Source organism: Dipodomys merriami, unplaced genomic scaffold (genome assembly GCF_024711535.1).
Source record: "Dipodomys merriami isolate MVZ:Mamm:240054 unplaced genomic scaffold, mDipMer1.0.p SCAF_45, whole genome shotgun sequence".
Taxonomy (NCBI): domain Eukaryota; kingdom Metazoa; phylum Chordata; class Mammalia; order Rodentia; family Heteromyidae; genus Dipodomys; species Dipodomys merriami.
Window position 1 is genome coordinate 763,355 of NW_027206013.1, and position 72,089 is coordinate 835,443.

The 72,089-nt window shown below is 38.7% G+C and overlaps 2 protein-coding genes across 2 annotated transcripts; both read right to left on the reverse strand.

The window, feature by feature from the left end:
• Window positions 1–1,443: 1,443 nt before the first annotated feature.
• LOC138808481 (uncharacterized) lies at window positions 1,444–13,580 on the reverse strand. The gene is made up of 9 exons (XM_069994752.1): window positions 13,501–13,580; window positions 10,880–10,958; window positions 9,031–9,119; window positions 6,001–6,025; window positions 4,859–4,929; window positions 4,320–4,389; window positions 3,893–3,943; window positions 2,626–2,732; window positions 1,444–1,860 (listed from the first exon to the last, which is right to left on the reverse strand). Exons 2-9 carry the CDS (start codon window positions 10,908–10,910, stop codon window positions 1,816–1,818), a joined length of 489 nt encoding a protein of 162 aa, XP_069850853.1. The 5' UTR covers window positions 10,911–10,958; window positions 13,501–13,580; the 3' UTR covers window positions 1,444–1,815.
• A 1,265-nt stretch (window positions 13,581–14,845) lies between these two features.
• On the reverse strand, window positions 14,846–29,702 carry LOC138808480 (uncharacterized). The gene is made up of 10 exons (XM_069994751.1): window positions 29,622–29,702; window positions 26,246–26,377; window positions 22,333–22,403; window positions 21,571–21,595; window positions 20,059–20,129; window positions 19,559–19,625; window positions 19,094–19,147; window positions 17,915–18,003; window positions 15,142–15,166; window positions 14,846–15,058 (listed from the first exon to the last, which is right to left on the reverse strand). Exons 1-10 carry the CDS (start codon window positions 29,647–29,649, stop codon window positions 14,853–14,855), a joined length of 768 nt encoding a protein of 255 aa, XP_069850852.1. The 5' UTR covers window positions 29,650–29,702; the 3' UTR covers window positions 14,846–14,852.
• Between the last annotated feature and the right edge of the window lie 42,387 nt (window positions 29,703–72,089).

A 72,089-nucleotide genomic window follows, 5' to 3' on the forward strand; every position in this document is an offset into this window, starting at 1 on the left:
TTGATTTTGTTAATTATTTTTTAAATTTTGTGACAGTAATACATTTTTCTGCAAAGGCAAGAAAATGCAAACAGGTCTTGAGCAAATTCTGGACTCTCTCTTCCCACTACTGAAAGAAAATCTTTAAAATTTATTTATTATACTATATCTCAATGAGTATACTGATTTTGATAAAATCAAAAACACCATACCTCCATTAGTACAGTTGTCCTTCTGTGGTTTGTTGTTGATGTTTTTGGAACATTTTATTTATCTTTAATTATGTATAAAGGAGTTTTAAATTTGACTGGGAACTGTTTCTTCAAGATGCAATTCCCATGACTGAGAATGAAGAATAGCAAGTTATATCCTAGCAAGTCATATGCTAGCAAGTCATATTCTCATATAATTGTGGACTTTACAGTGACTTCTTGGCACACAAAAAGAGAAGAGAAGAGAAAATGACAAGACAATAAGTGACTTCTCACATTCAGAGAGAAACTGTATTCTGAAGGGACATAGAGAGCATATTGAAGATCCCAGGAAGGAAATGGTGTGATCAGGATTTGATAGCTAATCTGGCTTCAGGTATTTAGGCCCTGAAATCCAAGGCATCAAGAACATTGGTAGGAGACTTTAGGTGGAAAACACGTTTCAGTCAAGAAAAAACCTAGGGAAACAGTGACCTAAGGAGAGATGCTAATACCAAAGAAGTGGTTACTACGTTCAAAGAAGACAGAAAATGTTGGAGAAACTGCATGACATTGGCGCTACTACAGTGAATGCATTATGATCAACAAATTTCTATATGTGGAGAGTTTGTCCTATGATCCATTGTATATTGCAAAACAGATTTGATACTTCATACTTAATTGAATACTATTTAATATGTATGAACAAATAAAATTTGTGAACCTATAACATTAAAAAGAGAACTATTATTGATGATATTATATTAATTTCATATTATTTTAATATGATGATTTTGAAAATCTTAGTGTAAACACTTTAATATTTAATTCCAATGTCCTAAATTTAAGATTATTATGTATTATATTTCATTATAAATATGAATGTATTAAGTTTAATTGTATTATAAATTATGTTCAATATAATTTACCAATTAATGTTAATGTTTAATTTACATTAGTGTTTAATATATTTTAATATATTTAATTATATATTATTAAACTATTTAATAGCATATTTTATTATATATAATAGAAGTAATATTAATTTAACCATTTACTAAATTCAATCGTATACTATGGAATTACATTAAATTATATGTATATTAATAAATACTTTAATATATAGAATTATATGTTGAATGAATACCTATCCTGCGTATTATATCTAATACAATTTCCAATATAGCTAATTATATTAATATGTGTAATTCCATTTAATAGGAACATTTTACATATTTTTGTGTAAATATATACATTTTTTGGTCATAGGACATGAAGTTGGCAGCTGTTCATAGTCCCAGAGTTCTCTGGCTCAAGGCCAGTACTCTACTACTTTGAGGCACAGCCCTACTTCTGTTTTTCTGGTGGTTAATTAGATTTAAGAGTCTCACAGAATTTCCTGTCCATGGGGGCCTTGATCCACGATCCTCAGATCTCACCTCCTAAGTCGCTAGGATTACAGGCGTGAGCTACCATCGCCCGACCTAATATAAATATTTTAATTTAATATTAATATTTGATTATATATGTTTATTATACCGAATTATATTTGTATTATTGATTATATAACAACAGCTATCTAAAAGCTACTAAAACTCAAACTATTTAGAAGGGGGTTAAGCCAAGCAGGAATATAGTTGCAAGTTCAGGAATTCAGGTCTCTTGTCTCCTCAGATTCCACTTCAGGGTACTGCAACATGGAAACAGAAACAGGTGAGTGGAGAGACAGAGCTAAGCCAAGTAGGGTGGCTGAGGAGTGTGTGGAGCATCACAGGTTCCTAGCCTTGAAGGTGACTTTGGTCACATGTAACTCCAGGGTTTAGGATTAGAGGCACTAAGCCCTTTCTGCTGCTCACAGTATACAATTATTTCTTCAGGGACAGGATGTCACTAAATATCCTCCCAGAACAAACTGCCTTGGATCACAATGGAGTAGCCATTAGCAGCTGCTGTTCTGATGGTGAACTTCAAGTGTTAGGAAGTGTACCCTGGGTCTGTAAGGTGGAGATATTTAGCTTTACACAGCTGGATATGCTGAGAAGTGTGGTACATGCTGACAGACTCTCGTTACAACCCTGCACCCCCACCCTATACAAGATCCTTCCTGATGTCTTCTAGTTAAGCATGAACATATTCTGGGCACACTTTTGTTTGAGGATAATTATCTCTTTAACTCCATCTTCCTATCTTGCCCTGCATGAAAATGGGGGAAAAAATCAGTAGGAAACAATGAGTCCTCGAACTGTAGGCCCATATATGTACCTGAGCCTGGGATCAATCTCCACCAGCAAAGAAAGACAAAAGGAACTTAAGTCATTTCTGAGAAGAGGGATTAAATTGCTGAAGAAAAAACAAATTAACTATGAGAGATCCAGTAAATTCTCTAATGAAGACAGAAACTTACAGGAAAACCCCTAAAGGAGGATTAAAAAGAGACAGAAAGGAAATGAATTACGTTCTCATTGGAGGTGTCTCCCTCTCCATCCTGGCTAGAGGAATCACTGGATGAATCGCTGGAGGAAGCTTCATCATGCTCCAGGGCACTGAGATACAGAGAGTCATCTGGGGAAATGAGGGATAGAGTGAATGTCTGCATGAGGAAGAATATTTACTCTTGCTTATTCTGGTGTCATGAAGAACCAAGTCAGAACTCTATTATTACTCACCTCTGTTCTCCTATCTCCAGGCTTCAGTTTTGTTATACTACACTAGGGATAATGTCTCTCATCTTACAGACTTTCTCCAGACCAGACTAGGACACTATAGCAGAAACAATGTGAGATATTTTCCTTTGCTCAAAGAAGCAGCCACTTGATAATTTGCCTTCATGTTCTTGCCTTCCATCACTCACCATGCACGCCTGTTTTCATCTCCTTCTTTCTGACAAATTTCCTTCACCTCTAATCCTGAACCTTGCTACATTTCACCTACATTGAATACTGAATGAATACAGAAGGCTAGGTTGTCACCTGTTCTAATAACTCAGTTTCTTAATGCCCCAAGATAACTGCCATTGACTAGGGTTTCTGTTATGCTCTGTTAGAGATAATTTCAGTCCCACAAACATACCATGAGTTTCCTAGGTATGAGATGAGGTTAGTGACTGGGAAGACATTAGATAATCATACTACAATAGATGTTCTCAGGGTTTAACTTAGTCCCAGAAGATGGGATTTGGATGAACGGTGGAAGTAAAAAGCAAATAACGTACTTCTCACCACTCCTCTCCAGAAGGATCCAAAAAGGAGTAGGTGGCCATAGGAATATTTTCATACACCTGCTCAGTGTCCTTTCTACACGACTATGTAGAAAAGAGAGTGAGGCTCTGACACCTGAAAATGCAGAGGCTGAGAAGGGACTTCCGACCTGACCTCTTGACAAAGGTTAGGAAAACTCCCTCTCTATGTGATCCTCCATGTCATAGCTAAATCTGTTAAACTAGATCCATTCCATCATGGGAAAACATCCCAAGACATGCCAATCAGTGTCCACATGCTGTCATGTTTGCCAGAAGCAGAAACAGGAAGAAGAACATTGTTTTCAAACAAAAAAGAAATGAGACTGTATGCTGGATACCAATAATTATCTGACAATTATTCCTGTGTCACTAATTATAAAGGAAGAATTCCATTCTCTCCATTTTTTGTCTCCATAGAAGATGCATAAAACTATACTTTCCATGGACATTTATCACTGTGTCTCAAGTCTAGGAATTTTCCTACCTGAAGAGTCTTCCTCGTCACTAGTCCAGTCATATTCCTGCATATTCCAGTCTTTGGAAACACAAACATTGCATAGAAATTTATTAGAAAGACTCATTGCTTGTAAATTATGCTGCATTACAATATGTTTTCTATATTTGGATGTGTTTTGTGTCCATAGGGTCTCATTTTGGAGGCTGTTTCCTGAGTGTTTCAATGAAGAGAGCTGGAGAAACATCAAAAAGTTAATAGTGCCACATGGAAAGAATGAATGGCCTATGACCATTCCTCAGAGTATGATGTACCCTAGATTGCACAGCAAGGCTCGAAATCCATAGTGCTCCTAATGCATGTCATCTCTTTACCTGATATACACTTAGGTATATTTAAGATATCTGGGGTCAGAATGCTGACCACACTAAGAGACAGACATTTCTACCCTTCTCACCATCCAGATCATCCTCTTGCACATAATTTGGTGCATCCACCTGATTGTTTCCTCTTCCTTCAGCATCTTCCTGCAATGATAGACAAGTCATTACTGTTAAGATAAGGCTACTCTGTGTCTTTCATACAGGTTTGTTCTTTTGGTGGCATTAGAAAGCAGATGAAAAACTGACCAAATCAAGACAACCCAAAGGTCCACCTTAAAACTACTGCTGCAAAGAAGCGCAGCTCATCCCTGACATATGCATTGCTCCAGTATTTTATTTTGCATGGTGTGAATGTGGGGGTGTGGGGTAGAAGAATAACAATGTTTCTACAAGGAAGAAAAAGTGCTTCCCTGATTAAACTTCATTGTGACATCTTGTAATTTCCTGAGGGCAATGTTTATTCCTGTCTACAATCAGATCTCAGTTGGAAAATATTTCTCTACTGCTATTCCCCTAACTAAGGAAAATGAATGTCATGCATAATATACATGCTCAACTGGCCATACTGTAAGATGCAGTGCTTGTTATTTCACATAAAGTCAGGCTCACTTACCTCAGATTTTTCCTGTTCCTCCTCATTTGTCCTGACCTGAGGAACAGAATCTTGCGTGGTCTCAGAAGCAACTAGGAAGGTACACATTGATGGTCAGTCAAATGACAGTGTTGCTTGGGATTATTCAAGATTATTAGTGTTTTCATGGGTATATAATCTTTGGCAAACTGGAGGAGCAAGCAAGAAATTGAAAGCATGGGAAGCTATATCATTTCTGCTAAAGGACTCTCATCACGTTAAAGCTGGTTAAAAAGTGTGAACACATTAGCTGGGTACTAGTGGCTTATGTCTGCTCTCCTAGCTACTGAGGAGGCTGAGATCTGAGGACTATGGTTCAAAGACAGCCAGGGCAGAAGAGTACCTGAGATTCCTGTCTACAGTTAATTTCCAGAAAACAATACTCTTTCTCTTCTATATATGTCCCAATCTGTTCATAAAGGATAATTGGTAAATAAAGAAAATATGAGAACACTAAACTGATATTATTAGCAAAAACTTACTAACGTGTCATTTGGTTACTTGTTTTTATAGAAATTGTGTGTGTGTGTGTGTGTGTGTGTGTGTGTCTGTGTGTGTCCTTTAAGCAAGTGGCTTCCAAACTGACAAGCATCTCCACAAATGAGTATTACTTGAATGAGGTAGGTATATGTGCAATCCTATCCACAAGTCCTGGAGATTGGAACATTTGGAGATATATGTAGGGATTAAAACCAGCCTGAACATTGTGTTACTTACTATGGAAACTAGGGTCAGTGTACTATTGAATTTGTGTGTTTTCAATACTTCTAAAGCCCACACTAAATCCACACAATTAAATAACTGCATGAGAAAAGTTCACTATGAGGAACTACTGACAAATGCTAATACCTATAGTATTTAACCCGTTACATCATGGCTCTCATGCCTAGAAAGTGGTCAAAGTCATAAACACTATGTCACCAAAATTGCAAAACTGCTTAGAGGATACAACTAGATGATCAGAGTTGTTTCTTTTATCACCAGTTCTGCTCAGCACAAAGTCATTTCTCTTTTCCATCAGCAAAAGTTGGATTGAGATTGAATTCTGTATCGAATCTGCCAAGAAAGCCCTAACTTTATCAGCAACTTTAGTGTGTTCTAGTGAGTTATGTGGGAATACGTACAGTTTCCATGTGCTGTGGAGTCCACCTGCAGTCAAAGAACAGAAGACACAGTGAGAAACAGTTCAGGTCCAATCCTCCTTAAACAGGGCTATGGTTAACTATGATGATATTGGAAAACAAATGGGGAGGACTTGTATCCCTGGAATGAAAGTTTATAAAAGAATCCTCCTTGAGAACACAAGAGACTGAGTAGAAATTATGAAAAAGTACAAAAGTGTTTACAAAAGTTTTGGTAAACCCTAATGCTCCTAAAGTCAATTTTTTATTACAAGGGGATTGTAACATATTGATATTACTTTCATAAAAACATATAAAAGGAAAACATGAATCAGTCCAGATAAATGGCACTAAAATGTGAAAGTTCTGAGAGTTGATGGAATGTTATTTCTCGAACATAAGAAATATTCATATAAATAATGAGGCAAAGAAGGATGGACATCATCAGAATGACAAAAAAGCAGAGGCAAATGAACAAAATCCAGGAGATATTATGCAAACACTGAAAACAATACAGTAGTGAAACAAAGATAAAGGAAGTGAAAGCATGTGTCTTAGAAGATAAAAGGAAGGAAGGTGAATGGAGGTGTTTTCAAAGAAGCTAAACAGGAGATAGTAAAAGATCAGAAATATTTCAAAAGTTGAAGACAAGCATAGAGGATTGCATGGATATACAATTGAGATTCCAGAAAATTAATAAACCATTAACAAAGAGCAGAATACCAAGTGAATCATAAACCTGTCATTTCATTGGTCCTTCTGAAAATAAAACAGTGATTTGCAGCTGATTCCTAAAGAAACAGTTCCCAAAACTGAATATGAGGAATAAATGCAAACCATATTCCCCTGAATCATATCCTAGTAAAATTCTTTGCAATTTTGGGATAGACTAGGAAATGACATACAAAAAATGAAAAGGAATTTCAAATAATATCAAAGAAACCTGTGTGCTGAAGGGGGACATACAGCATTGAAGATCCACAAGAGTAGACATAGGAGTCATTAGTTAGGTACAGTAAAATTGTCATGGTTTCTAAGCCCTCAGAGACCTAGATCATTTTAATCCTATGATCCCTTCCAGGGGAATAAACAGAATTCTGATGACAAAATACCTAGAGAAGCACAGATTAAAAAAAGAAAACACACAAATGGCAAATACTAAGTGGGCATGTGGGCAGTAACTGCATTCAATAGATACAAAATGAGAGATGTGGAGGGAAATGGGTAATGAGGGAGTCATTAGGGTGATTGATGGATAATCAATAAAGTACTACCTCTTTTTAGAGGTTTGTCCTACAACAGTTGTATATTATAAAAGATAATGTACTTAAAACTGTAAGGGAATAGAGTTTATTATAAATTAATAAATTAACATACTTTTACCATAAGGAGGAGGAAAGGCATTTTTGTTGTCTGTGGTGGGTCTTGAACTCTGGGCATGGGCGCTGTCCCTCGGTTCTTTAGCTCAAGGCTCGTGCCCTACCACTTGAGGCACTGTGCAACTTCTAATTTTCTGGTGGATAATTTAAGATGAGAATTGCACAGACTTTCTTGCCTGGGATGGCTTTGAACCACAATCCTCAGATCTCAGTCTCCTGAGTAGCTAGGATTACAGGGGTCAGCCACCAGTACCTGGCTAGAAACATTTAACACAAACTACATTTAAACAATTTAAAAACAGAATGATTTATAATGTGTGTAGGAGTAGCAGAATGGCAGTTCCAAGTTCAAGAATTCATGTCTCTGTCTCCTCAGAGTTCACCTCAGGAATCAGCAATATACACCTAGTGGAGTTCCAATTTGGAAGACAGACAGAGAAGTGACCATAGGGTAGTTCAAATGTGTGAATACTCAGAAGTTCATAAGCCTTGGAAAATGAACTTGAGCCGCGATAATTCCTGATTTTGGTTTGGAAGCCCCATGGTTTGTCTGCTGAATCCCAATTGCAGTCTTTGGACAGTGTTCCTAAGTCTTTGCTAGGAGGAAACACTCCTCCCTAGTCCATACTTGAGGCTTTAGCAGTTGTTGTTCTAATGGTGAACTGGAGTTGGAGGAAAGTGTACTACTGACCTAGCAGCTACAGAGTGTGAGCTCTACTCGGCTGGGTCTGCTAAGGAGAATGAGTACTGCGGACACAGAATTTGGAAACAGCACTGCCTTTAACTATTCTAAAAATATTCCTCCTGATACCTGCTAATCAAAACATGAGTGATCACTTGACTCACATTTTTCCTAAACATTTTTTTAATTTACAATAACTAGTATATGTCTGAGTCAAGCAGAAAAGGTCATATAAGTTGATGTTAGGGAAATGAACCCTAAGATATGTATTCAAATGTTTTTTTTTCTTTCAGGTGATTGTTTCTAACACATTTATAAGATTATTTCTTTGTTGCTTTGTATGTCCTTCCCTCATGGTATAACCCCTGCTTTCATTGGTATAATTTGTGGAGGGGAATGGAAAAAACAAATCATTTAAATAGGGATACAGGTGGATCCATTGCAACAATGAGATGTACAAGTCGTTATGTGGAAAAACGAACTTTACAACTTTGGTGGGGGGAGGAGGATTGGGTGAGGGTGGGAGGTGGAGAATGGGAAGGGGAAACAAAGGAGGAAGCTACAATGCTTGATAAGAAATGTACTCATCTTGCCCATGTAATTGTAACCCCTCTGTACAGTATTTTCACAATAAAAAAAACACCACATATTCTGGCCATAACAGAAACTCAAGTCAAACAGGGGGACTGAGTGTGTAACTCAATGTAGACACTTGAGTGTACATAGGTTTGAGTTGCATCTCTAGAATGAAAGAAAGACAAAGGAAACCAAAGGCATGTCTCAGAAGGATGGTGAAATTGGCTGGAGATATAATGAATACACATACCTATGATTATTAAACAGTGAAAAACTGAGAAAATTCAATCATTAATGCAAGTGAAAAAAGGAAAAGTCCAAAAAAAAGGGAGCAATCTGATGAGACAACTCTAAAAGAGTAGGACATACAAAGGTCAGAGAAAGGACATGAATTACATTCTCATTGGTGGTGTCTGTCTCGGTATCCTCTGAATCATTGGAAGAGGGTTCCTCACACACCTCAGCAGTGACAGGGATGGCTTCATCTGAGCAAGGAAGAATAGAGTGAAAGTCCAAAGGATTAATTTGACTCCTATTTTTTCTGGAATCCTGGAGAGTTTTGTCTTATCTCTGAACTGCTGCCTTCAGGCAGGTTAGATTGCAATGAAAATCTTCAGGGCCTTTTCCACCCAGACTCTGCCCCTATAGCAGGAAGTGGTTTCTTACCCCATTCCTCACAGAGAGAGCTACTTTATGAATTTGTCCTCATAATATTAACTTCTCTCACCCACCCACCCAAAAGTTTCACTTTCCTATATTGTCTCCTATTTTCTTTTTCTTTTTTCCTTCTTTGTCTTTTTTTCTTTTTCTTGTGCGTCCTGGGGCTTGAATTTATATTATCCGGATGCTGTCCCTGAGCTTCTTTCCCCCCTCAATCCTAGGAGTCAACCACTTTGGCCACAGAATCAATCCTGTCTTTTGTGGTAGGTAATAGGACATAAAGGTCTCATGAACTTTCCTGGCCAGTTGTATTCAAGATATGATCATCAATATCTCAGCTTCCTTGAATAGATAGGATTATAGTTGTGAGCCATCAGCAACGGGCTAGTTAGCTTTGTTTCCTTTTCTTTCTCCTTATGACCCTGGCACCATTATAACATTCTTATATATGGAAAACTGAATGAAAGTTGAGGAATATAATGTCTCCATTGCTAATGACTTGGTTTCTTAGAACCCTGATGTAACTGGTATTATTCTTGGGTTTCTGTTATGCCCTGTTGTATAGAATTTTAGCCAACCCACATGTAGACTGATTGTTCTGAGTATGAAGTAAAGTTAGTGATTGCATAGCCTTTTGATTTTCTCATCTCCATAACTTCCCTCAGAGTTACACCTAGTCCCATATTTTGACATTTGCATAAAAAGTGAAAATAAGAATTGGAAAGCACACTTGTGGATACTCCTCTTCTTAACACCATGGAATTGTTCAGGAAGCCCATAGGAATATTATCTCATTCCTGGGCAATGGCTTTTAATCCAGACTGGACAGAGAGGCAGAATGGAAAGGAATGCTCTAAGGCCTGAAAAGTCAGTAGACCAGAATCAACTTCTAATCTACCGCCTGATGAAATAAGGACAAGTATCTCTCCACATTCACAGAATACCTGAGAGCCAGGCCTGTGCCAATAGATTCCTTATATTATGAATCAACACAGCAATCTATGAACTCCAATGCTGTGTTCTTTTCCAGACAAAGTATCAGGAAAAGGAATCCACATGGAGAATGGCGTTTTCAGTAGAAAAAATGACACTGTAAAGTTCCATGCCTTATTCCTATGTCACTAATGTAAAAGTTCATACATATTTCTTGTTCTTGGTATTCTCTACTCCCTTCTTTGTTTCTCCAGAGCTGAAGCATGACTTACACCTCCTAGGAATCTTTGCCATTTGGTCTCAACTCCAGAGGATGTCCTACCAGCAGCATTGTCTTCTTCACTATCTGAATTGTATCAACTTGGGTTCCAGGCAGAAAACATTGCAATGAACATTATTGGAGATGTTACTGCACCCTTTCACTCTTTATTAGGCTAGATTATACTATGTACTTTATATTATTTGGATGTGATTTGCCCCAAAATTCAAATTATGGAGGCATAGTGCTGAGTGTTGAAATGTTAGGAAATGAGGTAGGTTTTCACAAAGAAAAATAAATCCATTGGGATACCACCCTAAGAAATGATCCATGTAATTTTCTTAGGCCCTGATTCATACTCTGAAGGCCATAAAAGAGACAAAACATTTCTACCTTTCTCAACATGCACAATAGCCATGTCCATGTGACTTAGTCCATTGTCATGGTCATTTGCACTAACTCCTTCATCCACCTGTAATGACAAAAAAGAGTTACTGTGAAAATGAGGCTATTCTGGTCCTGCTCATGGGTCAGGTGCTGTGCTTGGCCCAAGTCCTTTCTGTCCTTGTTTTGACAAGGGGTTAAGAAATGCTGCCATGCTTTTCTATATGCCAACAATGAGAAAAGTGTGGCTGAAATTAGGAACGCAACTCCATTTGTAATAGCCCCACAAAAAATAAAATACCTAGGAATTAACTTAACTAAAGAAGTGAAGGACCTCTATGATGAAAACTTTAAAATCTTGAAAAAGGAAATCAACACAGAACTTTAAAAATGGCAAAACCTCCCACGCTCCTGGATTGGCAAGATTAACATCGTGAAAATGGCAATACTTCCCAAGGCTATCTACAAATTCAACACGATACCTATCAAAATTCCACCCTCATTCTTCAAGGAAATAGAAGAGGCAATCCAAAAATTCATATGGAACAATAAAAGACCCCGAATAGCAAAAACGCGCCTCAATGGAAAGAACACTGCTGGAGGAATATCAATACCAAATTTCAAACTCTACTATAAAGCCATAGTAATCAAAACAGCTTGGTATTGGCATAAGAACAGACCTCAGGACCAATGGAATAGAATTGAAAACCCAGAAATGAACCTACAGACCTATAGCCATCTAATCTTCGATAAGGAAGCTAAAACAATAGAATGGAAGAAAGACAGCCTCTTCAGTAAATGGTGCTGGCAAAATTGGTTAACTACATGTAGAAAACTAAAGCTAGATCCTTATATATCACCCTGCACCAGAATCAACTCCAAATGGATCAAAGACCTTGAACTCAAAGCAGACACTCTGAAAACATTACAGGATGGAATAGGAGAAACCTTAGGTCTCCTTGGCTCAGGCCGAAATTTTCTTAATAGAGACCCGGAAACACAACAAATCAAAGAAAGGTTGGACAAATGGGATTGCATACGGTTGCAGAGCTTCTGCAGGGCAAATGACATAGCTAGCAAGATCAATAGAAAGCCCACCGATTGGGAGAAGATCTTTACTAGCCATACAACGGACAAGGGTCTCATATCTAAAATATACTTGGAACTCAAAAAATTAAACCACCCAACAACAAATCCTCAAAGAAACAACTGCCCAATAAATAAGTGGGTGAAAGACTTAAAGAGAAGCTTCTCTGAAGAAGAAAGAAGGATGGCCATTAGACACATGAAGAAATGTTCAACATCCCTAGCCATAAAAGAAATGCAAATCAAAACAACATTGAGATATCACCTCACTCCAGTTAGAACAGCAAAAATCAAGAACTCTAACAACAACAGATGCTGGAGGGGATGTGGACAGAAAGGAACCTTACTTCATTGTTGGTGGGAATGTAAACTTGTTCAACCACTTTGGAAAGCAGTATGGAGGTTCCTCAAAAGGCTTCACATAGATCTCCCCTATGATCCAGCAATCGCACTTTTGGGCATTTACCCAAATGTATACAAACAAGACCACACTAAAGCTACCAGCACAACTATGTTTATTGCAGCATTATTTACCATAGCTAAGATATGGAACCAACCCAGAAGCCCCTCAGTAGATGAATGGATCAAGAAAATGTGGTATATATACACAATGGAATTCTATGCCTCCATCAGAAAGAATGACATTTCCCCATTTGTTAGGAAATGGAAAGGCTTGGAAAAAATTATATTAAGTGAAGTAAGCCAGGCCCAAAAAAGCATAGGTCCCATGGTTTCCCTTATTTGCAATATCTAGTATAGGTATGAGTCAAGCGGAAAAGATCAGATAATGTGATGTTAGGAAAACGAACCCTTAAATATGTATTTTAATGTTTTCGTTTCTTTCATGCATGTGTTTCTAACGCATTTATAAGATTATTTCTTTGTTGCTTTGTATGTCCCTCCCCCACAGTGTAACCCCTGCTTTCACTTTATTTGATGTCAGTATAACATGTGGAGGAGAGGGGGACAAACAAGTCGTTTAAGGATTCAGGTGGACCTGTTGTAACAAGGAGAATTACAAAATGTCATGTCAAAGCAAGCTTTACAATGTCGGAGGGGGCGGGAGGGGGGTATGATTGGGTGCGGGGGAGGGGGGAGGCTGGGAAGGGAGGTGAAGGGTAAACAAAGGAGGAGGCTGCAATGCTTGGTAAGAAATGTATGCATTATCCTGCCAATGTAATTGTAACCCCTCTGTACAGTATGTTCTCAAATAAAATAAAATTAAAATAAAAAAAAAAAAGAAATGCTGCCATGGATACAGTTTACTTTGATAAATCTTGTAATAACTGAAGGCAGATTCTCCCCCATTACAGGTTTTTTTTTCAGTCCAGGACAGCTATTTACCATCTGAGTCAAAAGTCTACTTTGGAAAACCATTTTTAATGTTGTCCACAATTAGATCTCAGTGGGAAAATATCTATCCCTACATATTCCCTTAAGGAAAATAGAGGTCATTTATCAGACACATGTTTACATGATCATATTGTAATATAGTTGATAAAGAAAGTAATACTTGAATTTCACACAAAGACAGGTACACTTACTTCAGCTTTCGGGTGTTCCTCATTTGTCCTGGCTTGTGGAATAGAATTCTTCACAGTCTCAGAGACAACTAGGAAGATGCAGATTGATGTTCAGTAAAATGGCAATGTTGGTTGGGATTACTTAGGATCATTAGTGTTATGGACACGAGACAAGAATATAAGGAAAGGAGAAAATTAGAAAAGGATTGAGAAGCTTCAGAAGCATTATCTTTCCAAATAAATGAAATCTATTTGATGTGGTAATGTTTAAAAGGGGTGGGAACACTAAGGTATATGCGGTGTGTTATTGAGGACATCTGAGCCATCTTAATTATTTTCAGAAATGGAACTGGTTCTCCATTGTGTTTTTGATCCCTTCCAAGATGGTTTTTTTTTCTCCCAAGAAGAATATGACTTCAAATGTTTACTCTCATACACATTCTCTCATTACAGGATTACAAATAACCATTGCTTTCATACTGAATTTAATTTCAGGCTAGCTATTCTCTTGTAGTTTCCCAATCATTTTGCAATGATAAATTGTTAGTACAGATGATCTGATGACACTGAAATGCCACCATTTATAGATATTCACTGAGTGATTTTTTTTCCTGACTTGAATTTATAGACAGAACTATACACTTCAAGAAAGAACATTTGTCCTGGAGTTTGGCAAGAAGGAATAGATGCCATTGAGCTGAACAAGGATGGGTCCAAGGACTGTAGTCAAGTGATAGCTTGTGTTACTTGTGAACATATTATTATCCATGTGCTATTGAATTTGAGTGTTTGCAAGGCTTTCGAAAATCACATTTAAAACAATAAAATCATTACATGACAAGTAATGCATAGGAGTAAGTGCTGAAAAGTCTACCATCACTGCACTGTTCTATTGCATGTCTCATTGCACTCACATCTAGGAGATTATCCTTATCCTTGTCTATAAATATGATGTTAGTAACTAGAAAAGTCTTCTCTTATTTGTACTATGGGAGATGTGACCACTGCAACCACCTCAAATGACAGACAGCACTCTATAAGCTATAGTACACCCTGACATGGTTACTAGGTATTTCATGTCAAAATAATTAATGCAGGACAATAACTCAGAGGATCAACACTCAGCCCATACATGACTTCAACATATCCCTGTCTATTTTCAGTATCAAATGATTGATGATGTTTCTCTGCATCATGACCGTATTAGGACTGAGGATGCTATTTAACCATAAGTTTTACCTTGGAGTGGAGGAGTGTATGAATTAATTATGTGCATTGTACAAGGTACTGTGATAATGACTTGTTTTCCAAAGTTTATATTGGTAGTGCTGTATGCAGGTTCAAAAATGTATTGTTGGCTTAGAAAGATAGTATCATAGTTTCATAGGAAATAATTCCACACAGACACACTTGTAGACACCTCCTGACCACCATTCATACAGCCATACTCCACACCACATTGACATAGCTGCTTCCAGGGACAAAATGAGATGCTCAGAATTCTTCCTTGTATCTCTGCAACTGTTCAGCACATCTTCATCCCTCTTTTCCTCCAGTAAACTGGAATCAAGACCGGCTTCTGAACAAACACAAACAAGAAAGTCCAATCTTTCTTGGCACTTAAATATTTCCTAAGCCTGGAAGTGAGTTGAGAATACATACGGTTTTCCAGAGCAATGGCATCCACCTGCAGATAGAGAAGAACAGGTACTATAAGGACCAGGTCATGGCCAGTCCTATTCACAAAGGTCTATTGTACACCATGGTGATAGAGGGACACTGAAGGGAAGGCCCACAATTTCTGTGTTCATCAGAAAAATGTTTCCTAAGAAACAGAAATAAGAAGATATGGGCTGAAGGATGGTCAGAAGGTACAATTTACTTCTAAAAGGGAATGGAAAATATTGATGTCATTTCCATTCAAAGATACTATAGGGAAAATGATAAATCAGTACAGAATCATACTGCTAAGACATGAATATTCTCAGTTTTGAGGGAATCTCTGTATAGTAATATAATTCATTAAAGACACTCAAAGATTCACAAAACAAGCAACAGGAAACAAGAGATACTTTAAATGAGTAGGGAAGAATCAAGGGGAAAGACATAGAATGAAGAGAATAAAGAAGAGTAAATGTATACAAGGCATAACCTACAAAATTAAGAAAAGTGGGCAATGAGGGATTGGGAAGGAGGGTTGAAAAGGTTCAATGGGACAACAGGTATATTGACCAAGGTACATTGCATTTATAAACCACTTTGTTGAATGGCACATCCTTTGTACAACTACACAAATATAATAAACTAAATAAGGAAAATATATAGAAAACCACGTAAAACATGCAAGATAACATTGATCAGAATGACAGCAACCAGAATTAAAAAGACAGACCTCTGAAAAGATACAGCAAACACTGAAATGAGTTCAACAGTGAAACTAAGATAAGCTCAGAGAAGGGATGAGACTTGCAAGAAAGAGAAGAGATCAGTATTTCTAAAGAAGCTAAAGCAGATAGTTCAAAGTTTCAGATAAAACCAAAATTTGAAGATACCTATATACTATAGACTAGATGGCTAAACCCTTAAGGTGTGAGAAAGTATAAGGTATCCAAGCAAAGGGGACAAGCAAAGAATACTAACTGTAATAACAAAGTTCCTACTGGAAACAAAATAGTGGTTTGAAATCATTCCTTTAAGAGACAGTTCCCATTACTGGGAATGATAAATACCTAGTAATATTCTAATAAGTCAAATGCTAGCAAGTAATTTTCTAGTATAATCTGAGGATTAAAGTGAGCCTTTCAAAATTCTGAAGTATAATGATACACAAGGGAATGAAAAGAATACAAGAATGAAACCCTGTGTGCTGTAGAGACATAGAGCAAAGCACTGAAGTCCCACAAGAGTAGACATGGCATGGGTAGTTTTGATATGAGCATTTGTTGTAAAGGCCTTGATTTCCAAACCATCCAATATCCAAGTAATGTTCTTCCATGATCACTGCTAGTGAACACACTCCTGTAAACAAAATATTTAAAGCAACACAGACCTACTGACGGATGGCAAGTCCTCAGTGTGCAGGTACTGTGTTCAGGAAGTAAGAGGAATGATCTGGGAGACACTGAGTGTCAGTGGGCTCACCCAGTTCTACATCTCTTTAGGGATTTATCAGTCGTATATTGCAGAATAAGATTTAGTAAGATTTGCCTCAGGGACAGTAAACAAGCCCTGAGTTCCAGCCCCACAAGAGACAAAAACAAGAAACATATTCACAACAGTGAAAAAATATTTTAAAAACAAAGTAAATGTAAACAATTTTAATTTTGGAACTATTTACAGGGGCATAAGACCAGGAGGAATGCAGCTCTAAATTCAAGTATTCAGTTCACTGTCTTCACATGATTTTGGTGAAGGACCTACATACTGACTCGAGAGCAAAGTGAGTGGGGAGACACAAGGAGAAAAGAGTAGGGGCTGCCTGAGTGGAGTATAGAGATTCAGAAGTTCCTTAGAGTTGGACGATAATCTTAAGCCAAGATAAACTTAAGATTCTCGGCACCAAGCCCTGGCTATTGCTCTTTCCTGAAGTGCTTTCTGTGAAGGATCCTTTCGCTACATGATCCCTAAGCAGCCATTAGAAGGTACTGCTGTGATGGTGAACATAAGGTGGGGGAAATTGCACTCATGGTGGACGAGACATGGGTTTAAGTCCCAGTCAGCTGAGCCTGTTGAGGAGAATGACAACTGATGACACACAATGGAGACTTGACACCGCTCTACCACCCCTGCTCTATATCTGAGTCAAGTCAGTGATCTTCTGGTTAAACATGACGACCTATTTCAACAGATATTATTTGTTTTATTTTATTTTTTCGGTCATGGGGCATGAACTTTGTGCTTGGGTACTGTCCCTGACCTCTTCAGCTCAAAGCTACCACTCTACCACTTGAGCCACAGCATAACTTCAGGTCTCATGTACTGTACTGTCCTGGCCATCTTTGAACCGTGATCCTCAGATCTCAGTCTGCTGAGTATCTAGGGTTACAGACATGAATCACAAGTGCCACGTACAGGTTTTATATTTTTTTGCATCACCAAAAATTCTGGTCTCTGCCTTGCAAATTAGATAAATTCATGGGACCTTGTGTATATTTTGTGGCAGAATCATGTATGTACAAAGGCTTTTGTTGCATCTCCACTACCAAGGAAAGGCAAAAGAAACCATAATCCAGACTGGAAAAGAGGGTGTAATTGCCTGAAAATACATGTACCAAATTAAAAATACACATAAACACTCAAGTGTCTGTGCAAATTGTTAGCTACAGAAAAACAAATGAATGTGGAGAAACCAATGGAAGAAAGCTACAAAGAAGCAGGTGATAGATAAGGAAGAGGAGATAAATAGCAAGGGGATACAAATAGCAAATTTCATTACTTTCTCACTGGCCATGGCTATCTCCACATCTTCAGTATCACTGGATGAAAATTCTGCATGCACCTGGGCCATGACAGAGATAATGTGATCTGGAAAAAGAAGGATAGAATGAATGTCCTGGAGAATACCTGGGCTCCTGTTTCTCCTGGGGTCACAGGGAAGAAACATAGAACTCAGTGTAGCCTCAAACAGGGCTCCTGTCTCCAGGCTTCAGTTGGGTTATGCTGAAGTGAAAAAATGTCCATATCTTCATATTCTTTTCTGGTCCAGATTCTGCCACTGTATGAGCAACTGGTGCCAGTGGCATGATGCTCAAAGAGGCAATGAATTTCTGCTCATGAGACTGACAATTACCTGTCTCCTTATAATCCATACCATCATCTGTTTCTCATACAGAAACCTTGGATGAAAGATGAAGAATATAATATCACTTGTTATATTTACAACATTTCCTAGGGCCCCAGATGCCTGGCAGTGTATTGGGTTCCTGTTGTGACACGCAGAGGGGAATTTCAGTCGATCTGTATATAGGCTGATTTGTTTAGGTGTGGAATGAGGATAATGACTAAACTGGCATTAACTCTTCCCAATCCCAGAACTGAGCTCAGGGGTTATACCTAGTCATCTGAATGTGGGAGTTGGATGGAAGAGTTGAGGTAACAAATGTGAACCACTGCTCACCACTCCACTCCAGAGATGAACCCAGATTGTACAGGAAGCCCATAGGAATACTCTAAATTTCATTCCATCTGCACAAGATGAGCAGGACAGAATATGTTGTTGTGAGGATTAACATTGCAGGAAATGAGCCAGTTCCTGACAGAGGTGAGGAGAACTCTCTCTCCATCTTGTCCTATTATCTGAGAGCCAGGCCTGTTCCATTAGATTCCTTCAGATTCCTTCTAACCTGGGTCAGCATCCCAAGATTTGAACTGTAAGTGATGGAATTCAAAAGCAGAATCAGTAAGAGTAAGACTTATAGAGAATATTGTTTGTAAGTGGTAAAGAAGCTACATGTCCAATATCACTACACTGTTATTCCAGAGTTACTAAATGAAGAAAGCACATATTCCTTGGGATGTGTATTGTGTACACTTTGCTTTGGTGTCCAAATCCAAAGCATAACCTCTACAGTCCAGGAAACTTTAATATTGGGTATCAACTCAAGAGGTTTCCTACCTGCAAGGTCTTCCTCTTCTTCACTAGTGGAATCATATCTTTTCGTATTCCAGGCTGTGGAGACAGAAACATTGCCAAGAACGTTATGAAGAAGAGTACCTCCTTATGCATCAGACTAGATTGTGTTATATGCTCTGTGGTGTGGGGATGGGGTTTGGCCCATATTCTGGAAGCCTGCTTCAGAGTGTGACAATGTTGAGAGATGGTGAAACCTTACAAAGGCAAGGCATCACAAGATAAATTTCATTTTATACACAAGTCTAAGAATGACTACAGTAGTTACTCAGACCCTGCACTGTCCCATGATGTTTTATGTATTCTACAGGAAAATCAAGCCTCAGGTTCTTGGGCTTTTCTTCCATATCATGTAACCTCTCCTTGATATCTACAAATAGATTCTGTAAAGGAATCTGTGATCAGACTGGTTGTACACAAGAAGAGACAAGACACTTTGACCCTTCTCACCATGCAGATCAATCACGTGCGTGGAACTTAGTCCATTCTCATCATTTCCACATCTCCATGCATCCCCCTATAAGGCGAGAAAATGAATTAGTGTGGGAATGACACTATCCTGTGTCCTGTGCACAGGCTGCTCATTTGGCAACATTAGAGACCACATGACAAATTAATCAAGAATCTAAAGTTTAACAGAAAATGTACTGTTACCAATAAACACATGAATTAAATACTCTTGCACAAGTGAAGGCAGTATTTTCTACAAATATTGAATTTTTATTAAGGAACACAAAATGATATCCTGGACAAGGTTCCTTGTGATATGTTTTATAGTCTAAACGCAGCAGTTTTTATTGTGGTCCATAGTCAGATCTCAGTTGACAAATAACTCTCACTTCATATGTTATAAATAGCATGCATGTTGATGTGATCATATTTTAATTCACTGGGAAATTTAAGAAATAAATAAGCAATGCTCTATTTCACACAAAGACAGGCACTCTTACTTCTGCTTTGGTTGGGTCCTCTTCATTTGTCCTTCGTTGAGGAAGGGAATCGATCGAGGTCACGGAGGCACCTAGGAAGACACAGATTGACTGTCAGTAAAATAACAGTGCTGCTTGGGATCACTCAGGCTCAGAAGTTGGTGTGGACATGGGTTCAGACTATAGAGAAAAAGAGAGGGGCAGTGCCTGAGAAGATTCATCTTCCCAGCTAAAATAAACCTCATGTGTTTGCAATACCTAAATCCTTTATATTTCCAATGAGCATGCTCAGCTTCAATGACCAAGTGCAAGGCCTCCCCTTCTCTTTCAGAAACAAAACTAGATTTCTACTATCTTGTTGAGCAACGTCAACATCTTTTCCTTCCACCAATGATCCTGTATCCTCTCCTATGTCTCCCTCTGGAGACATAGACTGGATTCTTCCTTGACTAAAAGCAACCACTTTTAGAGGAGTGGACTTTAAGGCTGAATATTGACTTCTAATTCCGAGTCCCCTATTATAATGTTTTTAAAATTTTTTGTTGTAAAAGTGATGTACAGAGGCTTAAAGCTACATAAGTAATGTAATGAGTGCATTGTCTCTGTACCTAGTGTCAGTGTATGAATGCATTTGAGAATGAAAAGCTTGAAAAGAACATACAATAAATTAAATACAATAAATTAACAGTGTGAATACTAAACAGAATGAGCAGAAGCTGATGAATGCCATGGGCTCTAGGCCATGTTTGCCTGCACTATTCCACATGTACCTCATCACTCCCATATCTGGGAGGGTGATCCAAATTATATGGTTTTTGAATTACACATTAATGAGAAGAAACTCTGCCACCAAGTGTCATCTGTGTTATGAGACTACTATGCCACCTCAATTTCAGAAAGCACTCTGTAAGATTTATCAATGACAGACATGTGTCTAACATCAGGTTTTTCCTAACATGGTGACTAGGAACACCATGAGTAAAGGATGAATGCAAAGCTGTGGACCAGATGATCAACAATGTGCCCTTGCCTGGCTTCAAATGTGCTTCATCCACGTACAGAATGAAACACCCTGGCCATTTTCACCTGCCAAGAAAGGAATGTGGTTCCAACTCTGACTTTTACATATGATAAGGAAAACATAAATTACCTACCTATGTATGTTGTTAATGGGCTAATTTTCAAAAATTTCTACAAATTTTGTGATATGCAGTTTGTAAAAAGATGTGAGGAAAGGAGAAAAACTTTCCCAATTACAGCAACACTCACTCCACATACACACATTCACAGACACCTCCCATTCATTTGGCTGACAACTGCACACCACCAAGATGACAGAGCTGCTTCCAATGGAAAAATGAGATTGGCAAACATGTTTGTGGTATCACCATTGCTGCTGAGCACACCCTCATTCCTCTTTGTCTCCACAAAGTCAGAATCCTGTGAGTTTCTCAACAAAAATAGTTAAGAAAGTCCAACCATCCCCAACCCTTCAGTGTTTTCTAAGCTTCCAAGTGAGTTGAGAATACATACGATTTTTGTGGGCAGTGGAGTCCACCTGTAATAGGGAAGAGAAGATACTATGAGGAGCTGGTCATGTCCAATCTTGTATAAACAGACCAACTGTTTACTATGGTGACATTGGAAAGTTAAATGGGATGAGCTAGTGTTTCAGCATACTTCTAGATAAAGGCTTACAAATGAATCATAATTATGAGGGTGAGGGACTGAGTCTGGCTTAGGCAAAAGTACAATATAACATAGGGAAAAACCATTTCATTCCAAACATCTACTGATGTGAATCAAGTAGTATAGTGCTTTCCTAGGAAATATCAAATTCTCAGTTTATTTCTAGATATTCCTAAAAGAGAAAGAAATCTTAAAACCCTAAGAAAAAAGCAATAAAATTACCATTTGAGAGTATAACACATACTCAAACTTGGATGTTATTTTCAGGAAGGGCATGTGTGTAGTGGGCAGACTCTCTCAAGCCAATATCACCTGGTTCATGCACAACACTTTCAAAATCATTATGAGTGACAAAAGTGCTTGCTACCCAGCAGTTGCTAATGCATACTATCATATACCAGCACCATCTGGAAACAGTCATTGGAATCATGAAATTGATCTCTCCTGACTGTTTCCCACAATGGAAATTATATAAGGCTTCCATACGAAACACAGGAATTAAGCTTCCTTTAATATACCCAGTGAGTTTATCATCTGAAATTCATTAAAAAACACAAAAAATACAAAACAACATTTGTTATTTCACATTTAAAGGAACAATTTTACCTCATCTACACGTTGGTCTTCCTCTTCTGAGTAATCACAGGGCACTATTTCCATGATGACCTTCTTAGAATCTAGGAAGAAACCGTGTGACTGTCAGTGCATTGGCGTTGTGGAAGAACAATTCAGAACTTCATTTGTATGGACAGGGCTTGTAAGGATGGAGGTGGATGACTCATTACTGCTAGTATATGCTCCTTAGTGGATACAAGAGAAAAGTGCAGTTGTGGAGATAGGAGGGAAGGGATGGTAGGGGGAAAACAAAGGAGGAGCCAACAATGCTTGATAAGGAATGTACTCATTACCTTGCTCATGTAATTGTAACCCCTCTGTACAGTATTTTCACAATAAAAAAACTTAATTTTTTAAAGAAGGAAAGGAATAGAACAAGAATGATAAAAAACCAGCACTAAAAATAAATAGAATGGCAAAGAAAAAGCTGAATCCGTGATTGAAGTGGAATACTGAAACTCAGGTTTCTGAGTTTTGAAGACTTTAAGGAAGAAACTAAGGAAGACTTGAGTAGAACTGAACAGATACGTTACATGTCAAATACATTCCTTAAAATACATGATTACCTGGTATTGGTGGCTCACACCTGTAATCCTGGCTACTCAGGAGGCTGAAATCTGTGGTTCAAAGCCAACCTGGGAAGGAAAGTCCATGAGACTCTTATCTCCAATTAACCACCAGAAAACTGGAAGTGGTGCTTTGGCTCAAATAGGAGAGCTCTTGACTTCAGATGAAGAGCTCAGGGATAGCACCAAGGCCCAGAATTCACCCTTACGACTGACAAAAATTTCAAAAAAATAAAATAAAAAAACATGAAAAACTGAAAACTTATTGGCAATTGAGATTAGTTAAGCATTGAAATTAATAAATACTGGATCAACTAGGCTTAATTAGTATTTATGCAGTTTTTCACTTAACATAAAAAAATTAGAGTACTGTTTCCCCTTTACAAAGTAAGACACACTAATCAAGATAAACCGACTGTGTTCTATAGAACATACTTTGACGTATTTTAAAGGGAAAAGTCATATAAATGTTATACAAAGATGAGAAACATAAAACTTTGAAGACACCAACATTGAAAAGGTACCTCATGTCAAAAACCAGCTAAATTATTAGCATGAAAATGGTCATCTTGCCAAAAATAGATTTAATGCAATCTCCATGAAAGTGGTATTCTTCACAGAAATAAAGGAGAATTTCTAAACTTGATACAGAAATAGAAAGGGTATCTAAGATCAAAATGAAACTAAGCATAAAGAACCATGCTGGAGTTATGAAAATATTTTTGATTAGAAGCAGGGCTAAAGTGGTAGAACACCTGTCTAGTAAGAATGAGACCTTGAGTTCAATCTACAGTACCGGAAATATACTGGATTTTAAGTTACACTAAAGAGCTATTGTACGAAACGTAGCATTTTATCAGCATAAACACAGACATAAAGATCCATGTAACAGAATAATAGTCCCAGGAATTAAACCACATTGATACAGCCTTTACATTCTTTTTGAATAAGAAGAAAAATGAAGCATGTCCATCAAATGGTTATATGGAAACTGTGTATATGTAGATGACTGAAATGAGAATCCTTTTCTCTCACCTTAGACAAAAAGGAATTCCAAATGGATTAATGATCTGAATTGAAGACCTCAAACATTGAAACATCTACATTAAAATATAGAGAAAATTCTAGAAGATTATTTCCTGGATAAGATCCCAATTGGGATCTAGAAAATAAAAACAAGTATTGACAAGTAGTAACAACTTAAAAACTTCTGCAAATATGGCAATAAATGAAACAACAATAAAAACAATAAAAACCAATTATCTGCATGTATATGTATTTATATGTACACACACATGCATATATATATAAATGAATATACATATATGAGCTTCAACTCCCCGGCCTCTACCAAGGATTTATCAAGTATACCCAGTTTAAACCTAAGGGTTTGAGGAAGTAGAGAAAATTAGGTTTAGATAATGTTCTGATAATGTTTCTGCAGCATTTAATTTAATTGGTACAAGTTAAACATTCCTGTTGTCACATAAATGTGCCTTAAGCCATATTAGCATAGAAATAGGGTGCTTTTTGAAGCTGAAGAGTAGTTTGATCTTTCATGAGTTAATATATGCTGTGAATTTCAAAGACATGTGTCATTGTTTTGAAAACACCACTAACAATAATCAAATGGTTTCACTGACCTGTAATTTACAAGCCTGAATTTCACTTTTCAATGGTATATTAAGTATTTTTTTAATTTAGACGATCTACTTTCATTTTATTATTTTATTATTTTATTTTTTTACTATTTTTTAAATTTTTATTTATTTTTTATTGTAAAAATACTGTACAGAGGGGTTACAATTACATGTGCAAGATAATGAGTACATTTCTTATCAAGTATTGTAGCCTCCTCCTTTGTTTCCCCTTCTCCTCCCTTCCCAGCCTCCCCCCACCTTCCCCACCCAATCATCCTTCCCCACACACCAAAGTTGTAAAGTTCATTTTTGACATGACAACTTGTACTTCTCATTGTTGCAATGGGTGTTAAGTAATTTTTTTAGAGAATTTGTATGTCTGTGTACCATTGCTGAAGTCTAAGTTCAGAGCATTTTAATCTCAAAAAGATCCTATGCCTGTTTGGCTCAGTCCTTCCAGCTCTGAGTAGTTGGTAATCTTTTTTATGTCTTATCTTTATATATTTACCATTTTTGGAAATTTACACAAATGGAATTATGCTTGTCTGTGTGACTGACATAATGTTTTAAGGTTCATCTATTTTGCTTTTTTTATCAATATTTCTTTCCCTTTTGCTGTCAAATAGTGCTCCACATCTGTTTAGCCATTCCTCAACTTATGGGCATTTGGATTCTGCACAGTCTTTGGATACTTGTGGGCAACCTACACTGAATACTCACAAACAAGTTTTCCATGAAGTTTTATTTTTCTTTCTTATGGGTAAATTATATACTTAACAAAATATGAGTCATAAGGCACATTTATCAAACATCTACACACTTATTTATTCTTCCTCATCCACTCCACCTTCTTAAAACAATTTTTACAGGCTATGTTGTTTTCTCCCTCTCCCTCCCCCCCTCTTCCCCCCTCCTCCTCCCCCTCCTCCTCCCCCTCCTCCCCCTCCACCTCTCCCTCCTTTTATCTTTTTCATCTAGTACTGTGACTTGAACTTAAGGTCTTCCACTCTTACAGAGCTTGTTTTGGTCAAGGCTGGTCTCTACCATTTATGCCATACACCTACAATTCTGGTTTTGTTCTGGCTATCTGGAGATAAAAGTTTCTTGGATTTATCTCATAAACTGGCTTCAAACCTTTATCCTCAGACCTCAAACTCCAGAGGTAGGATTACCAGGTTTCAGCCACTGGAGCACAGCACTCTTAGGTATCGATTCTACAAATGAGTGAAAATATAAATTTGGCATTTCTGAACTTGGCTTATCTCACTTAATATGATGATTTAGAGTTTCATCCATTTTCTGGTACATGATATAGCTTTGTTTTCCTTCCTACCTGAGTAATACTTCACGATATATGTTTCCTTTATCCATGTATTGATTGTTTGGCCACTGTTGACCAATGTGAATGATGCTCCAATAAACATGGCCATGCATGTTTAAAACAAAAGAAAAGAAACCATTTCTGCCAGTTAAGAAAAATGGCCATCTTGAAAAATTCTTAATGTAGAAAATTTTATGTTGTAAGGGGATTTTCACTTAGGTGATTACATAAGTACTGACTGTATTAATTTAAATCTGCACACATTAAATATTGAAGAGCATAGCCTAACACACATTTTTCTTTGCAATCTAGGCTAGGACTCTTTCTTCAAGAGTCAACACTAATGAATGAACACAATGACTGAGTTTACCAAGTACCTTCACTTGGCTCTTGTTCAGGGTCTCCACTGTTGGGTGGCCAGAGACGAATTCTTCTGCCATAATATTCTGGATTACTTGAGGATGATCTTGACCTCACAGGTAGGGATTCCTCAGGGCAGCAACAACCACCTGTCAAATGCATTACAATAGATTCGGGGCTTTACATCTTGTGGGCAAAATCTCAGAGGCTAGTAAGTACTGATGCATGTACATTAAAACATGGTTTTACCCATAAAATGGTGTAGATATGTTAAGATATAATGTGATATTTGAGTACGTATGCCTTGTACAACAAATGCATATCTAACACGTTAAACCTTTGTCACTTGTGCTGAGGACAATAGGGATGGTTCTGAATGAGGTTATAAACAGTGAAATTAACTAGGTGCAAAACCAATAGTACAATAACCCTGTTATATTTGGGAGCTCAAAATATACATATCATGGAAGTTGAGTCTAAAACTAAAACTACCAAAGAAGAAGACAGAAGAATAAATGGTGGTGTTTGTCTACCCAACTGGTGAAAATAATTAACAAATATGCATATGTCTCAAAAGAAACAGAAGATTATGAAAGTTCTTTTGGATCAAATATTCATAGCAGTCTTCACCATTGGTGAAATTAACCACAGGCATGAGGAAGATTATCCAATGGGAAGTTCAGGAAAAGCCCCTGGAGATGTATAGGCAATATTCCTTCTGCCATGAATCATATACAAAGTCAAAAAAGGACACAGAATCAGGAGGGACAATATGAATCTCAATATGTTACTCTCACATTATCAAGTAAAAATAACTCAACAAAGGCAAACTCTTTAGGAGGAAGGTCTCAATATTGCCATAAAGTTTCTGATCATCAAGCATCTACAGGAATCTGCTAGATCTGTGACAGTGTTTGAAAAGAGCTTGGTTCAGGGAAGTAGTTCATATCATGGTGTTATGACATAAATCTCTTATCGGCTATCACCTCACCACAGCTCAAAGCATAACAAGAGCAAGGGACGTAACCTGTTCTTTACCATACCCTGACAGAGAGTTTAGGGATTTGAAATGACTATGCCAGAGTCAGCACACTGATGAGTAATGAAACCAGGACAGGAACGTAGTTCATTTCCTGGAACAGACATTTCTAAACACTCAAGTCTTCTAGATGGTGCTTATGAACCTAGAGTTCCCCTATGTCCAAAAAAAAAATCTTCTATGGTAAAAATAGTTTCTCTATAAGTCTAATAGCCTGGAAATCATACCTGAGACCAGAGAAGGGCAAGTCCTAAGCAGCCTCTTCCTCCTAGATTGCTATTGCTGAACCCAAATAAGATACTTTCTTCTAAGTATGAACCTATGATGTGCACTGAGAAGCACACACTAGGGTCCCTCCACCACCATTCTCTCCTCACTGTCAAATGCTTCTTAGAGAACCTTCCTGATGATCAGATGACCACCCCATATATTCCAAGGTCTACTAGACAAGAAAGATATTGCTGAGCTCTGTTCCTTCCTAATAAACTGCTATCTCATGGTTCCACCATAAACAAACTTTTCCTGTTTTAATCATGCCTGAGTGAGCAGTTAAATATATTTTATAGGTCATCTGTCACACTGGCTCGGTACTCTAAATGATCAGTAGAGGAAAGTGTTATGAATCCATGTCAACTGACAACTAATCTGAGCTGCCTGAACAAAGGCCTGGGGAGAATGTGTAAAGATGGTTGTGCAAGCTCTGAGAATGCGCTTTCCTTCTCCTGTCCTTCCACATAAAAACACAGGCTTATAGCTGTTGGAAAGAGAGTCATCTCTCTTAGAGGGATGGCAAGCTTGCCAGTGACTGCACACAGGCTCCGCTCTGTGGACCACTGAGGCCCTTGTCTCTCTCATTACCAAATTTTAACTCCACTGACCTGTTGGCAGTGACTCTTTCCTCACCTTTCCAGGTGCTCCCTCAATACAGATATCCTGTCTTTAAGAGCCATCAGACATCCCAACCTAATTCAGTTTCTCCATTTAAGAATTATGAGGATTAATTGCTCTGACACTGGATTTGGAAAATGTTTAATTTTTTTGGCCCAGGGGTTTGAACTCAGAACCTCAAGTTTGCTAAACAGGTACTCTGCCCTTGAGATACACCATCACCATCTTTTACATTGCTTATTATTTTTTTTGTCAGGCATGGGGTTGAACTCAAGACCTGGATGCTATCTTTGAGCTTTGTGCTCCAGGCTAGCCCTTGACCACTTTGAGCCAAAGCTCCAATTTCTGATTTTCTGGTGGTTAACTCATTGATCTTGCTGTCCATCTGTCAATTAATCTACACCCATAGATCTCAGCCTCCAGATACCTAGGATTACAGGAGTGAGCAACCAGAGGCTGGATTGTATTTGTATATTTCTTAACATCACTATTACTTATTTATTGTAACTTCTTTTTTAAATTTTATTTTATTGTAAAGATGCTGAAAAGAGGGGTGATATTTACATGAGTTAGGCTCCACATTTCTTGTGGAGCATTGTTACCCCTTTCTTTCTTCTTCTCCCACTATCCCTAACCTCTCCCAACTCCCTCCCTCCTTCCTGACCCCATTTCCCATTCAAAGTTATAAAGTTCCTTTCCAATCTACTCTCTTGTGAGTATCATTTTTGCATTGGGTCATCCTGTGTCCCTGTTTCAGCATTTGGTTGCACATCTTCCTCTCCCCAAATTAGATGAAAGTATATAAAAGACACAGCATATGAAAATCAAGTAGAGTGACAACAGGGGATAGATATACCATAGGGGAAGAACATACAAAGGAATCAAAAAATCACATAGTACATTAAAAAAAACAACATAGAAAGACCTCTTGTGTCCATATCTTGTGGTTCAGTATTGGTTATTTTTGAGATAGGGCCTCTTTTCCATATAAGCTGGACTAGACTCTGATCCTCCTATTGTGCTTGTTTTTGTTACTGAGATCACAAGAATGCACCTCTGTTCCCAAACAATGCTTCAAGATAGACTTTTCATATGTGGCTAGCCTTGAGGCACAATCTTCCAAGCATACTCCCCAAGTGGCTAATATTATAGGCATGATTCATGCAATCCTGATGTATCTGGCTTTTGATATGGGCATTGAGAGGTGTGACCAGTGATTGTCCTTTCTTGGACTATCTCCTACTAAACTGATTATCAGTATTCTGATAAGTTGAGATCTCATGGAAGGGGGTATTTTTCAAGAAGAATAAATATAAGAACTGGATAATATAATAAAATTATGAAACACATTTAAAAATCAGCAGAGGAATTGGTCTTGAAGGTAATGAAACACTTAAGTACATCATGTAGTCAATTTGAGTTGAAACATCTTAAAGTCAACATGGAAGAGGTCAGTATTTACATACCTCTGCAGCAGCAGTTCACATTTCCCATCACAGGGCAGTATAGATGTCACCACATTCAACCCAACTGCCTCAGCTATAAACCGCTCAACTGAGTGACAGTTGGATGGGAAAGCAGGCTATGCATCACCACATCCCCATGGTGACAGGTCACCGTAGAATGCTCCCAGTGAGCACCTGCTGCTCGACAGTTGGCCACTGGACAGTATATGTGTTGTTTCAAAACTGAGTCACAGACCCACAGATTACTATTCTGTGAATATGAAATTATGGTAGAAGAAGGTACAATATAATCTACACACCAAAGATGTGCATCTTAACTGTCCAAGTAGGCCAATAATAGTATCTGTTATATTCCACAAATTGGACGAGATGTAAAAATTATTATTATAAAAATATTACACAAATAATAGATATATAAGACACTATGTTGAAAATGAACTCTACTACTTGGTGAGGGAGAGAGAGGAGTTGGGGGGGTGGGGAGTAAAGGAATGGCAGGGAAAAAAGAAAGGGGAAGGTAACAATGCTCCATAGGAAATGTATTCATTACATTAATCATGTAAGTGTAACCCCTCTGTAGGTGTTTTTACAATAAAAAGGTATACAAAAAGAAATTAGGTCATTCCATACAGGGCCAGCTGATGTCTGGAATGTAAAATTGTGACCATTACTCTGATATTGAAGGTCTTCAATGTTGTCCATACACAGGAACACCAAAAATACTGAGGTTTTTCCTCAATCATTAGAAACAAAATTCTCAGTATATGGTGAACTGAAAATACACGTGGATCTTGGTCAAATGCAGGTTTTGACTGGAAAGAACAAGATTGCCACTTACTCTCACTGACAGAGTGGGCTGCTTATTGGCAGACATGACAGGCATGCATATCTGAAAGGAGGGATAGATGAGAACTTTTATATAAAAATGGAAAATTAAATGCGATCACATTTTGTGCTGACAGTGTGAAAGACTCAGAAAGATGTTCAGTATTCTACAATGAGAGAGTGTTTCCTCATGCAAGAATCTGCCTGAAACTGTTAATCAGAAAGATGGCAAATCCTGGCCTGACCCATCAATCTCAGTACTGGCTACTGGGTTGTATGGGAATGAACACAAACCCGAGCAGAGCATCTCCATCTCTAACACATCTGCTGGTTGTTAGCACAATTTACACAAGAAAGTTTCCCTCAAATGCCTGCATCACTCAACTCTGTTCACTAAGTCATAAAAGAGGCCTCCCTCTTCCATGTTCCCACTACAGCAGAATATCCAATGGGGAGGTATTTGTCTATTGCTGCTTATATTCAAAAAGAGGCTCAGTTCAGGAACATTCATACCTAGCCCTGCCTTTGCCCTCACATACCCTGATCTTCACAGCCTGGTGTGTGACATGGAAGACCCTGGTCAAATTTGTTTGGAAAGGAAAAAAAGAAAGCAAATGGAGCTTGAACAAGTAATTAAGTCATTGATGAATGAATTAAGGTCCTACTTTTATAGAGAAGGTAGTGACTGGAATCCTCTGGATGGTGGTTAATTATGGAGACCTTGAATTTGGTGTTGAGGAAAGAGAAAATGATGCAGGGGAAAAATGTCTAATGTGAACTGTTAATATTTTGTTGTTTGTTGCACTGTTCTCAGTGGTGTTTCATGATCACTCAAATGTCCTGGAATTTCTTCTACCCAGAATACCTTCAAGAACATTGGGGAATTTGAAACTTTTGTACAGGAAATAGATGAGTGTTTCAGACCTCTCTGACCCAGAGTGGAAGGCGTCCCTTCATCTCTTCTTCTACCAAGTTCCCCACAGATGTTGTCCCATTATTAGGTACAGAAATCCAGGAAGAGATCCGTAATGAAAACATCCGGATAACCTTGTTGGTATAGAAAATTTACAAACCATATTTGTATCCCTATTTAAACAATTTGTTTTTTCCCTTACACTCCACAAGTTATACGAACATCAAATACAGTGAAAATAGGGGTTATACCATAGGGGATGGACATACAAAGCAACAAGGAAATATCTTATAATTATGTTAGAAACAATAGCAAGAAAGAAAAATCAGGGATACAGGTGGACCCATTGCAACAATGAGATATACAAGACGTAATGTCAAAAAACAAACTTTACAACTTTGGTGCAGGGAGAGGGGATGGTCCTCTGTGTCAAATAAAAAGAGGTTGTGAGCTTTCTTATACAATTCAACAGAAAGAGCCATGCAGTTTTATTTCTGGCATCAGAGGAGACAGGAGATGGCAAAATAGAAGATGCAGCAGTATGAAAACATTGAGGATAGAAGAGAGAGAAGAGCACTAGACTAGAATAAGGGAAGGTCAAAATAATGAGTTGGATAGCTTGGGAATGAGAGGAAAGCAGTCCATAAAGACTGCTATTGGCTACAGTAAAAAAATAAGATGGCAAATTTAATTTTTTTCTCAAGATTAAGCATTACTAGAATGCTTCCATTTTAATTATAATTATCTTTTCTTCTTAATGTTTTGTTAAGCTTCATTACTCATAAAATATGTTTTGCTGTCCAGTTTACACATAAATAAGCTAAGATGTATATTTGTTTCTTAATTCATGAAGAAGGTATTTTGTAATCATCATCATCATTACTTAGTGGCAATTCATGTCTACAGATGCCTGGATAAGCTATAAAATGTTATTAGGAACATACCCCAGTGAGTCATAAAGCTCAAATTTTCCATGTTTGAACTTTCTAATGAAAACACAAAATTGTGCTGCTCTTTACCTCCCTCCGACTCTTGGTGACTACATTTCATGCTGAGAGCCAGGCCTGGTGTGGCCCTCAAACAGGCAAGCTGCTTTACCTCTCAGCACTAAGGGATAGCAGCAGCAGCTGCTTGGAAGCCTTGGGAGAGGACTTGAGGAGAAGACTTGTATTCTGCTTCTTGGCTGAGGTCTACTCACACATACTTTCTCTCCTTGGCAGGAAGGAGGAGAGACACACTGGGGCTGGGGAGAGATGAGGTTCTCTTCTCCCAGATATCCACTCAATGGGTCCAAAATCAATATTTGCTTGTCATCTGCTAATCTCTGAGACAATTCCAAGTCCAATGAAATCAATGTAGTGACCATGTTTGAATCCAACTACTCTTTCACTACTTCCTTTCCCCATCCCTCCTTCTGTCCCAACCTTTCCTCCTAAGGGTGGCTAGCTGTAAGCTGAAAGGTCCAAGGTTTCTAGGCATGGGAATATCTAGGTGTGCAATAGCAAGATAAATATACCACATTTTGCTTCATTGCTTTGGATCTGAGGTTACAGATCCTGGGATGGTAAGGGTACATTCCCAGAGATCTTTCCATCCTCCACTGTTTCCCTCTGAGTGAAACAAACACAGATTGTAGAGGCTAAGTAATAACTAGGTCTGAGCAAGGAAGCTAAATCCAAAGGACAACAAGCTCCAGGGCCCATAAGTGAATGTCCTTGATTTTGTCCCTGATTTTAGTGGTAACTCATCCCGATGTCTTCATTAGAGAAGACCCATTCTCCTCTCTCCAGAAGCCTGAATTCTCTCCCTCACTCTCAAAAGAGATGGACATGTTAGTGCAAAAAACCAACACAGAACTTGCAAACCATCCAGATATTCCAGTGCCAGGTGCTGGCCCCAAGCACAAAATTCTCCTAGTGGTCAAGACCAGAAGTCAAGACCTGGGTCTCTACACCCCTCTAGCTCCTCCAGGCAAGTCTTTTCAACAGGTGCTTTTGCTGGTTTACAAAGAAAAAATGGCAGAAGATCTGAATTTAGGAAAAGCAGAAGCAGGAGTCCACCGAACTGGCAGAAGGGGTACAAGTAAAGCAGATAAAGACTTGGAACACCTAATCCAAGGAGAACTGAGGAAAACATGAAGGGAGGGCAAATGAAATGAGTGCAGCCGGGTTTCTTCAAGTCACGATTGCCTAAAGAGGTTCACAGCAGAGGGAACAAGGTCTTCCCTGGATGGTGGCTCAGACTGTGAAGATGAGTTGAACTCGGACCTTAACTCAATCCATGAGAGGGACACAGTCATCCTCAAGTACAAGCCCCAGAATGTATCCAAGTTGTGCTCACAGCTAATCCCAGGTTCACCCTCCTTTATATCCCATACACACCTTACCCCACTCACTGCTTTTCTATCACCCATTTGGTATCCTGTCCCCTCCCTCACACTGCCTCACCCTTTTCACCTTCTTAACCCCTTTGTAGCCCCTGCCCCACCCTAACTCTTGCAATCTACACACTGTCCCCTCCCACTTCTTTCTTTGCACTATTCCAGCCCCTTCCTGCCTCTCTCCATTTCCTACAATGATGCCCCAATTTTCTCTGCTACCTGGCAGCCCCCCCCCTTCCCACACATCACACTCTGTTCTGTTCCCCTCACCTTCTCATTGGAGTGGCCACGGTTCCCTGTTCTGCCCCGTCCACCCCACTTCTGCAAACCCTCCTTTCCAGATGAAGCCCTCCTCATCTGCTTCCAATCTTTGAATGCCCACAGCACTGGATCTCCCAAGATTTCGTCCAAGAAGGCTCCAGAAGCACAGACTGGGAATTTTCTGAGTCAGCCTTCGTTTCTCCCCTCTGGCCACTGAGCAGCTCGGGAACAAGGGCTTCTTCGTGAGACACTGGGCAGAGGGAAAGGTGAGTCACTCAGGCTCTGTCCTGTCTGCTTCCCGAGGGGACCCTGGCCTCCTTCCTGCTCACCATGTTGTCCGAGGACCCCTTTCCATGTGAGAGTGGGTTATGGAAACATACAGTTGAAGCACTGAGCCCTGGCCACAACTTGCAGGACGTGAGGCGGCCTGGGCCTCAGCCCCAGAGAATGGCGGTCAGGAGTGAAAGACAGAATCATCCCGGAGGCCTCTTAGCATAGGCTGTGCCCCCATTTGTCAGCTGTGTGCCTGAGCAATGGGGCGGCCGCCATGGCCTGTAGGGGCAGGAGATTGACACATGGGACAGTGATCGGTTCACTTTGGGGAAGGGTCATAGTGTCCAGCCCCAGACCTGTCAATCGAATTGTCCTCTGGTCCCACTGAAGAGAACTAGGGTGGGATGTGTACTGCAGAATTTGGTAGCAAACACCTGTAATCCTGGCAATGAAGACTTTTTGAAGAGGATGACAACTTCAGGGGCAGGATACATAAAAAACTGTCTCATAAAACAAAATTACAAATTATAACGAGCACAAACTAACAACAATATAAACAATAATCAAGTGCATCCTCACATCCTCGCATCCTCACAGTGCAGGATGGAGTGTGCAGTGTTTGGCTTGTTTTCTAGGCAGTTCTTACAAGACTGTTACTCAAAAAATGATTAAGTAATGACATAAGAGAAATAAGAGGTTACTGTTCCTGAGTGTGAGTGGAATTCAGTCTTCTTCTGGGCTGGGTAAGTGAAAAATGAAAAATAGTGATTTTTATAGACTTTCTTTCATTGCTGAATATTGAATGAAATGTTCTACTGCCTTTTTGTGTACAGTGGGGACTTAAGAGTAGGGCCCTTTGGTGCTAATCTCAGTATCCTGAGAAATTTTGACCTAGAAGCAAAGGTGTTTGCCTGGGAGTTAGCTTCCATGTGTGTAGGACATGGGGCTGTGCTAGGCCATTGGTATGGAGGTTAAATGTCTGAAGACACCTGCCTCCAGAAAGAGGAACCTCCCCAGTGGTTCCTCCAGTGGTCCAGGCGTTTGGGAGATATTCTAGAAGCAGGAATGGGCTCTATTTCCAAAGCAAGTAGAATTTGAGTTCCCAGAGGAGTCTGGCTCAGTCATATCTAATTGAGCCATTTTTTCTTACACAGAAGGAGATGTGTATTTGAAACCACATGAGCAGTGCTTTTTAGATGATCAGGGTAGCTTGAAGTTATCCTGATTCTATTTTGTATGTGTGGCAGGGTCACAGTGTGAAGTTTATCTGCCTCAGCTGATGTGAGCCCAGCCAGATGAAGGTCCAAACTAGGCGGAAGATGTGTTTCTTCATGCAATAAAATTACTTTTAGCCTATGTGTTCAAGATACATTGAAAATATACATGACTTTTGTCTTTAGACTTGAGTCTCCTTCCCAAGGTATCTTTTTGTGTAGGCAGATATTCTGACATCTAGATGCTCAAATGCCAAACATTTTGGTAATGATATTCTCACACTTTTCCTCTTAAAATTGCTCAGTCAGCTTTGAGGTCTTTCAGTATTCACTTCCCAGACGAGCTAGAATTCAATGGGGGCAAAGAATGGATATATGTGTATGTTGGCCAGACTTCATTTTACTGCCTCCTGTGTCAGATTCTGATCCTGGTTCTGGCAGAGAGACAGATGCAGTGTTGTGGCCACTGAGTGAAGAAAATAATTTGGGTAACTTGAGGACACTGCTGTTGCCAGAGTCGTGATGTGGGCCCCTATGCAAGATGGTAGAAGGTGAAGGTGCTCATGCTTTTCTTGGAAATGATGGGTTGTTTCCTGAATGTTTTCTCAGTATCCAGTTCAGAGAAGATTAATCAGGATGAGTGTGTACTCATGAAGTCTCCTAGAGCTGGCAGCAGAGCCTCCTAATGGATAAGGCCTTTGCCATGGCCACACTCGAGAGGCTACCTCTGAAGCTCTTCTCTCCTCTATTCATGGCAGCCTGTCCTAGGAGATACAATAAGACCCTGAAGGCAGTGATACAAGCATGGTGGGGAAGAGATTGTAAATTCAAGCCCCTTGAGCCCTAGGACCGCAGAAACACTCAGGTGTCTTTCCCAGTCCTTAACTCCCCCTAGGTTCCCAGTTTTCCTCCGAAAGTGGTCTGTGGCAGTGCCAATGAATCAAAGGGCTCCCAAGACCCATGTCAGTCAAAGGCCATTGATCACAGCTGTCACACACTTGTGCCTCAGGATCAGCAATTGATAAACTTGTTCTTAGATAAGGAGATTATGAAGAGACTGGAGCTGGGTGTCTGTGACACATACCTATAAACATTGCTACTAAGGAGTCTGGGATAGGAAGATTGGGGTTCACATGAAAGTCCCTGAGACTCACATCTCCAATTACCCCCCAAATAGCTAGATGTGAAACTATGGCTCAAGTGATAGAGCAATAACAACAAAAAAGCTCAGGGACAGTGCCTAGGCCCTGAGTTAAAGCCCCAGGACTGGCACTCCCACCGCACACAGCCCCACACAAAAAAATAGGATACTTGGACTGGATGTGGTACAGAACACTTGTAATGTAGGACTGGGAAAGATAAAAGGTTCAAGGCTAACCTGGGCTACATAGAGTTTTTGTGTCAAAATTAGTTAATTAACTAATGAGGAGAGTCTCCCTGAGGTCAGGTTGGAGTCTGCCCAGCTCAGTTTCCTCTGCAGACCTCCAAGGGCTACACTCATAACTACAGGTGTTAAACGCCAGGCTGCTTGCTTTTGGAGCATTTTCTTACTTGTCTAAAAGGCTCATGTAGAAACTGGTGACTGGCAGGACAGGACATCGTGAAAAGAATGCATTATCCTAAATTATTTTTTCCATTTTGTACAAATATATCTTCTTGCTATTCTCCAGGAAGTATCTATGTAGCTGGGCAGAGTGGCTCATGTACGTTACCCTAACTTCTTAGGGGATGTAGATCCAGAGAATGAGAGTTGGAGGCCGTCTCAGCTAATAAATTGAGGATTGTTGTGTATGCCTGTTACTTCAGCTCCACAAGAGACTCAGGTAGGAGAATTTCAGTCTGAGGTTAGCTTAGGACAATAGCAGGAAACCATACCCAAAACATGAATAAGTGGTAGAGTAGCTGCTTAGCAGGGTTTTATTGGAAGCAGCTCTAGTGATTTGGGGACCCAATTCTCAAGCTATGGTCTCATTCCTAATTTCTGTTTACACTAATTTGTATTATTGGAATCAGTGGTCAGTCCTGGAGAACTGGTTTTCCTTGGTTCAATTTAGGTTGTGCATTTTAAGCTACTTAAACCTCTCACATAGTCGGCAGGATAGACCTTAGCCTTAAATGGTCAGACAAGAACAGCTATTTTCTGTGGTGTGTGGGGAGTTAAGTCAGCAAGACCCTGTTGAATAGCACAGGATATTGTTTAGTTATGAACATCCAGACATTATTTTGTTTTTTATATATTTATTTTTTATTGTAAAGATACTGTACAGAGGGGTTACAGCTCTATGAGAAAGGTAATGAGTATATTTCCTATAGAGCATTGTTATCCACGCCTTTGTTTTTCCCCCTATATATATATATATATATGTATATATATATATATATATACATATATATATCACATTTTCACATTTTCTTTGATCCATTCATATACTGAGGGGCATCATGGTTGGTTCCATATCTTAGCTATGGTAAATAATACTGCAATAAACATAGTTGTGCTGGTAGCTTCACTGTGGTCTTGTTTGTGATCATTTGGGTAAAAGCCCAAAAGTGGGATTACTGGGACGTAGAGAGCTCTATGTGGAGTCTTTTGAGGAACCTCCATACTGCTTTTCTAAGTGGTTGAACAAGTTTACACTCTGACCAACAATGAAGTAGGATTCCCTTTTGGCCATATCCCCTCCAGTGTCTGTTACTATTAGATTTCTTGATTCTAGCTATTCTAACTGGGATGAGGTGGATCTCAATGTTTTTTGTTTTACATTTCTTTTATATCTAGAGAAGTTAAACATTTCTCTGTGTCTATTGATCATTCTTATTTCTCCTTCAGAGAAGTTTCTCTTTAAATCTTTTTAAATAAATTTTTATTGTAAAAATACGGTACAGAAAGGTTACAGTTACATGAGCAAGGTAATGAGTACATTTCCTATCAAGCAATGTTGCCTCCTCCATTGTTTTTCCCCTACAATCCCTTCCCTCCCACCTCCACAACTACACTCCCCACCCCAAATGGTAAAGTTCATTTTTCAACATAGCGTCTTGTATATCTGAATGTTACAATGAGTCAACCTGTATCCAGATTTAAGCATTATGTTTTTTTCCTTCCCCCCCCCCAAAATTAGGGAAGTGTATATACAAGATGCATGCCACTGACATCACACACAGTGAAACCAGGTGTTATTCCATTCACCAAGAACCAACAAAGAAACAAAACAATCACATGGTACATTATAAATACGTTAGAAACAATCTCAAGAAATAAAAAAAAACACTTGCATCCCTATCATGGGGTTCATTTCACTTAACACCATCTTATCTGGTCATAAGTACATAGCTTTTGAGGTTTTTTGCTTGTCCAAGATATATACTAGTTAGTGCAAATAAGAGAAACCATGGGACCTGTTTCTTTGGGCCTGGCTTACTTCATTTAACATAATTTTCCCAATACTTTACATTTCCTAACAAATGGGGCAATGTCATTCTTTCTGATGGAGGCATACAATATGTGTGTATATATATATACATATACATACACACACATTTTCTTCATCCATTCATTTACTGAGGGGCATCTGGGTTGGTTCCATATCTTAGCTATGGTAAATAATGCTGCTATAAACATAGTTGTGCTGGTAGCTTTAGTATACCCTTGTTTGTGATCATTTGGTTAAATCCCCAAAAGTGGGATTGCTGGGTTATAGGGGAGCTCTGTGTGAAGTCTGTTGAGGAATCTCTATAGTGCTTTCCAAAGTGGTTGAACAACCTTACACTCCCACCAACAAAGCAATAGGGTTCCCTTCTCTGCACATACCCTTCAGCATCTGTTAATAGAGTTCTTGATTTTAGCCATTCTATCTGAGGTGAGGTGGAATCTTAATGTTGCTTTGATTTGCATTTCTTTTATGGTTAGAGAGGTTGAGTATTTCTTCACATGTCTATTGGCCATTCTTATATTCTCTTCAGAGAAGTTTCTCTTTAAATCTTTAGCCCACTTATTTATTGCACAGTTGTTTCTCTCAGGATTTGCTGTTGGGAGCTTTCATTTTTTGAGTTCTAAGTATATTTTAGATATGAGACCCTTGTCTGGTGTATGGCCAGTAAAGATCTTCTCCCAATCCATGGGTTTTCTATTGATCTTGCTAGGTATGTCCTTTGTCATGCAGAAGCTCTGCAGTTTTATGCAATCCCATTTATCCAACCTTTCTTTATTGTCTCTATTAAGAAAATTCCTCCCTGCCAAGGAGGCCTAGATTTTCTCCTATTCCTTCCTGTAATGTTTTCAGTTTGTCTGCTTTTTTATTAATTTTTTTATTCTGAAAATACCATACAGAGGGGTTACAATTACATGAGCAAGGTAATGAGTACATTTTAACCTCGAGGTCTTTGTTCCATCTGGAGTTGATTCTGGTGCAGGGTGATATATAAGGACCTAGCTTTAGTTTTCTGCCGATGTTGAACCAATTTTGCCAGCGCCATTTGCTGAAGAGGCTGTCTTTCTTCCATTTTATTTTTTAAGCTCCCTTATCAAAGCTTTGGTGACTGTAGGTCGGTGGTTCATTTCTGACTCTTCAGTTCTATTCCATTGGTCTTCAGGTCTATTCTTGTGCCAGTACCAAGCAGTTTGGATTGCTATGGCTTTGTAGTAGAGTTTGAAATTTGGTTGGTATTAATATCCTTCCAGCACTGTTCTATCTGTTAAGGATCAGTTTTGCTATTCAGGGACTTTTATTGTTCCATATATTTTGGGGTTGCTTCTTCTATTTCACTGAAGAATGAGATTATTGATAGGTATCCCACTGAATTTGTAGATAGCTATGGAAGTATTGCCATTTTCACAATGTTAATCCTCACAATCCAGGAGCATGGGAGGTGTTTCCACTTCCTAAGTTTAGCTTTAATTTCCATTTTCAGGTTTTTAGAGTTTTCATCATAGAGGTCCTTCACTTCTTAATTTAGCTCCTAATGATTTTATTTTTTGTGGGGCTATTACAAAAGGAATTCCTTTCCTAACTTCAACCATGTTCTTCTCATTGTTGACATACAAAAAAAGCCATTGATTTTTGAGAGTTAATTTTATACCTTGCTCCTTTGCCAAACTTTCAAATCAGCTTGAGATATTTGGGAGTCAAGTCCATGGGATTCTTTAATTACAAGACCATGTCAACTGCAAAGGAGAGATTTACATCATCCTTGCCTCTTTGTATTTGAATCTTGTCTTATTGCTGTAGCTAGGCATTCTAATACTAATTTGAAGAAAAGTGGAGAGAGTGGACATCCTTGCCTCATTCCTGAGTTTAGAGGAAATGGCTTTAGCTTTTTGGGATTAAGTAGAATGCTGGCTGTAGGTTTGTCATTTACAGCGGCTATTATATTAAGGAATGTTTTATGGATTTCTATTTTTTCCAGAACCTTCATCCTAAAGGGGTGTTGGATCTTGTCAAATGCATTTTTTACATCTATTGAGGTAATCATGTGGTTCTTATCCTTGCTCTTGTTGATGTGATGAATTTTAGTAATTGATTTGAGTATATGGAAACAGCTTTGCATCCCTGAAATGAATCCTGTTTGATCGTGGTGTATGATTTTTTTTGGATTAATTGTTGAAGTCTGTTGCCAAGCCATCATTTTCAACCATCAATTTTTGAAACTGCCTTTGATGGTGCTTGGCCTAAGAAGATAGTCTTGTTGCATGAATGTTTTCTCAGCAAATTTATCCAGTACATTCATTAAGAAAACCATTTGTGGCCCTCCAAGAATCCTGGAGCTCGCTAATAGAACCTGCTGAAGAATGAGGAATTAGTTATTGCTGGTCTGGAAGAGCTGCCTGTGGAGCTCTTTTCACTTCTGTTCACAGCAGCCTATACTGGAGACACAGTGAGGTCCTGAAGGTGATTGTGCAGGCCTGGCCCTTCCCCTGCTTTCCTCTAGGGGATCTCATGAAGGCCTCAAGAGCAGACCTTCTAAGCTGTACTCAGAGGGCTGGATGTCCTCTTCACTCAAAAGGTTCACCCTAGTTGTGGAAGACCCAGCAGCCTGGGAATATGAGAATAACACAGATGGTATTGAGCTATAGAAAGCAGGATGTTGGGTGGTGCTACTAAGGAAACAATTGCTGGTGTCTCTCACCATAACCTGCCAGGTAATGCAAGGAGCCTGAAGGAACATGTTTGCCCTTCCTCCCAGTGGCACATAAAGTTATTAGAGGCAGAGGCTGGGGATGCAGTTCATTGTGGTAGAGCCATTATGTAGTACTTGTGAGGTCTCATGTTCAAGCCCTAGATGGGTGGACAGACAGAAAACCAGAGACCAGGAAGGACCAAGAGGAAAGTGATCTTTCTAGAAGAAAGATGAAGAGGAAAAGTAGAATCCAAGTAGAAAAGTGAGTGGTAATGAATGACTAGGTTTTTGGATGGAAGATGAAGTTAAATATTTCCCTTTTCCTGAATTCTGAGACTCCTGCTTTTATTCTTAATTATTCACCTGTTTTCCCAACAGGCAATGGAAACTGCAAGTGCTCGATTCACACCAGGAAATGTATTGAGACTTAGAGTTTGTGTGGAGTAGAAGCAGGGATGATCTGTGCTTATTGTCAGAGGCTTCCCAGCCAATGATGAAGAAGCAAAAAGTGGGTGATTCTGGGATGGGAGTAAAACAACCCTTGTCTCCTGTGCAGGTGCTCATAGACTTGAAACTCAATAAGGAAGCCCTGATGTGTTGCTTACTTGCCTCATGGATAAGGACAAGCAAAGGAAAGGCTTACTCTATATCTAAGCTGCAAGAAGCTGAGGATTTTTAAGTGCCCTTGCAGAATATTAAGATGATCCTGGAAATGGTGCATGTAGACTCTGTCCAAGATTTGGAAGTGACATTTACATGGAAACCATCAACTTTGGGGAAGTTCGCTTCTCATCTGGGCCAGATGAGTAACCTGCCCACACTCCTCATGTCCCACATCCAGATATCTCCCTGTACTTCCTAAGAGGAGGAAGAACAGTGTGTCAGCCACATATGTACACAGTTCCTCAGTCTGCATCACCTCCAAGAGCTGCATTTGGAATCTTTCTTCTTCCTTCACGGCTGCCTGCACAATGTGCTTAGGTGAGAGATAACAAATGTCTTATTTGTTTCTAGAGTAATGAGTATCTGTTTTGTGCCATTCACTATTAATATGCCCCTGGAGGTCAACAAATTGTCTTGTTCCTATGTCTGATTTCTCTATCAACCTGCTCATAGCAAGGCTAGACATTATCTTAGTCCCTTTCCTTTTATTTTGCAATTATTAGAAAAGAGGATGATCCATCATTTTTAAGGGTTTTTTCCCTATCATTTGTGGGGCTTGAACTTGGGGCCTGTGCACTGTCCCTGAGCTCTTTTGCTCAAGACTAATGTTGTACCACTTAAGCTCTAGTTCCATTTCCAGTTTTGAGTCTCATGGACTTTCCTACAAGGCTAGCATCCACCTGTGATTCTGAGATCTCAACTTGCTGATTAGCTAGGATGACAGATGTGAATTACCAGCACCTGGCTCTGTTATTTTTGTAATGGTTATTTTATTTCTCAGTTCTAGTCCAAGGCATATGGGCTGCAGGTGTGATAGCCTTTTCTCTGGTAGAGTCCTGAAGCATTATAGTATGTTATGACCTAAGAACTGTGTGTGCTCAAGAGCTATAACCACACTGGATGTGATACAAACCAAACCTGTAATTCCAGCATTTGTGAGGCTTGGTAGGAGAGTGTGTTTGAGGCCAGCTGGGCCCCATGGTGAGACTGTGGCTCAGAAAGTCAAAAATCAAAGTCAAAAAAGAATATATGGGAGGCAGATAGACACAAAAGGAAAGACATAGGGAAACAGACACACATAAACCCATAAAAAAGGTATTTTTATATAGAAGATTCATCCTTGGGCTAGCACATTGATTCATTAATTGAAAGATTGGATTCATTCATTCCTAAAGGTACTCCTCCAATTATCTCTTTCAATAACCCTCATGACCATCTTTTAATATATCATTATGAGGATTTTGTTTCAAGTTGAATTTTTGAGGGATGGCTCATCTTCAGGATTCATCCCGGAGAGATATTACTGTTGGCTGTGACTGCTTGCTAATAAACTACTGGGGGCTTGGTTTTGGGGAAGTTGGCTTTGAGAAATCTTCTTTAATATGTGCTGTAAGTTTATATGATCAAAACTAAGTGCAGAGCATTGGAAAAAGTAAATCCCATCAAATATTGGGTTTTAAATAATACACTGCCCTCAACCATCTTTGTCTGCCTGAGCTTCTTCCTTCAAATCTGCCTGAGATTTCTTGTCTGCAGTGTTGTTTAGAACTACAGGTAAGAGTAGGGAGGAAATGCATGATGATGGAGGTGAAGGGGAGTAAAGAATTGTCAACAATGGTAGGTGGTTTGTTGATAACACAAGGACCTAAATTTGGTGCCTGACAGCTGGCAGGACACTTTGGATACTGCTGACCTCCCAAGTTTCTCCTTCATAAAGATTGCTTGCTTGTAGCCTCTTGTGCAAAGATATACCGAAGACCTGCTTGCACAGTGGCTGGAAGGAAGTCTGACTTATGATGCGAAGATTTTCTTCTTTAATTTTTCCTAATTTATGAATTTGAGTGTCTTTTCAGTTATGTCTCTGAATCCAAATAAACTAATGCCCTTGAAACATGGGCTTGTACATTTTTCCATAGTTGTTCCATAATTATAATGTTTAGTGCTCATATTCCAAAACTGTGTGCATTTTTCTATGTTCAGAACAAAAGCAAAAGGCAAGTTAACTATTTCGTTCCCTTATCCTAGTCCCACAAAAAGTTAATTTAGGAAGGACATCCCCTGTAACTTGCACTTGTTTGAATGCCTCTTTACAGAATGTTATATTAGAGACTGACTATCATGAAGACTTTATGTCTTCCTTACTGGCTTCCACCCAAGCAGTAATCGTTCCCAGGACTTATGGTTTTGTCTTTTGTCAGCTGTTAGCTGAGTACCTTAAAGATTCTCTCATTCACCGGTTGTCTGCTTCTGGAATGAGACTTGAGGAATCTGTTCTAGGGCCTCAACACCACACAGCTGAAGGAACTCAATCTAAATAGGGTCAGCCTAAGTAATGTAAATTCTGAGACCCTCGAAACTCTGAAGTGTGTGTCTGCCAACTGCCAGAACCTGAGCTTAAAGGAATGTGGCATCAGAGACCCTCAACTCACTGCCATGCTATCTGCCATGTGCCAGTGCTCTCAGCTTACAATGTTCAGCTTTTCTGGGATCGCTGTCTCCATATCTGTGCTGGAAAGCCTTCCATACCATATGATTGGATGGACAAATCTAAGAGGAATACACTATCCTGCCCCATGGGAGGGTTATGAGGATGCTGATGGTATCCACCACCTGGGGATGCTTGCTCACCTACAAGCCATTGCTGATGCAGATGCTGTGTGAGTTAGGGCAGACCAACAGGGAATGGTTCGGTGCCAACACTTGTCCTCACTGTGACTGGCTTCTCTATGACCCATAGCCAAATTTATGCACTTAATACCAGCTTGCTTAGTTGGACACACTTATCCACAGTTACATTTTGGGCACATGGAAACTGAAACTCTAAACATAAGTACATCTGAACAGAACACAGAAGCCACAGTTTCAAACACTGACTCGGTACACAGGAAAAAGAAAGGAGATCTGGAGTGGAAGGCAGCACTGACTTGGGGAGTTGGATTTTTGGGTAGAAGTATTCTATAGAACTGGAAATATGAACCTGACTTTGTAGAGTAGGAATTGGGGGAGGGAGATATGTGGGAATTGTCCGTCCATGAATGGTTGTAAAGAAATGGCCATCCAAGTAAAGACAAGAACCTTAAGGTAAACCATTTAGTATATTGTGTGATATATGAACCTGCTTTTGCTATTTAGGACATGTGCAGTTGAGTATTCATAAAAGAATTTACTGAAATAAAAGAATAGAAGAAATAGGTTTGTTTGTACACTATTGCATAGTGTGCAGGGCAGTTATGTAAAGTGTAGTACTGCTGCTGCTGCTGCTGCTGCTATGCCAATATGGGGAGGGAACACTTTCTCTGTTGTTTTTTTCTGAACATTTTCCAGGGCCCTGCTTATTGATCATCGATTGGAATTAGTCTCAGAAGGGAACATCTCACCAAGTTGGCTTTTACTTTAGTATTTCAGCTGGCCCATTTCATGAACTTGCCTTTCCTCACATTTGATTTGATCCTGGGCATTTTTCTCTCTGCCACTTCTTAAGGGAAGACTTTTCTTCCCATTAACCTCACTAACAGAAGAAGAAAACCAGTGCAGGATTTGGTGATGTGCCTGTCTCATCTAAGTGCTTTAAGCTAGGCAAGGTCTTCAAGATTTCTCTCCCCACCTATTTACTAACTTGTCATAGGATTAGGGAGCAGTCCACCAAGGCATGGCAGATGCTAACTGTATTTGTGGATGTAGAATTTTAGCCTGATACACAGGACTAAGAGGCACTGGAATATCATGCAGTATGGCATGCTGTAGCATGGTATACAAATTTATGACCTAGAGACATGAAAAACATAGATCTGGTTAGAAGGTTAATAAAGTCACAAAGGAGCAAAATAGATAACTAGAAGTCCTTCACAAGAAGTGAAGCCAGGATAACCAAGAACAAGTATTTTCCTTGAAAACTGTGGGTCTTCTCAGTATAGTTTGCTCATGAGAATCTATTCTTCCTGGGTTACATTAAAAACAAGGGTATTAGTTAAAGCTTAGTTAGCACAAGGCTTTTGGAGATAAGTCATACTTCAGTGAGGAAACTGCTTACTCAGGTGTGTGAAAACAAGTGGAGTATTTCCCCATGTATCCTTTCCAAAGAGGCTTCCCTCTCTTCCAAGATGTTTCCCAGGACATGTAAAGGAAACATATGCCTCCAAATCGGGACAGTCCCAACACCTCCAAGTATGTTTTCCAACAAGTCTAATTTAAAGTAGAGAGTTCACCTTAGTATCCACAGCATTTAATGAAGGTACCATCTTGCAAGAAGCTCCTGTTTGTTCTGGCTCTCAGAGCAGTACAGAATAGGTGTACATCCAGATTTATACTGCCATCTGGTGTTTTTAGAGCAGAACTGAGTCCACTAGCCCCTAAAAGCACAGACAAAACTAGACTGGGAAAATTGTTTCTATGTACGCTGCACTAGTTATGATTCAGTGGGCCTCAAGAGAAACAGTCAGGCCCCGGGAAAGGTTGCTTCATGTTGCTTCATTCTGGAATATTTTCACAGAGAACAGATAAAAAAAGGCTGTACAGAGGAGTTACAGTTACACGAGTAAGGCAATGAGTACATTACTTGTCGATCATTGTTACCCCTTTCCTTGTTGTTGTCCCACTATCCCTTCCCTCCCCCCATCTCTTCCCCACCCCACCCCCCATCCCATCCCAAAATTATAAAGTTCATTCCCAATATACTGTCCTGTGAGTATTCTTGTTGCAATGGGTCATCCTGTGTCCTTGTTGCAGCATTTTGTTATTCCCTTTCCCCTCCCCAGATTAGACAAATGTATATACAAGATGCAGAGAACCAAAACCAATTACAGTGACAACAGGGGATATGCCATTGGGGAAATAACATACAAAGGAAACAAAAAAATCACATAGTACATTTTAAAACAATAACAAGGATATTAAATCAGGGCCTTAAATCTTAAATCACTAGGCTGGTGATATACCATTTGAGTCATGCTTCTAACCCTTCTGTTTGCTGGTTATTTTGGAGGTAGAATCTCAAGGGTGTTTCTGCTTTGGTTTCATTGAGCTATAGTTTCCCAGATCTTAGCCTCTTGAGTACCTAGGATAACAGGTATGAGCTACAGTAACTGGCTGAACTGATCTTTATTTTAGCTAAAAGATTTAAGTCTGAAAACTGATTCTAACATAGAAATGTGGCAAAATCTTTTTCTTGTGAGCACTGTGTTTTTATTTTTATTTCTCTTTTATTGTACATATTATATTATTATGTTTTTATTGTGAAAATACCATACAGAGGGGTTACAATTACATGAGCAAGGCAATGAGTAAATTTCTTTCTTTTTTTAAAAGATCTGTTGTCAAATCTGTATTTTATGTCTTTTTTTTAATTGGGAAAATATCAAGCAGTATGGAGGTTCCTCAAAAGACTCCACATAGAGCTCCCCTATGACCCAGCAATCCCACTTTTGGGCATTTACTCAAATGATCACAAACAAGACCATACTAAAGCTACCAGCACAACTATGTTTATTGCAGCATTATTTACCTTAGCTAAGATATGGAACACACCAAGATGCCCCTCAGTACATGAATGATCAAGAAAATGTGGTATATATACACAATGGAATTCTGTGCCTCCATCAGAAAGAATGACATTGCCCCATTTGTTAGGAAATGGAAAGACAGAAAAAATTATATTAAGGGAAGTAAGCCAGGCACAAAGAAACATAGGTCCCATGGTTTCCCTTATTTGCAATAACTAGTATATGTCTGAGTCAAGCAGAAAAGGTCAGATAAGTTGATGTTAGGGGAATGAACCCCAAGATAAGTATTCAAATGTTTTTGTGTTTTTTTCATTCATGCAATTGTTTCTAACATATTTATAAGATGATTTCTTTGTTGCTTTGTATGTCCCTCCCCCATAGTATAACTCATGCTTTCACTCTATTTGATTTTGGTATAATTTGTGGAAGGGAAGGGAAAAAACAAATCGTTTAACTAGGAATACAGGTGGACCCATTGCAACAATGAGATGTACACGTCGTTATGTCAAAAAATGAACTTAACAACTTGGGGTGGGGGGATGATTGGGTGGGGGGAGGCGAGAGTATGGGAAGGGATAGGAAGGGGAAACAAAGGAGGAGGCTAAAAAGGCTCTTTTAAAGGAGATATTCCATATTGTTTTTAATGTTGTTGTGTTTAGTTGTACAAAGTTATTTCAGTTTGGGACATCAGTGTGTGAATACAGTGTATATTGATCAATATCACCTCTTCCATAATTCTCCACACTCTCTCCCAAATCCACCTATCCCCTTGATTTTCCTACTTTTATTGTCACGTTTATTTTGTATATAATGATTGTATTCTCCCGCTCTTCCTCTCTTCATTTGTCTAATCATTCCTTTTTTTTGTTTGGTCAATGGTAGAGCTTGAACTCTGGGCCTGGACACTGTCCCTGGGCTCTCGTGCTTTAAGCTAGTGCTCTACTATTTTGAACCCCAGCTCCATTTTCTGTTTCCTGGATATTAATTGGAATAAGACACTTTCACACACTTTCACACCAGGCCTTGCTTTAATCTGTGACACTTATTTAGATCACAGCCGATTGAGTAGCTAGAGTTTCTGTATGAGCTACAAGTGTCCAACGTGGTATTCATTTTGTTAGACTTTAAGTTAGTTGTTCCAAGGTGTTACAACACTGGAATTTTCTCCTTCATATACCGGATTTCAGTTAATACATTTGTGTATGTATGCATATTACCCTACTTAATGTTTGTATACATATTTATAAATTAGACATAATCATATAAGAGAAAACATGTCTTTTGTCTCTCTGAACATGACTTCTTAATATTTATTTCATAGAATACTTGACATAATATTGCTTCCCATAAAACTTTCTTAATATAATAATATTTAGCATAATTTTTCAGATTTTATTTATTTGCAAATGATGTATACCAAGAAGGATGGTTCCTGATGATTGGATAAATTCCATTGTGTGTGTGTATGTGTGTATGGTTTTTATTTTTTTTAATTGTGAAAATACTGTTCAGAGGGTTACAATTACATGTGCAAGATAATGAGTACATTTCTTATCAAGCATTGTAGCCTCCTCCTTTGTTTCCCCTTCCCATCCCTTCCCATCCTCCCCCAACTCCCCCACCAAAACCTTCTCCCCTTCTCCCCCCGACTCACCAAAGTTGTAAAGTTCATTTTTCAACATAACAGCTTGTACATGTCATGTTGCAATGGTTTTACCTATATCCCTATTTAAACTATTTGTTTTTTCCCTCCCTTCCACAAATTATACCAACATCAAATACAGTGAAAGCAGGGGTTATACTGTGGGGGAGGGATATACAAAGCAACAAAGAAATCATCTTATAAACATGCTAGAAACAATTTCATGACAGAAAAAAATATTTGAATCTCAAATAACTATCTCAGACTTTCTTCATGTACTGAGGAATTCTGTTTCCATACCATGTCTATGGTGAATACTACAACAATTGAACAAAGGTGTACATGTGGATTTAATAAATCTTTAGTATATTCTTGTAATTTTGTGGATAAATCTGCAAGAGTAGTATCAGTGGATCATAGGGTAGTTATATGTCTAGTTTTCTGAGGAATCTACACACTGGTTTCCACTGTGGTTCTTACTAAGATTCAGAGGACTAATGTTTCAGTGTCCTCTCAGGACAACTAGAATGACATGCTAGACTCAGATACCACCACATTGTCGAAGTCTCTTCAGAGTCCCCAATCATTTTCCTTACCGCTGATGGAATGGTCATGCTTTGTAATTAAATTTTCCATTGTACCTTGTCTATAGTCCTTGACATCTAGTTATTACTTTTTTTCTTCTATTGTTTTATGCATTCTTGGTACTTTACTTGACATTGTATGTGCATCCACATAGTGGTTTATGGCTGAATGCAATCCATTGCATGCTGCTTATATACATTTTATTGTTTGATTAAACACTTGGGCACTGAGTTCATTGTGGCTACATGAATATTGCCATGTATTACTATTACAATTACTACTATTCTTGCATCTGATCCTAGATAGTAAGGATGCTGATATCCAAAGGAATGTGGCTAGAGGCCAGCCTGGGTTCACGAGACTCCACCTCCAAAATAACCAACAAAAAACAGGGCTAGAGGTGAGATGTAAGGAGTCATAAAGCAACATTAGAGGAACCTACCAATGCCCTAAGGCATAATCTCCACAGAGGCATCTTTTGTTAGACAGTTACAAAATACAGAATGCAAGGAGGGGAATATTCTTTTTTTTCTTTTTTCTTTTTTTTAATTGTAAAAATACTGTACAGAGAGGTTACAATTACATAGGCAAGATAATGAGTACATTTCTTATCAAGCATTGTAGCCTCCTCCTTTGTTTCCCCTTGCCATCCCTTCCCAGCCTCCCCCCGCCCCCCTTCCCAATCCCCCCCCCACCAAAGTTGTAAAGTTCGTTTTCGACATGACAACATGTACTTCTCATTGTTGCAATGGGTCCACCTGTATCCTTATTTAAACGACTTGTTTTTCCCCTTCCCTCCACAAATCATACTGACATCAAATACAGTGAAAGCAGGGGTTATACTGTGGGGGAGGGACATACAAAGCAACAAATAATCTTATAAATGCATTAGAAACAAATGCATGAAAGAAAAAAACATTTAAATACATATCTTAAGGTTCATTTTCCTAACATCACCTTATCTGAACTTTTCTGCTTGACTCATACATATACTAGATATTGCAAATAAGGGAAACTATGGGACCTATGTTTCTTTGGGCTTGGCTTATTTCACTTAATATAATTTTTCCAAGCCTTTCCATTTCCTAACAAATTTGGGCAATGTCATTCTTTCTGATGGAGGCATAGAATCCCATTCTGTATATATACCACATTTTCTTGATCCATTCATCTACTGAGGGCCATCTGGGTTGGTTCCATATCTTAGCTATAGTAAATAATGCTGCAATAAACATAGTTGTGCTGGTAGCTTTAGTGTGGTCTTGTTTGTAAACATTTGGGTAAATGCCCAAAAGTGGGATTGCTGGGTCATAGGGGAGCTCTATGTGGAGTCTTTGGAGGAACCTCCATACTAGTTTCCAAAGTGGTTGAACAAGTTTACACTCCCACCAACAATGAAGTAAGGTTCCCTTCTGTCCACATCCAGGAGGGGAAGATTCTTAAGAAAATCTCACTGCTGGGACTGGGAAGCTGGCTCAGGGGTAGAGTGCTTACCTTGAGCTGAAGAGCTGAGGGACAGCGCCCAGGCCCAGAGTTCAGGCCCCACGACCTAACACACACAAAAAAAGAAAATCTCACTGCCTCCCACATCTCACATTTATGTGCATGGCCCCTTGGATCAGATATAATTTGGTAATGGGGTCCCTTCCAGACTCTCAAGGAAATTATACCTGACCTGTGTAATGCACTTGAACAAAAATTCTAATCTGGATTCAATTGTTTAATTGAGAAGAACAGACTTAAATTTCTATCTCAGAAAATGAATGACATCAACAGCTTAGAATTCAATAGGAACACAATTTTCCTATCCCTCCATCAGATGCTTTGGAAGAGCTAGGAGGATATAGGGGAACAGTCAGCATATTGATAATCTAGTAGTGAATTTCTCTGTCTCATCTGTACAGGGAAATTTCAAAATGTGCACTGAATACCAGGCTCATTGCAACTGGTATATGTGTATGGTGGAAACAATTTGAAAGTACTGCACAAAGAGGAAAAAGCTCCCTATGAAGACAGCAGGAGGCCAAGGAGGGGAGTCTGAGAAGGGACTCCTGGTAACAAAGGGGAAGTAAGCCATGAAAACAGATGTGTGGACACTGTGTAGTATTTGGAGAAGTGGCAACTGAGGTGTCTACAGTGCAGGCTAGAAAACACTGGCAACAAGACCCAGCAATTCCATGTCTAGATATTCAAACAGGAGCAATTGTGCGTGAGGAATGTAAAAAGCTTGGCGGTGGGTGAGTTAGTATAGACCCTCATTCTCCTACTTAGAAGTCAGTGGAGGTGGGTGACAGGGACTGGAAGGAAAGGAGGAGAATTTCAAAGATGTGAGGTCTTGATCAGGATTTTGGACCTTTAAATAATTTGACCTTGATTCTTGAGGATCAAGGTCAGGCTTGGATAAAGGTTTTTGGGAAGTGGGGGGAGAGTGAGGGGTTCCTTAGGAGAGGTCACTTGCCCAAAAATGTTTTCTTTTTCTTGTGCCATGAAACCTCTGTTTTGCCTCCATTAGTTGTCTACTGAGGACACTCAGGCAGAGAGACACATAGTGAGAGTTCCACACTTTTTCTGTGCTTTACTCTCCTCAACTCCTCATCATTGTGGACCACTACTGGCCACACTTCCATCTTTTCAGAAATGTCATCAATGGACTCCTGTGCTTATTTCTAGTGACTGTATGGTTGGACAAAACCCTGGACTTCTTTCTGATCTGTTCTGGACTCAGGGATATGAGCCCCTGCAATTTCTTACTTGCCAGCTGTTCTTAGTGAGTCATTTTGTTTTAAAATGTGACTGTCCACCTGGTGCTGGTGGCTTATGCCTGTAATCCCACTACTGAGGAAGCTGAGATCTGAGCATGGTGATTCAAAGCAAGTCGGGCAGGAAATTCCACAAGCGTATTATCTCCAATGAACCATTAGAAAACAAGAAGAGGTGCTATGGATCCAAGGGGTAGAGTGGTAGCCTTGAACGGACAAAGCTTAGGGACAGTGTCTAGGCCCTGACATCAAGTACCAAAATGCCCCCAAAATTAAAAAAGTGACTCTCTATACTGCTTATCTTTATTTTTGTAAATCTTGATGACAATTTCGTAAAGTGCCCTCTGCCCCAAGTTGAAGATCACTATTTTCTTTTAAGGTTTCAAGGCTTGTTCACCTTCCAGGTGTAGCTGTTGATGTACACTTTACAATGGAGTGTCTGAAATTGTGGAGGTCCTGATTTATAGGATTTCTTAATTATAGTGTCTGCTGAATAAGTTCGGTTTTGGTTTTGGATAAAACAAAATAAGAAAATAATTATTATATTAATTACTCAGTCTTAGATATTCTGTTGAAGAAGCACAAAATAGACTGAGACTGAGTCTTGAAGGACAGAAAGAAATTCAGAGTCCCTTTTGTAAACATTCAGGATAAGCTTGAGTGCTGGTGCCTTCCAGTCATCTCAGCTGTTCAGAGGAGAGGGGGATTTTTTCAGGCTTATCAATGTAAATTTTTCATTCCAGATAAGAAAGTGAACAGTTAGTTTTCCTTGATATAGAGTAAGCAGCTTCAATCATTCTTGGCAAATTCGTGATCACAAATAATGATTTATGTTTTTGAAAAATGATTTTTATTATTTCAAATAACAATATAGAACACATTTCTGACTGTTTAAAATGAACATTTTATTATATCTACAGGTGATAATTCTTATAAAAAAACTTTCTGCAATAATTTAACATTTTAATTAAAAATGCTGTGAGACTAGATTTAACTTAAAAAATTCTCACTTTTATTGTAATAAATTTGACATTTTAGGGCTGGGAAGGTGGCTCAGTGGTAGAGTGCTTGCCTTGCAAAAAAAAGCCAGAAGTGGCGCTGTGGCTCAAGTGGTAGAGCACTAGCCTTAAGCTGAAGTACTGAGGGACAGCCCAGACCCAGAGTTCAGGCCCCATGACCGGACCCAAAAAAAAATTGACATTTTATATTTTAACGAGCATACTAAAATGTGATTATTTACCATGTCAACCTAGTTACCCAGTGACTAGCACAAATATTCCTAGTCTGTGTGTGCTGAGAACCTGTAAGACCTACTCTCAATAAATTCCAAGCACAACATATTACCCCTGGAACCTTGTTGTATGCTACAGCTCTAGAACTTATTTCTCTTGCAGCACTAAAACCTAATGTCTTGGTCCATTAAATCCTAATTCCTGAAACCCCATGTCCCCGGTGACTTATAGGAAATGTAAAATTTCTTAAAGTGAAAGACTACATGTTTTGTCCTCTGGTGGCAGTTGTTACATTAAAGAGATGCCTAATGTAGAAGAGCACTAATCAGGGTGCAAGGACAAGATACTGCAAGGTAGAAGGATAAGGACAAGATGCAAGTTTTAATGAGAGACAAGTCTTAATAAAGAATGGGAGAAGTACACAACCAGAACGTATTGGAAAGAAGGTGTGAAACGTGGTCAGTGCACAGAAAGAACAGAGAAAAACTGCATATGCATTTGCACTATGAAAAGCTCTGATGAACTTCATGTCTAAACTGGAACAGAAAATGTGTAAGCACAGTGTCATGTCATTTAAATCACAAGAGTTCAGAGACCTGAGGTAAGGGAATTTCTAGGTAATGCTGTTTTTCTAAAATAATGAAAACATTGAATGAGATAATGCGTGAAAGGACTTCATCAAGCAAAATAAGAGGAACTCAGAATTATATGGATTGATAATAGGAGATGATAAGCACCTATTTCAGTCAAGACAGTAATGAAATTCAGAAGGAATTATTGAAAGCTTGTGCCTTGCCAGAAAAAGAAAAACCCACTAGATCCAAAGAAACTAAATGATAGATTTGATTTTGTTAATTATTTTTTAAATTTTGTGATAATAATATATTCTTGTGCAAAGGTAAGAAAATGCAAACAGGTCTTGCGCAAATTCTGGACTCTCTCTTCCCACTACTGAAAGAAAATCTTTAGAATTTATTTATTATACTATATTTCAATGAGTATACTGATTTTGATAAAATCAAAACACATCATACCTCCATTAGTACAGTTGTCCTTCTGTGGTTTGTTGTTGATGTTTTTGGAACATTTTAATTATCTTTAATTAGCTGTACAAAGGAGTTTTAGATTTGATTGGGAACTGTTTCTTCAAGATGCAATTCCCATGACTGAGAATGAAGAATAGCAAGTTATATCCTAGCAAGTCATATGCTAGCAAGTCATATTCTCATATAATTGTGGACTTTACAGTGACTTCTTGGCACACAAAAAGAGAAGAGAAAATGACAAGACAATAGAAAGTGACTTCTCACATTCAGAGAGAAACTGTATTCTGAAAGGACATAGAGAGCACATTGAAGATCCCAGGAAGGAAATGGTGTGATCAGGATTTGATAGCTAATCTGGCTTCAAATATTTAGGCCCTGAAATCCAAGGCATCAAGAACATTGGTAGGAGACTTTAGGTGGAAAACACATTTCAGTCGAGAAAAAACCTAGGGAAACAGTGACCTAAGGAGAGATGCTAGTACCAAAGAAGTGGTTACTACGTTCAATGAAGACAGAAAATGTTGGAGAAACTGCATGACATTGGCGCTACTACAGTGAATGCATTATGATCAACAAATTTCTATCTGTGGAGGCTTTGTCCTATGATCCATTGTATATTGCAAAACATATTTCATTTGATACTTCACACTGAAATGAATACTATTTAATATGTATGAACAAATAAAATTTGCAAACCTATAACATTAAAAAGACAACTATTATTGATGATATCATATGAATTTCATATTATTTTAATGATTTTAATAATCTTAGTGTAAACATTTTAATATTTAATTCCAATGTCCTAAATTTAAGATTATTATATATTATATTTCATTATCAATATGAATATATTAAATTTATTGTTATTATCAATTATGTTCAATATTATTTACCAATTAATGTGAATGTTTAAATTACATTAATATTTAATATATTTATATATTTTAATATATTTAATTATAAATTATTAAATTAATTTATAGCATATTTTATCATATATAATAGAAGTAATATTAATTTAACCATTTAGTATATTCAATCATATGTTATGGAATTACATTAACTTGTATACATTAATAACTTATTTAATATAGTGAATTATATGTTGAATGAATATTTATCCTATGTATTATATCTAACACAATTTCCAATATAGCTAATTATATTAATATAATTCTATTTAATTTAATAGGAACATTTTACATATTTTTGTGTATATATATATATATATATATATATATATACATATATATTGGTCATAGGACATGAAATTGGCAACTGATCATAGTCACAGAAGTCTTTAGCTCAAGGCCAGCACTCTACTACTTTGAGTCACAGCCCTACTTCTGGTTTTATGGTGGTTAATTAGAGATAAGAGTCTCACAATCTTTTCTGCCTAGGGTGGCCTTGAACCATGGTCCTCATATCTCAGCCTCCTAAGTAGCTAGGATTACAGGCATGTGCTACCATCGCCCAGCCTAATATAAATATTTTAATTTAATATTAATATTTGATTATATTTAACATATTTCTTATATTGAAGAATATTTGTATTATTGATTATATAGAGAGAATGCACGGTATAACTTCAACATTTCTGAATTTGGACAAGTTTGCTTTGTGGCCTAAAATGTGGTCTATTTTAGAAAATGTTCCATGTGCTGCTGAGAAAAACGTGTATTCTGATGCTGCTGGGTGAAATATTCAGTAGATGTCTGTTAAATCTACTTGATCTATGCAGTTGTTTAGATCTGCAGTTTCTCTGTTGAGTTTTTGCCAAGTTGATCTTGGTGTGTTAAAATCCCCAACAATTAATGTCTTTGGATCTATGTGGGATTTGAGAGAAAGTAGTGTTTCTTGGATAAATTTCGGTGCTCCGTTGTTTGGCGAATAGATATTTAGAATTGTAATATCCTCCTGAAGGAGAGATCCCTTAATTAGTATGTAGCAACCTTCTTTATCTCGTCTCACCAATTTTAATTTGAAGTCTATTTTATCTGATATTAGGTTTGCAACTCCCGCCTGTTTATGGGGGCCATTTGCTTGGTAGATTTTGTTCCAGCCTTTAACATTGTTTTTATGGGCAAGATGTGACTCCTGAAGGCAGCAGATAGAAGGATCTTGCTTTTTAATCCAACTAGACAGTCTATGTCGTTTAATTGGAGAATTGAGTCCGTTAATGTTGAGAGATAGGACTGAGAGGTATTTGGGAGTTCTTGCCATGTTATCCACCTTCTTGGGGGCTGCGAAAACTGGGTTCTTCCTATGGTTCTTGGATTCTCAGTTTGGGTGCAGTTTCTTGGCCTTTGTTGCGGTCTTGTTGGTTTTCTATGTGTAGGACATCTTTAAGAATCTTTTGTAGGGCTGGTTTGATGGAGATGTATTGTTTCAATTTTTCTTTGCTATGGAAGGTTTTTATTTGGCCTTCAGTTATGAAGGAGAGTTTAGCTGGGTACAGTATTCTTGGTTGATAGTTGTTTTTAGGGCATGGCATACATCATTCCAGGCTCTTCTTGCTTTGATTGTCTCTGCTGATTGTCTCTATAAATGAGAAATCTGAGGTAATTCTAATTGGTTTCCCTTTGTAGGTGATTAATCTTTTCTCCTTGACAGCTTTAAGGATCTTTTCCTTGGTCTGAATTGATCCTGCATGGATTATAATGTGATGGTGGGATGTCCTATTCTGGTCTGGTCTATTTGGAGTTCTATTAAAACTATTAAAACTCATATTATTTAGAAGTGGGGTAGGCCAAGCAGGAAAATGGTTTCCAATTCAGGAATTCAGGTTTCTGTCTCCTCAGGTTTCACTTCAGAGTTCTGCAACATGGAAACAGGAACAAGTGAGTGGAGAGACAGAGCTAAGCCAAGTAGGGTGGCTGAGGAGTGTGTGGAGCATCACAGGTTCCTAGCCTTGAAGGTGACTTCGGTCGCATGTAACACAGGGTTTAGGATTGGAGGCACTAAGCCCTTTCTGCTGCTCACAGTATACAATTATTTCTGCAGGGATAGGATGTCCCTAAATATCCTCCCAGAACAAACTGCCTTGGATCACAATGGATTAGCCATTAGCAGCTCTTGTTCTGATGGTAAAAGTGTTGGGAAGTGTACCCTTGGTCTGTAAGGTGGAGATATTTAGCTTTACTCAGTTGGATATGCTGAGAAGTATGATACATGCTGACACAGACACTCAGTACAACCCTGCACCCCCACTCTGTACAGGATCCTTTCTGATGCTTTCTACTTATCCATGAACATACTCTGGGCACACTTTTGTTTGAGGATAATTATCTTTTTAACTCCATCTTCCTATCTTGCCCATGCATGAAAATGGGGGGGGGGGGGAATCAGTAGGAACCATGTGTCCTGGAAGTGTAGACCCATATATGTACCTGAGCCTGGGATCAATCTCCACCAGCAAAGAAAGACAAAAGGAATTTAAGTCATTGCTAAGAAGAGGGATTAATGGCTGAAGAAAAAACAAACTAACTATGAGAAATGTAGCAAATTGTTTAATGACAATTAAAACTTACAGGAAAACCCCAAAAGGAGGATTAAAAAGAGACAGAAAGGGGGCTGGGAAGGTGGCTCAGTGGTAGAGCGCTTGCCTTGCATGCCTGAGGCCCTGGGTTCGATTCCTCAGCACCACATAAGCAAAAAGAAATAAGCAGGAAGTGGCGCTGTGGCTCAAGTGGTAGAGCGCTAGCCTTGAGTTGAAGAGCTGAGGGACAGCGCCCAGGCCCTGAGTTCAGGCCCCACGACCGGACCAAAAAAAAAAAAGAGAGAGAGAGAGAGAGACAGAAAGGAAATTCATTACATTCTCATTGGCGGTGTCTCCCTCTCCATCCTTGCTAGTGGAATCACTGGATGAATCGCTGGAGGAAGCTTCATCATGGTCCAGGGCACTGAGATACAGAGAGTCATCTGGGGAAATGAGGGATAGAGTGAATGTCTGCATGAGGAAAGATATTGACTCTTGTTTATTCTGGTGTCATGAAGAACCAAGTCAGAACGCTATTATTACTCATCTCTGTTCTCCTATCTCCAGGCTTCAGTTTTGTTATACTACACTAGGGATAATGTCTCTCATCTTACAGACTTTCTCCAGACCAGACTAGGACACTATAGCAGAAACAGTGTGGGACATTTTCCTTTGCTCAAATAAGCAGCCACTTGATGATTTGCCTTCATGTTCTTCATGTTCTTGCCTTCCCATCACTCACCATGCACGCCTGTTTTCATCTCCTTCTTTCTGACAAATTTCCTTCAACTCTAATCCTGAACCTTCCTACTTTTCACCTACATCGAATACTGCGTGAATAAAGAAGGCTATGTTGTCACCTTTTCTAATTACTCAGGTTCCTAATGCCCCAGGATAATTACCATTGACTAGGGTTTCTGTTATGTTCTGATAGAGATAATTTCTGTCCCCCACACATAGCAAGAGTTTTCTAGGTATGAGATGAGGTTAGTGACTGGAGAGACATGAGATCATCAGACTTCCATAGATGTACACCTGGTTTCACCTAGTCCCAGAATATGGGATTTGGATGAAGGGTAGATGTAATGAAACAGAAAATGTGCTTCTCACCACTCCTCTCCAGAAGGGCCCAAAAGTGAGCAGGTGACCATAGGGAGTATTCTCATATATCAATGCATCTGCTCAGTGTCTTTTTTCAATAAGAGTATGTAGAAAAGAGAGAAAGGCTCTGATGCCTGGAAATGCAGAGGCTGAGAATGGACTTCCTACCAGACCTCCTGACAGAAGTGAAGAAAACTCCCTCTCTATGTGATCCTCCATGTCAGAGCTAAGTCTGTTCCACTAGATCCATTCCATCATGGAAAAACATCCCAAGACATGCCAATAAGTGTCCACATGCTGTCATGTTTGCCAGAAGCAAAAGCAGGAAGAAGAACATTGTTTTTAAACACAAAAGAAATGAGACTGTATACTGGATACCACTAATTATCTGACAATTATTCCTGTGTCATTAATTATAAAGGAAGCACATACTCTTTGTTTTTATTTCATTCTCTCTGCTTTGGTCTCCAGAGTAGATGCATAAAACTATACTTCCCAAGGACTTTTATCACTGTGTCTCAAGTCTAGAAATTTTCCTACCTGAAGGATCTTCCTCATCACTAGTCCAGTCATATTCCTGCATATCCCAGGTTTTGGAAACACAAACATTGGGTAGAAATTTATTAGAGAGACTAACTCATTGCTTGTACCTTATGCTGCATTACAATATTTTTTCTGAATTTGGATGTGTTTTGTGTCCATAGAGTCTCATTTTGGAGGCTGTTTCCTGATCATTTCAATGGAAGGAGCTAGAGAAACATCACAAAGTTAATAGTGTCACATGGAAAGGATGAATGTCCTATGACCATTCCTCAGAGTATGATGCACCCTAGATTAGACAGCAAGCCTCAAAATCCATGGGGCTTCTTCCTATTGCATGTCATCTCTTTCCCTGATATATACTTAGGTATGTTTAAGATATCTGGGGTCAGAATGCTGACTACACTAAGAGACAAGACATTTTGACGCTTCTCACCATCGAGATCATCCTCTTGCATGGGATTTAGTACATCCTCCTGGTTGTTTCCTCTTCCTCCTGCATCTTCCTGCAATGATAGACAAGTAATTACTGTGAACATAAGGCTGCTCTGTGTCTTTCATACTGGTTTGTTCATTTGGTGCCATTAGAACGCAGATGAAAAACTGATCAAGTCAAGGCAACCCAAAGTCCACTTTAAAACTGCTGCTACAAAGAAGCGCAGCTCATCCCTGACATATGCATTGCTCCAGTATTTTATTTTGCATGCGTGTGAATGTGAGAGTGTGGGGTAGAAGAATAACAATGTTTCTACAAGGAGGAAAAAGTGCTTCCCTGATTAAACTTCATTATGACACCTTGTAAATTTCTGAGGGCAATGTTTATTCCAGTCTACAATCAAATCTCAGTTGGAAAATATTTCTCTACTGCTATTCTCCTAAGGAAAATGAATATCATACATAATATACATGCTCATCTGGCCATACTGTAAGATGCACCGCTTGTATTTCACAGGAAGTCAGGATCACTTAGCTCAGATTTTTCCTGTTCCTCATTTGTCCTGACCTGAGGAACAGAATCCTGTGTGGTCTCAGAAACAACTAGGAAGACACACATTGATGGTCAGTCAAATGACTGTGTTGCTTGGGATTATTCAAGATTAGTGTTTTTGTGGATGAAGAATATTCAACAAAGTGGAAGATCATGCAAAAATAAAAAGCATGAGAAGTTTTATCATTTCTGCTAAAGGACTCTATCAGCATAAAGCTGGGCACATTAGCTGGGCACTAGTGGCTTATGCCTGCTCTCCTAGCTACTCAGGAGTCTGAGATCTGATAATTATGGTTCAAAGACAGCAGGGCAGAAGAGTCCCTGAGATTCCTGTCTACAGTTAATTTCCAGAAAACAATACCCTTTCTCTTCTATATACTTCCCAATCTGTTTATAAAGGACATTTGGTAAAGAAAGAAAATATGAGAACACTAAACAGATTTTTTTAGCAAAAAACTACTAATATGCCATTTGGTTACTTGTTTTTATGGAAAATGTGTATGTATGTGTGTGTGTATGTGCGTGTGTGTGTGTGTCATTTAAGCAAGTGGCTTCCAAACTGAAAAGTATCTCCAAAAATGAGTGTTACTGGGATGAGATAGGTAGGTATATGTGCGATCCTATGCACATGTCCTAGATATTGGAATCTTTGGAGATATACGTAGGGATTGAAAACAGCCTGAACATTGTGTTACTTATCACAGAAACTAGGGTCAGTGTACTATTGAATTTGTGTTTTTCAATACTTCTAAAGCTCACACTAAATCCATACAATTAAATAACTCCATGAGAACAGTTCACTATGAGGAACTACTGACAAATGCTAATTAATACCTGTAGTATTTAACCAGGTACCTCATAGCTCTCATGCCTAGGAGGTCACAGTCACCAAAATTTCAAAACTGCTTGGAGGGAACAACTAAATGATCAGAGTTGTTTCTTTTATCACCAGTTCTGCTCAGCACAAAGTCATTTCTCTTTTCCATCAGCAAATGTTGGATTGAGATTGAATTCTGTATAGAATCTGCCCAGAAAGCCCAACTTTTCTCAGCATCTTTAGTGTGTTCTAGTGAGTTATGTGGGAATACGTACAGTTTCCATGTGCTGTGGAGTCCACCTGCAGTCAGAGAAGAGAAAAGACAGTGAGAAACAGGTCATGTCCAGTCCTGCTCACACAAGGGTATCATTCACTATGATGACATTAGAAAACTAATGGAGAGAACTTGTATTCCTGAAATGAAAATTGAAAAATAATCCTTCTCAGGAGACTGAGTAGAAATTATGTAAAAGTACAAGAGAGTTTAGAAAAGTTTTGGTAAACCCTAATGTTCCTAAAGTCATTTTTTATTACAAGTGGATAGTAACATATTGATATTACTTTCATGAAAACATATAATATGAAAATATCAATCAGTCCATTTAAATGGCACTAAAATGTGAAGGTTCTGAGAGTTGATAGGATGTATTTAATGGGTAATACATTATTTCTAGAACATAAGAAATATTCATACAGATAATGAGGCAAAGCAGGAATGGCATCATCAGAATGACACAAAAGCAGAGGTAAATGAACAAAATCCAGGAGCTATTATGCAAACACTGAAAACAATACAGTAGTGAAACAAAGATAAAGGAAGTGAAGAGATGTGTCTTAGAAATAAGGAAGGAAGGTGAATGGAAGTATTTCAAAGAAACTAAACAGGAGATAATAAAATATAGGACAAATTTCAAAATTTGAAGACAAGCATAGAATATAGCATGGGTATACAATTGAGATGCCAGAAAATGTATAAACCATTAACAGAGCAGAATACCAAGTGAATCATAAACCTGTAATTACATTGGTCCTTCTGAAAATAAAACAGTGATTTGCAGCTGATTCTTAAAGAAACAGTTCTCAAAACTGATTATGAGGAATGAAAGCAGACGATATTCTCTGGAACTAGAGGGAAACAGGGAAAAATACATAACAGCAGGACCCAACAGCTGCACTGGACATTGACCAAAATGAACTAAGCAACTTAATGGCAATGATGGGAGGGAGGGAACAAATGGGAAAAAGGGAACAGCTGATGCTATGCAAAACAAAAGAAATGTACATACTACCCAGTGTGGAAGAAATAACTATCACAAAGCTCATTGAACTCATAAATGTTATAAACCACGATAGACAATTTGCTCCAGGAAAGTTAGAATGTGTTTGTGATTTTAACTGAGCATCACTATCCCACAATACTGTGAGATTTGGGAAATTATGTAACCACTTAATCACAATAAAAAAATTTGAAAAAAAGAGAAAAAAGAAAAAAAATTAAAAAGAATCCTTTGCAATTTGGGGATAGGCTAACAAATGGCATACTAAGAATGAAAAGGAATTTCAAATATTACGAAAGAAACCTGTGTGCTGAAGGGGACATAGAGCACTGAAGATCCACAAGGGTAGACATAGGAGTCTTTAGTTAGGTACAGTCAAATTGTCCTGGTTTCTAAACCCTCAGAGACCTAGATCATTTTATTCCTATGATCCCTTCCAGGGGAATAAACAGAATTCAGCACAGATTAAAAACAAAAAACACTCAAATGGCAAGTACTAAGTGGGCATGTGGGCAGTAACTGTATTCAATAGACACAACATGAGAGGTGTGGGGGGAAAGAGGTAATGTGGGGGTCGCTAAGGTGATTGCTGTATAATCAATAAAGTACTATCTCTCTTTAGAGGTTTGTACTACAACAGTTGTATATTAGAAAAGATAATTTACTTAAAACAGTCAGTAAGGGAATAGTTTATTATAAAATACATAAATATATTTATACCATAAAGAGGAGGAAAAGCATTGTAGTTGTCTGTGGTGGGTCTTGAACTCTGGGCATGGGCACTGTCCCTCAGTTCTTTAGCTCAAGGGTAGTTCTCTACCACTTGAGCCACAGCTCAACTTCAAATTTTCTGGTGCATAATTTGAGATGAGAATCTCACAGACTTTCTTGCCTGGGATATTTTGAGCCACAATCCTCAGATCTCAGCCTCCTGAGTAGCTAGTATTACAGGGGTGAGCCACTGGTGCCCAGCTAGAAGCATTTAACACAACTACATTTACAGAATTTAAAAACAGAATGATTTATAATGGGTGTAGGAGCAGCAGGATGGCAGCTCCAAGTTCAAGAATTCATGTTTCTGTCTCCTCAGAGTTCACCTCAGGAATCAGCAATATACACCTAGCTGAATTCCAAGTTGGGAGACAGACAGAGAAGGGACCATAAGGTAGCTCAAGTGTGTGGATACTCAGAAGTTCATAGGCATTGGAAAATGAACTTGAGCACTGGTAATTCCTGATGTAGGCTTGGAAGCCCCAATGGTTTGTCTGCTGAATCCCAAGTGCAGTCTTCGGACAGTGTTCCTAAGTCTTTGCTCGGAGGAAATACCTCTCCCTAGTCCATACTTGAGTCATTGTTCTGATAGTGAACTGCAGTTGGAGGAAAGTGTGTTACTGACCTAGGCGCTAAAGAGTGTGAACCCTACTCAGCTGGACCTACTGAGGAGAATGAGTGCTTCTTTAACAGAACAGGGAAACAGCACTGCCTTTAACTATTCTAAAAAATATCCCTCCTGAGACCTGAGTGAGGGGCTGGGAAGGTGGCTCAGTGGTAGAGTGCTTGCCTTGCATGCTCGAGGCCCTGGGTTCAATTCCTCAGCACCACATAAGCAAAAAAAAGAAAAAAGCCAGAAGTGGCATTCTGGCTCAAGTGGTAGAGTGCTAGCCTTGAGCTGAAGAGCTGAGGGACAGCGCCCAGGCCCAGAGTTCAGGCCCCATGACCGGACCCAAAAAAAAAAAAAAAAAAAAAAAACATGAGTGATTCCTTGACGCACATTTTCCTGAACATTTTTTTCTTAAACACCACATATTCTGGCCATAACTAGAAACTCAATCAAACAGGGGGACTGAGTGTGTATCTCCCTGTAGACACTTGAGTGTACATGGGTTTGAGTTGCATCTCCAGAATGAAAGAAAGACAAAGGAAAACAAAGGCATGTCTCAGAAGGATGGTGAAATTGGCTGGAGATATAATGAACGTACACATCTATAATTAATAAACACTGAAAAACTGAGAAGACTCAATGCTTAATGCAAATGAAAAAAGGAAGTGTCGAAAAAACAGGGAGCAATCTGATAAGAGACAACTCTAAAAGAGTAGTAGTTGGATAACAAATAGAACATATAAGAGTCAGAGAAAGGACATGAATTACATTCTCATTGGTGGGGTCTGTCTCGGTATCCTCTGAATCATTGGAGGAGGATTCCTCATACACCTCAGCAGTGATAGGTATGGCATCATCTGAGCAAGAAAGAATAGAGTGAAAGTCCATAGGATTAATTTGTCTCCTATTTTTCTATAATCATGGAGAGTTTTGTCTTATCTCTGGTCTGCTGGCTTTAGTCACGTTAGGTTGCAATGAAAATCCTCAGGTCCTTTTCTAGCCCAGACTCTACCCCTATTGCAGGAAGTGGTTTCTTATCCCATTTCTCACAGAGGGAGCTACTTTATGAATTTGTCCTCATAATATTAACTTCTCTCACTTACCCACCCAAAAGTTCTCTTTCCTATAACGTCTCCTATTTTCTCTCTTTTTTTCTTTCTTTCCTTCTTTGTCTTTTTTTTTTCTTTTTCTTGTGCATCCTGAGACTTGAATTTATACTACCTGGATGCTGTCCCTGAGCTTTTTTTCACCCTCAGTCCTAGCAGTCAACCACTTGGGCCACAGATCCAATCCTGATGTTTGTGGTAGTTAATAGGACATAAAGGTCTCATGAACTTTCCTGTCCAGTTGTATTCAAAACATGATCATCAATATCTCAGCTTCCTTGAATAGCTAGAATTATAGTTGTGAGCCATTAGTATCTGGATAGTTGGTTTTGTTTCCTTTTCTTTTTATTCATGACTAGGATTTCACCTCTTGATCTGATGCTTTGGCTCTTTGGGTGATATTCCACCAACCGTTCCATGCCTCCAACCCTTGACTATATCCTTTCTGCTTGTGACCAAAGCACCATTATAAGAATCTCATATATGGAACACTGGATGAAATTTGAGGAATATAACATCTCCATTCCTAATGTTTTGTTTCTCAGAGTCCTGATGTAACTGGTATTAGCTTGGGTTTCTGTTATGCCCTGTTGGATAGAATTATAGCCAACCCACCTGTAGACTGATTGTTCTGGGTATGAAATGAAGTTAGTGATTGCATAGACTTTTGATTTTCACATTTCCATAACTGCTCTCAGGGTTACACCTAGTCCCAGAATTTGGCATTTACATGAAAAGTGAAAATAAGAATTGTAGAGCACACTTGTAGTTATTCCTCTCCGGAACACTACGTAACTGTGCAGGAAGCCCTTAGGAATATTCTTTATCTCATTCCTGGGCAATGGCTTTTAATCTGGACTGGACAGAGAAGCAGAATGGAAAGGGATGCTCTAAGGCCTGAAAAGGCAGAGGACTAGAATCAACTTCTCATCTACCTCCTGATGAAATAAGGACATTCACCTAGTACCTAAGGGCCAGGTCTGTGTCAATAAATCCCTTCTATTATTAATCAACATTCAAAGACAAAGCAATCTATGAACTCCAATGCTGTATTCTTTTCCAGAAAAAATATCTTTTTCCAGAAAAAAAGGAATGCTCGTGGAGATTGGTGTTTTTAGTAGCAAAAAAATGGCACTGTAAAATTCCATGCTTATTCCTATGTCACTAATTTAAAAGTTTATACATATTTCTTGTTCTTTCTATTTTCTACTCCTTTCTTTGTTTCAGTTTTGTAAAACTGAAATATGACTTATACCTCCCAGGAATTTTTACCATTTGGTCTCAACTCCAGAGGATGTCCTACCAGCAGAGTTGTCTTCTTCACTAGTTGAATTGTATCAAATGGTATTCCAGGTAGAGAACATTGCAAAGAACATTATTGGAGATGGTAACTCACCGTTTCGCTCTTTAGGAGACTACATTATACTATGTATTTTATATTATTGGGAGTGGTTTTCTCCAAAATTCAAATTATGGAGGCTTGGTGCTGAGTGTTGAAATGTTGGGAAATGAGGTAGGTTTTCACAAAGAAAATTAAATCAATTGGGATACCACCCTAAGAAGTGATTCATGCAGTTTTCTTAGACCCTGACTATGGAGGCCATAAAAGAGACAAAACATTTCTACCCTTCTCACCATGCACAACAGCCACTTCCGTGTGACTTAGTCCATTCTTGTGGTCATTTGCACTACCTCCTTCATCCACCTGTAATGATAAAAAAGAGGTACTGTGAAAATGAGGCTGTTCTGGTCCTGCTCATGGGTCAGGTGCAGTGCTTGGCTCAAGTCCTTTCTTCCTTTTTTGACAATCATAATTTTTAGAGGTTAAGAAATGCTGCCATAGGTACAGTTTACTTTGATAAATCTTGTAATAATTGAAGGCAGATTCTCCCCCATTACAGGTTTTTTTCACTCCAGGAAAGTTATTTACCATCTGAGTCAAAAGTCTACTTTGGAAGGCCATTTTTAATGTTGTTCACAATTAGATCTCAATGGGAAAATATCTATCCCTACATATTCCCTTAAGGAAAATTGAGGTCATTTATCAGACACATGTTTACATGATCATATTGTAATATAGTTGATAAAGAAAAGAACATAATACTTGAATTTCACACAAAGACAGGTACACTTACTTCAGCTTTCGGGTGTTCCTCATTTGTCCTGGCTTGTGAAACAGAATTCTTCACAGTCTCAGAGACAACTAGGAAGATGCAGATTGATGGTCAGTAAAATGGCAATGCTGGTTGGGATTACTTAGGATCATTAGTGGTATGGACATGAGACAAGAATATAAAGAAAGGATAGAATTAGAAAAGAATTGAGAAATGGAACCAACCCAGATGCCCCTCAGTACATGAATGGATCAAGAAAATGTGGTATATATACACAATGGAATTCTATGCCTCCATCAGATAGAATGACATTGCCCCGTTTGTTAGGAAATGGAAAGGCTTGGAAAAAATTATATTAAGTGAAGTAAGCCAGGCCCAAAGAAACATAGGTCCCATGGTTTCCCTTATTTGTAATATCTAGTATATGTATGAGTCAAGCAGAAAAGGTCAGATAATGTGATGTCAGGAAAATGAACCCTTAGATGTGTATTTTAATGTTTTTTTTCTTTCATGCATGAGTTTCTAACGCATTTATAAGATTATCTCTTTGTTGCTTTGTATGTCCCTCCCCCACAGTATAACCCCTGCTTTCACTATATTTGATGTCAGTATAACTTGTGGAGGAGATGGGGAAAAACCAGTTGTTTAAGGATACAGGTGGACCTGTTGCAACAATGAGAAGTACAAGTTGTCATGTCCAAAACGAGCTTTACAACGTCGGGGTGGGGGGGTGGGGGGGAAGGAGAAGGATTGGGATTGGGGGGAGGGGGGAGACTGGGAAGGGATGTGAAGGGTAAACAAAGGAGGAGGCTGCAATGCTTGGTAAGAAATGTACGCATTATCCTGCCCATGTAATTGTAACTCCTCTGTACAGTATGCTCACAAATAAAATTAAATTAAATTAAAAAGAAAAGAAAAGAATTGAGAAGCTTCAGAACCATTATCTTTCCAGATAAATGAAATCTATTTGATGTGGTAATGTTTAAAAGGTGTGTGAGGGCTGAGGTACATGCTGTGCTTTATTGGGCACATCTGGTTCTCCATTGTGTTGTTGATCCCTTCCAAGATCTTTTTTTTTCTCCCAAGAAGAATAAAACCTCCTACACTTACTCTCATACACATTCTCTCATTACAGGATTACAAATAACCATTGTTCTCACACTAGATTTAATTTCAGACTAGTTATTCTCTTTTAGTTTCCCAACCACTTTGCAATGATGACTTGTTAGTACAGATGATCTGATGACACTGAAATGCCACCGAGAGATTTGGTTTTATCTTGACTTAATTTGTAGACACAATGTATGAGTGTCAATAGAACTATGCACTTCAAGAATGGACATTTTGTCCTGGAGTTTGGCAAGAAGAAAGAATAGATACCATTGAGCTGAACGGGAATGGGTCCAAGGACTGTAGTCTAGTGATATTTTGTATTACTTGTGAACATATTCACTATACACATGCTATTGAATTTGAGTGTTTGCAAGGCTTTTGAAAATCACATTTAAACAATAAAACCATTCCATGACAAGTAATGGATAGGGCTAAGTGCTGAAAAGACCACCATCACTGCACTGTTCTATTGCATGTCTCATTGCACTCACATCTAGGAGATTATCCTGATCCTTGTCTATAAATGTGATGTTAGAAACTAGAAAAGTCTTCTCTTACTTGCACTATGGGAGATGTGACCACTACAACAACCTCAAATGACAGATAGCACTCTGTAAGCAATAGCACCCCCTGACATTGAATTAATAATGTGCAGTGTGCAGTGTACTCTGTTAATGGCTCGTTTTCCAAATTTTATATTGGTAGTGCTGTATGCAGGTTCAAAAATGTTTTGTTGGCTTAGAGAGACATTATCATAGTTTATAGGAAATAATTCCACATAGACAAACTTGTAGACACCTCCTGACCACCATTCATACAGCCATACTCCACACCACATTGACATAGCTGCTTCCAGGGACAAAATGAGATGCTCAGTTTTCTTCCTTGTATCACTGCAACTGTTCAGCACATCTTCATCCCTCTTTTCCACCAGGAAACTGGAATCAAGACCGGCTTCTGAATAAACACAAGCAAGAAAGTCCAATCTTTCTTCACACTTAAATATTTCCTAAGCCTGCAAGTGAGCCGAGAATACATACGGTTTTCCAGAGCATCGGCATCCACCTGCAGATAGAGAAGAACAGGTACTATGAGGACCAGGTCTTGTCCAGTCCTATCTACAAAGTTCTATTGTACACCACAGTGATAGGAGAACACTGAAGGGAGGGTCCACAATTTTTGTGTTCACCAGAAAAAAAGTTTCCTAAGAAACAGTAATAAGAAGATATGGGTTAAAAATGGCTTGGGCAAAAGCACCAGAGAATTTGATAAACTTGAGGATGGTCAGAAAGTAAAGTTTACTTCTAAAAGGAAATGAAAAATATTGATGACTTTTCCATTCAAAGATTCTATAGGGAAAATAACAAATCACGACAGGATCATACTGCTAAGACATGAAAATTCTCAGTTTTGAGGGAATCTCCGTACTGTAATGGAATTCATTAGAGAGGCTCAATCAAAGATTCAAAAAACAAGCAACAGGAAACAAGAGGTACTTTAACTGAGTAGGAAAGAATCAATGGGTAAGGGGTAGAATGAAGAGAAGAAAGAAGGGGAAATGTATACAATGTATAACCTACAAAATTAAGAAAAGTGGGCAAGGAGGAGTTGGGAGGGAGAGATGAAAAGGTTCAATGGGACAACAGGTATATTGACCAAGTTACATTGCATTTATAAACTACTTTATTTAATGGCAACTCCTTTGTACAACTACTCAAACATAATAAAACAAATAAATAAGGAAAATATATAGAAAATCATGTAAAACATGCAAGATAATATTAATCATAATGACAGCAACCAGAATGAAAGAGACAGTCCTCTGAAAAGACAAAGAAAACACTGAAATGAGTTCAACAGTGAAACTAAGAAAAGCTCAGAGAAGGGATGAGACTTGCAAGAAAGAGAAGAGATCAATATTTCCAAAGAAGCTAAACAGGAAAGTGGAAACTTTTAGATAAAACCCAAAATTTGAAGATACCCATAGACTAAATGGTTAGACCCTTGAGGTGAGAAAGTATAAGATATCCAAGCAAAAGGGATAAGCAAAGAATACTAACTGTAATAATATATTTCCTACTGGAAACAAAATAGTGGTTTGAAATCATTCCTTTAAGAGACAGTTCCCATCACTGGGAATGATAAATACCTAGTGATATTCTAGTAAGTCAACTGCTAGCAAGTAATTTTCTAGTAAAATCTGAGGTTTAAAGTGAATCTTTCAAAATTCTGAAGTGTAATGATATACAAGAGAATGAAAAGGATACAAAGAAGGAAATCCTGTATGCTGTAGAGACATAGAGCAAAGCAATGAAGTCCCATTAGAGGAGACATGGCACGGGTGGTTTTGATATGAGCAGTGATAGCATTTGGTGTAAAGGCCTTGATTCCCAAACCATCCAAGACCCAAGTAATATTACTTCCATGATCACTGCTAATGAACACACTCCTGTCAACAAAAGACTTAAAGAAACACAGACCGATGGACAGATGGCAAATCCTCAGTGTGCAGTTACTGTGTTCAAGAATTAACAGGAGAGATTTGGGAGACACTCAGTGACAGTGGGGCTTACCAAGTTCTACATCTCTTTAGGGGTTTATCCGTCAGAATAAGATTTAGTAAGATTTAGTTCAGGGACAGTAAACAAGCCCTGAGTTCCAGCACCACAACCGACAAAAGCAAGAGACATATTTACAACAGTGAAAAAATACTTTAAAAACAAAATAAATGTAGTCGATTTTAATTGGAAGTATTTACAAGGGCATAGGACCAGAAGGAATACAGCTCTAAGTTCAAGAATTCAGGGCACTGTCTTCAAATGATTTCAGTGAATGACCTACATACTGACTCAAGAGCATAGTGAGTGGGGAGACACAAAGAGAAAAGAGGGGGCTGGCTAAGTGGAGTATAGAGATTCAGAAGTTCCTTAGAGTTGGAAGATAATCTTGAGCCAAGATAATCTAAATTTAGGATTCTCGGCACCAAGCCCTGGATATTGCTCACTCCAAAATGCTTTCTGTAAAGGATTCTTTCACTATATGGTCCTTACCATGGGCCATATCTAAGCAGCCATTAGAAGCTACTGCTGTGGCTGGGAAGGTGGCTCAGTGGTAGAATGCTTGCCTTGCATGCATGAGGACC

Coding starts and splice junctions, on each gene's coding strand:
- LOC138808481 (XM_069994752.1), bottom strand. CDS start 10,910: ATGGACATGGCTATTGTGCATGTTGAGAAAG. Junction 9,120..10,879: donor TATTGTGCATGTTGAGAAAG/GTAGAAATGTTT, acceptor TTCCTTGCTCAG/ATGAAGCCATCCCTGTCACT. Junction 2,733..3,892: donor TGACGAGGAAGACTCTTCAG/GTAGGAAAATTC, acceptor TCATTTCCCCAG/ATGACTCTCTGTATCTCAGT.
- LOC138808480 (XM_069994751.1), bottom strand. CDS start 29,649: ATGGGAAATGTGAACTGCTGCTGCAGAG. Junction 19,148..19,558: donor GCACGTGATTGATCTGCATG/GTGAGAAGGGTC, acceptor CTGTCTCCACAG/CCTGGAATACGAAAAGATAT. Junction 15,059..15,141: donor TGCCATTGCTCTGGAAAACC/GTATGTATTCTC, acceptor GTGTTTGTTCAG/AAGCCGGTCTTGATTCCAGT.